The 70,905-nt window shown below is 42.3% G+C and overlaps 4 protein-coding genes across 5 annotated transcripts in view; all 4 read right to left on the bottom strand.

Annotated features, from left to right (window-relative positions):
* Positions 1–15,152, bottom strand: part of CDK7 (cyclin dependent kinase 7) — a 23,020-nt gene extending 7,868 nt beyond the window's left edge. Inside the window, exons 1-7 of one of the 2 annotated variants that reach the window (XM_082192014.1) lie at positions 14,983–15,152; positions 13,227–13,290; positions 12,522–12,724; positions 4,324–4,383; positions 3,643–3,676; positions 1,480–1,547; positions 656–724 (exon numbers count right to left, since the gene is read on the bottom strand). In XM_082192014.1, the coding sequence (XP_082048140.1) occupies positions 656–724; positions 1,480–1,547; positions 3,643–3,676; positions 4,324–4,383; positions 12,522–12,724; positions 13,227–13,290; positions 14,983–15,021 (537 nt within the window). In that variant the 5' untranslated portion in view covers positions 15,022–15,152. Of the gene's footprint in view, positions 1–655; positions 725–1,479; positions 1,548–3,642; positions 3,677–4,323; positions 4,384–6,432; positions 6,625–12,521; positions 12,725–13,226; positions 13,291–14,982 lie in introns of those variants that run through there. The other variant, XM_082192013.1, reaches the window with a different exon arrangement.
* Positions 15,153–18,405: 3,253 nt separating this feature from the next.
* CENPH (centromere protein H) lies at positions 18,406–32,985 on the bottom strand. The gene is made up of 9 exons (XM_082192045.1): positions 32,807–32,985; positions 28,553–28,608; positions 28,238–28,286; positions 27,084–27,158; positions 24,803–24,859; positions 22,896–22,959; positions 21,904–21,955; positions 19,884–20,047; positions 18,406–19,529 (listed from the first exon to the last, which is right to left on the bottom strand). The coding sequence occupies exons 1-9, from the start codon at positions 32,941–32,943 to the stop codon at positions 19,437–19,439; spliced, it is 747 nt and encodes a 248-aa protein (XP_082048171.1). The 5' UTR covers positions 32,944–32,985; the 3' UTR covers positions 18,406–19,436.
* Positions 32,986–35,327: 2,342 nt separating this feature from the next.
* CCNB1 (cyclin B1) lies at positions 35,328–40,261 on the bottom strand. Its single transcript, XM_082191521.1, has 9 exons — positions 40,102–40,261; positions 39,421–39,573; positions 39,199–39,312; positions 37,790–37,972; positions 37,293–37,451; positions 36,852–37,088; positions 36,186–36,326; positions 35,723–35,833; positions 35,328–35,540 (listed from the first exon to the last, which is right to left on the bottom strand). Exons 1-9 carry the CDS (start codon positions 40,120–40,122, stop codon positions 35,430–35,432), a joined length of 1,230 nt encoding a protein of 409 aa, XP_082047647.1. The 5' UTR covers positions 40,123–40,261; the 3' UTR covers positions 35,328–35,429.
* Positions 40,262–43,649: 3,388 nt separating this feature from the next.
* Positions 43,650–60,074, bottom strand: SLC30A5 (solute carrier family 30 member 5). The gene is made up of 16 exons (XM_082241699.1): positions 59,798–60,074; positions 57,509–57,631; positions 56,949–57,015; positions 54,872–54,957; positions 54,019–54,106; positions 53,523–53,610; positions 53,031–53,107; positions 51,863–52,033; positions 51,456–51,744; positions 50,396–50,604; positions 49,343–49,500; positions 48,389–48,518; positions 47,480–47,705; positions 46,983–47,209; positions 46,049–46,177; positions 43,650–44,538 (listed from the first exon to the last, which is right to left on the bottom strand). The coding sequence occupies exons 1-16, from the start codon at positions 59,875–59,877 to the stop codon at positions 44,368–44,370; spliced, it is 2,319 nt and encodes a 772-aa protein (XP_082097825.1). The 5' UTR covers positions 59,878–60,074; the 3' UTR covers positions 43,650–44,367.
* Positions 60,075–70,905: the final 10,831 nt, after the last annotated feature.

Raw genomic sequence — 70,905 nt, 5'->3', positions numbered from 1 at the left:
CTTTGATAAATCACTCTCTCTGACCCAGAAATGCTATAGAATTTATTATCATAATATGATTGGTAATGCCCTCACTTTCAGTATTTTCACTATCTACATTGTTAGACCTATATAAATAAAGTATTGATTATAGCAACTTCCTGTTCTGAACTCTGACCAAATTGTCCAAATTCTCTGTGAACTTTGTATCCAATATTCATATGTTTTCTCACTAGTAATGAGAATTCCTTTAAGTGGGCGGCATCCTAAGCAATTACAATTATTACTCTTATTACTCTTTAGCTGCTGAAAATGTGTGTATGCCTGCTTTCTCTAGCAGATACACAAAACCTACCATATGAGTTATTTATGCATAAAACCTGTTATTCTGCTTATGTTAAAAAGTATTGCTACAGCGCCACCTATCGGCACAACTCTTTGGAAAGTATGAGAGATGATCCCAACCCCAAGGGGTTTACAGTCTAAAAATAGATGCAAAGAAGAGGCATACTGTTCTGCCTTCTCTGTTGTTCTCTTCTACCACCCCCTTCCTCCATGTCTCTTCTCCAACTCTTATAACTTTCCCCCAGGACTTTTGGTTTCAATATATAAACAAAGCAAAAGCTTAATCATCGGTCACAATATTAAGTCAGTAGCCAGTTAATGTCAATCTTACCTCTAGATCAGTTTCCATAAAATCAAATACTAGACTAATGTTAGATTTGTGTCCAAATGCATCAAGAAGCTGGAAGAGAAATACACTCAAATTATTGATGTGATAGTATGTCCTTAATCCAATCTGTGTGTGCAGACTGGTCAAGGTATCCTCTCTAATGTGCCCTGGCAGGCTTACAGCACTCCAGGCAATGCAGAGTGACTGAGTCTCACCACCCTTTTAATTTCCTTAACTAGGTCTGCAAGGCTGTTTGGGGGCAAACCACACCCATCTTTCCCAGGCCTGAAGTCCTATGATACCATGCTCAGAAAAGTTCAAGCCATGTCTTGAAACTTCAACCCAATCCTGAAAAGGAAGAAAAATCAGAAGTGTACTCCTGATTCTTCCCTTGCAGCCAGTTTTCAGTACTTCTTGAATCTGGCACATTTTTGTGTTGCTTTTCATAGCAACAGAAACTCCTAACGCCTGGGGAAAGGATAGTTTATGAGTCTTCACATTTAGGCATGGCCAATCAGAGGGAAGTTCGAAGGGCAAGGGAAATTTGACCTGGGTCTCAGGTATAAAGAGGGCCTCAAATTTAAACACTTATTTTCCAAGGCCCTTTAAACTCTCATCTATCTATCTATCTATCTATCTATCTATCTATCTATCATATCTGGGTGTTGCTGAGAGTTTGTTATACTGATTTTATTCTCTGCTTCACTTTTATTAGTTATTGTTTTGTTTCACTGTTATTATAAACCAACCAGAGGACTTTGTTATTGGATAGTATTTAAATATTGTTAATACAGAAATGTTCCCTTCAAACAGCACTTTGTACTTACCCCTATAATATTTGGATGGCTAAGCTCCTGCAGCAGCTTTATTTCTCTAAGGGCTGTTCTGTTTATACCTGAATTGAAATAAGAATCATGACAATAACAATAGAACTGTACCCTCAATAGTGTATGAATTTGGTGGTACTAGTGGCTCAAAGTAATCCTGGGTGATAGGGAGCAGCGATTGGTACTTTTGCCACAATTATTTATGCGACATACCTGCTAGTTTTATGCCTATGAGGTTAGAGATTCAAATCCTGAAGTCACCTAGCTCAAGTAAGCAGGTCTCTGTACCTTGGGAATAATGTTCATGAAGACTAAGCATAACATTTTGTGGACAAGAGGCTGCTACTATTTTATTTCAAATTGGTGAATATTTCTGATAAGATTCAAGCTCCAGAACACAGCTTCAAATATTCTAGGCAATGAATGTATTTCGGAACAATGTAATTCCCATTCCCTCACATCCTGAATGAAGAAGCTCAGTTTGTTGTAGTTAAAACAAAATTTAGGTACTTTTTCAGATGTCATAAAACTTTCCCTCAAATGTCAGTGTTTCTATACTAGTGAGGAAAGCAATGGCATGGGCAAAAGGAGAGGCTAATTCACATCTTTCTTGCTTCAACAATAGATAAGCAATAACTTACATTGGATCAGGTCCAAGGTATTTTAGTCACTGTTCTTCACTATGTCGCCCAGCATCACCCAAACGACTTAGTATGCTCTAACAGTTTAGTATGTCTAAACAGATTGTTTTCGAACATGTGGGTTGGAGTATGCCTTGGTCCCTTGATTTCCTTGGATATGCAGGTGGTAGGAATGAAGAGGACTGCCTTGTTAGAAGCAGTTGATTTGCCAGATGCAACTCTTCCTGAAAAGATGGAACTAAGCTTCTGTTATCAATGCCCTACTTACTACTAGGCAGGACTACTTCAATGTTCTCTACATGGGGCTGCCTTTAAACAATGTCTAGACACTTGGACTAGTGTAGAATGCTGCTGCTAGACTACTGTCTGCCATTTGAAGATTGTAGTCATGTTCCAATCTTATTTCATTTCAACATTTACTTACAGGCTCAATTTAAAGTGCTGGTAGTCACCATTGAAGTTCTAAACAGCTTGGTACCAGGTTATTTTAGGACCCACCTGCTCACATGTGAAACTGTCCAGCCTCTGAGATAACTCCTGGAAGCCACACTTTCTGCTCCATCCATACATGAAATCAGGTGGATGTGAATAAGAGAAAGGGGCTTTTCAGCAGTAGTGCTGTGACTGTGGAACTATCTCTTGGCATTGCCATTCTCTTCTTGTTTATCAAATGACTGTAAGCACTTAAAAAAATAGGCTAGCTTTTAAACAGTAACATACTTCCAAGATGCCCTACATGAAATCTTAGCACTGGTATCTAAAAGTTTTTACAAATGATATTTTATATTGAGGTTGCTTTGTTCTTGTAATGATGTACTGTCTTACTACTGGGCTCTCTTGGAAGGATAAACTATAAATTAAACAAATAACTAACTATTTTAATTGTAAAATACTTTAGTTGTTGTTTTAATAAAAGGACAGAATATAATTAATAAATTAAACTGAATATAAGCTTGCTTAACTGATGCAATGCACAATTCACATAAAGAAGTACATTCTACTTGAAATTAGTGATACGGAACAGGAAAATTTCCAGGGCTTTAATTTTACGTTGAAAAAGTTCCACTTCATAAGTTCATTAGAAACAATGAACAGATGCCAATTACAAATGTAGTATTAGGCAAGCTTGGCAGTTTTTCCTCCCCCCCCCTTTAGATCTGTTGACTAACTACAGGTAAAAGAAGCATGTGAAATTGGATCACTCACTAGGATATCAGAATTTTTTTCAATTCAAAATTTTCTAGAAAAATCATGTCCCTGCTTAAAATTATGTCCACAGATAAAAATAAAACAAGAACACTAAAGGGGAAAATTGTGAATGTTTTCTATCTAAATCACCAAAGGACCAGTGGTGTATGGATATTATGCCACTGGTCTACTTCAAAAAAAGAATTACATGGATGTCATTTGTTATCTCTTCCACTCAAAATTGAAAAGAACAGCAAGTCATTTACCAGCATGGTAGCAAAATTCTAGCATATGCAAAATAGTTCATTTATATATGTGTATTTCCAAAACTTACCATCTTTAGCTTCTGATCTATGCCCAAGTTTGATCTAAAATAAGAAAATGGTTGAATTAAGACAATATTTCTCATTACCAAAGGCACGTCAAAGGCTACGGTCTGTTGTTCTATAAGTATCTAAACTGACTGACAGCTCAGTCTATGTATTTTTACTTGGAAGTAATTTCTGAGAGATTTATTTAAGTGTGCTTAGACTGCAGCTTTTACTTGCTCTAGGTTACTAAAGCTCTGCACAATTACATAAAACATGGTCAGACAAAATGCATGGTCAGAACCCAGAAGCTGAAGCTGTTTCTCTTTACTTCTCCAGTGGCAGTAGGCAGGCTGCCCACCACCACCTGGAGTGGTGAAGAGAAGCAGTGGCGACAAAAGCTCACAATAATTTTGTGAGATTTCACTGGAAGCTGCTGCTGCACCTTCTTGTTTCTCCAGTAGCAGCAGGGGTAAGCGAAGCACCTGCAGGGACATTACTGCTTAGGATTCCACTGCCTGCGTTGACTGCCTCAGTCAGCCTCATGGGCAGACCAGCCCTGGTTAATGCAATTGAATATATCAATGAACAATTTATGAGTTGCTTAATAAATAAATAAAAATATCATCAATGTGGCTAGGATTCCAAGCTACGGTCAGCACAAATCATGGTTTGGGTATGCTGTCAGGTTAATAAAGCTAACTCACCTTTTTAATAGCAACAATTTGATTTGTATTCTTGTCTCTTGCTTTATAAACTGTAGCAAACTAAAGAGAAAAAGAGCACATCTTAAAAATCAGTTTTCTAATTATATAGCGGCAGCCTTGCTTTTTGTTTAGAAAGTGTTTTGTCTTTTTTTCTATAAAATATCTTGAGGCATGCTATAATAAATACAAATGATCACAATAAAAACAGTAAAAATGTTGAACAATGTTGAACCCTTTAACTCATTAAATGCTATGCATTCCTTTTAATGTCACTCTCAGCTGGTCAGTACTAGCAACTAAGGGAAAAAGATACAGCATAATTACAGAATCCTAGAATTCTAGAATTGGAAGGACCACTAGGGTCATCTGGTCCAACCCCCAGCAAAGCTGTTTCAAACATCAGTACAAACCTCAAAGTACATAAATGTGAGAATGCCGCATGTAAGAATGTCACATATGACAATCTACCCACATAATGAACATTATCCTATACAGGAAGCCTTTCTACGAAGCAGGAAAGTATTACATTGTTATATCCCTATTAAGAAGGAAGTTCAGTGGCTGCACTAGAGGGTTTGATTTCCCAATTTCATTTCAAATATAATTTTGTATATAGAGGAGCAGGCAGGACCTAGACAGCCAGCTCCAGCAGCCGGTAACATCAGCACCCAAAAAAAATCAGACACTACTTTTGAGTCTCTCTCCCCATCATTACCTTCTCGCTCCAGCTAGTTGCAAAATGCAGACCTCCTACTTCATTGTTGGTTACTTTGCAACTGTCCACTGTTTCTCTAGTCACCAACCTTCAAACTCCATTTTGGAAAAGTTTACTAACCAGATGGTCAAGCAACAGCTTTAAACAGAGATATCAGTGATACAGAAGACATATGCTATTTTCTGGCTAAAGTATGAAAAGGTACAAACCTTGCCCCTCAAAAAATTATTCTCCATTGTAAGTCAGGTTTGACCATTGGGTAACAACTGGGTGGCTAGGAAAACACTTTTCTCTGTCCAAAGCTGGATGAGAAAAAGGTCTGGCTGTAAGTAGTTTTGATCAGAGCAACAAACTGCTTACACAAACATATCTAACAGGTTCTTTTTAACAGATCATTTTGCTGCTACCCTAAGCCTTCATGACATCAAAGGACAGATCAAAGTCAATTTTGGGAGCAGCCTGTCAACTACCCATTCCTTTATTTTTTGTGAACAGCCAATATTTCTAGGTGCTAAGCCATTGACTCCACATTGAAAATGCTTTGACAGAGGCTTCTCATGGAACAGATATTTTTCTTTCGAATGTGCCATCTCCAGTCAAGCAGGTGCTTTAGGTTTCTGAAATACAAACCTGGGAAACTGGAATGAGCAAACAGCCTTCAAGTCTCTGGGGGAAAAAATGCCTATTGCCCATCTCCAGATGCTTTCCACAACCTATAATACAAATACACCTATGGCACTAACCCAGCCATGTATACTCAGAAGTAACCTCTCTTAAATTAAATGGGGCTTATTCCCAGGTAAGTGGAGTTAGACTTGCAACTTTATATATTAGGAGGGAGAGGGGGCAGCTTTTCATAGTTTCTCTGCTCTCAAGCTTTTTGGAGAGGGGATTCTCCGTGACTGCCCCCAAACTGTGGAATTTCCTCCCCTCTGCAGAGGTGCTTAATGCAGCTTTCATTTTATGCTAAAACTGCACCTTTTAACCTGGCCTTTGATAGGCGAGACCTTTATTTTCCTATTTAAACTGTATTTTGGGCGCTGCGTTAGACATCGGTTTCACTTTATTTTTAACTGCATCACTGTCCTCTGGGGCCTTTATGGCGAAGGGCAAGTGGGGTTTGGGGTGGAAATACTGTTTTATTATTATCAAAGAGCGAAAGTTTGCGTGTCGTCGATCTCAAAAAAGGTGAGCTCTGCGCAGGCGACGGCTTAAGTAGGTGGCATTGAAGGCGACGCCGTTATTCGGAGGGAGCGACGAGGGGCGTCCGCAGCTCCCGCCCCGGCTAACCCTGAAAACTACCTCAGGCGGTGCCTCTCCTTCGCCTCCTCCGGAGCCCTACGGAAGCTGCTGCTGCCGGCCGTTACCCCTCCCCTCAGCCGAGTCCGGCTTACCTGCCCTTCGCCCAGGAAGGCCAACTTCTCGTAGCGCTTCGCACGCGCGCGGGCGTCCATCCCGACCGAGCGCGATTTAAAAACCGTCAAGTTTACGACGCCTCCAGGAAGCCAGCGCGACTCCGGCTCCTCCCCCTCTCCCGCGCACCACCGGCCTTCCCACCGCGTTCTACGCATGCGCCACGCGCGCGGGCAAACGACGCTCCCTCCCACCTCCGAGGTTTCCGCCGGTCGTGACAGCAGCCTCTCAACACAGAGATAGGAAAGGATAGACGAGCAAGCAAAAATCCCTTATAGAGCTGTTGCGAGGATAGAAAAACCCGTGGTTTTCTTTTCGGGCCGCAACTTCTCCGCCCACCCAGGAGTGCTAGTGAGGGCTGTCCATTAAAAAAAAAACAGAGGGGAGAAATTCGGGGTTTCGACATAACTGATTATTGGGAAGCTGCAAGCTTGCTCGTGCCTCGCCCGCCTAAAGAAAGGTAGCGGCAGAGAAACCCTCTCCCTTGATTTTTAGTCTGTTTTGTACACGTTTAAAAGCACCTTGCCAGTGAACTCCAGTATCCCCATATTGTAAATGTGCCCCTGGGGTGGGGAGGGGCACTGGGGATGACTAGCTGGTGACAGACTAGAAATGTATTCCATTGTTAATATTGCTGGGAGGTGGGGGGTTTGCTAGTCAAAAGCACCCTTCAGATTGCAGCAGGGCCAGTGCTACCATTGGGCAGAGAGAAGCAGTTGCATCAGCAGTCAGACCTTATCAGTTGGATGTACAACTGTGCATATCATATTATCAGCCCTTTGACTTGGTGAGCTGGCCTGATGCCCTCAGAAGTGGTAGGGTGTGTGCTGTTTTATCGTAACAAGTAATGTGAAAAGTTTTTTTGGGGGGAACCCTGTTAACTCATCTCATTGCTTCTGTGAGAGCCCTCTGCTGCCCTTACACATCTTGCTAAAGTCTAAATTCCTGTTTCCCAGCTGTCACTGCCACCCCAAAAGAGAGGGGTGGGGAAGCTTGTTGTTAAGCAGTGTTAGTCGTGCAACAAAAACAAGTGTTGTGGCACTTTAAACAGAGGTGGAGAACCTGTGGCCCACAAGGTATTGTTACTCCCATTGGCCATGCTGACCAAGGCTGGTGGGAGCTGAAGTCGAACTCAACACCTGGAGAGGCACAGGTTCTCATGCCTGCTTGAAAAATGAGTATTTAACATGGTATCAGCTTTCATGGACCACAATCCACTGCATTGGATCATATATAAATTGCAATCATAAGTTGGCAAGTATATGCACACAGTTTAGCGAAAACTATAGGGGAGTGAGCAAACTCCAGTGAACCTCAACCACTCTGCTCAAGCAGCTCCCTCTTTTCAAGTTCCCAAGTGCCAAGGCAGCCACTACACCTGACTAGAGCAGTAAAGGTAACATAATAAATGCATGTTTGTTTGCACACAAATGAATCAGAGAAAATATAAATGCAGCACAATGTGATACAAGTTTATTTACTCAGAAGCAAATTCCAAAAAATAAGTAGGCATGCACATCCTGATTGTTTTGTTGTTGTTGTTTGGACTTTCCAAACAAAAGATGCATTTATTACTCTATTTATTTTCAGGATTTATACCCTGTGGCTTTTTATTTAAGGCCACTTTGTAGATAAACTAAAGAGCAAAATAAGCACTTCAAAATTAACAGTTGCAGCTTTATTTGTAATCAACCCATCACATTTAGAAGATTCCACAATTTGATGTAGGTTGGAGCAGAACCCATTTTGTTCAAACGGAAATGTCATTTCATGATGACCAGGGAATCAAAAGGGAAGCAGATATCCTGCTACAATGTGGATGCGGCCAGCATTTTATTTGCAAGGCGTGTTTATTGCCTTCCGTGGCAGATTTCATTCATGCATTTATTTTTAAGAAGTGCTATAGTTCAGTGGTAGCACGTATGCTTTGCATTTTAAAAAAGTTCCAGATTCAGTGTCTGGAAGCTGTATGCAATAAATGGGAAACCTCTTTACAATGGAATTTATACATAAATGGATCTCCCTATACTTCCAACACTTTCCACTTATAGAATTCTCACTTAAGAACACAGCTTTATCAATCCCTGCCCCTCTCCCCCCCCCACTCAGAAACCATTTCCAGTGATCCTTGCAAACTTGGAAAAAAAGTTCCAGGCCTCAACTCTAACTGATGTTAGTAGCTTGAACTTGTATTTCTAAAGCACAAAGATGAGCAGGAGCAAGGTCAGGACGACATGGGTGCAGCAGGAGTGTCAGATTGATTGTAGTGCTCCCAGCCATATAACTGGGTAGGCTTGACCTTACTATAGATAAGCAACAGTGACACTGGTGTTGGGAGGGTATCTCTGGCTACTACTATGTGTACTGATAGATGCCTCATTTCATTAAAATAAATGGGCACCTGAGTCTTCAGAAGATCCTCATTTCACATCACAACTGATGAGGTGCACAGGAACAAAGTCCATTTTGAGACCAAAGGATAGTATCAATACTAAACTTGATTGATGAGTAGATGGTGCAAACATTTTAATTTCTTATTCTTTTGAAATTTCAAAAGAAAAACCTCTAGTCGTTAGCATAACTTAGAGATACATTTTAAAACGAGTTCCTGCATATTTGGACTACATTTCATCTGACAAGCAGGCTGAGTGAGAGTAGTACCTACAAGTGGAATTGTCAAGAATGGAGGCCTGTATTTCCTTCCAAAAGAGCAGGCAGATAAGTTTGCAATAATATGTAACTGATGTTTAATAAATACAATTCATCCACTAACACCTGCAAGTTCTGTCTTGATACTGTCTCTTATATCCCCCACCCTTTAAAAAACCTCTCCCAAAGGACATGATTGATACTGTTGGAGAGAAGAAACAAATATTGCTTTCCTTCATGCCAGACAGGCATTACATGAACAGTGAAAACACCACGAGATTTTGCTGTTCTTCCTTAGTGTATCAACAACAGCTACAAAGGAGATAACAAAACCATTATTGCTAAGTAGAACAAATAAAATAAAATTTTAATTGTAGAGTTGTATAAAGTGGAGTCACAATTACTCAAAACAGAATGGTCTTCTGTTCTAGGACACCGCCACTTTCTGAAGAAGCATTTACCTTTTCATCCCTCATGAAATACCTTTAACAAAGCTATTTGCTTTTAGACTTTTATAACATTCAGAGAGTGAGGAAGGCCTTTGTTGTGAATATAAGAGTTTGTTGTACACCAGTAGCTAACCGGAGTCTTGTGCGTTATTCTGGACCTCCACGCTGTAAGAAAAAATATTGGTTATTTATCTTTCAACAGAAAGAAAAATCAATTCTTGCACTGATATCCATTTGCATTTGGATAAAGTGACTGATGTCTAACTTTATAGGGATATACAGAATAACAGCAAGCCACACATATTTTTTCTGTTGCCATTTGGACTTTTCTGTAGTGTGCTATATCCCACTTCCTATTTACGGGTCCAGTATATTAACTGCCTGCCTGTATTTCTGTATTTCTCAAAGCAATATCAATTTGAGTCCCTTGGGCCCAACCCACAGTTGTGCACTAAGTGTCCTCCCCCAATCACTGCAATCTTGAACATAAAACTATTTCATGTAATCCTGGAGTGTCATGTGGGATTTGGAGTAAAGTGTCATCAAAATGTGGATGACACCCATTGCTATTTCTCCTTTTTGTCCAAGCAAAGCAGCGGATGTTCCGAACAGCCATTTTAAGATAGGTGGTGGGAACACTTGGCTTTCCAGACATTGCTAAATTACAACTTCATCGTTCTGGGTGATGTGCTGGGATTCATGAGAGTTGTAGTTCAGTGACACCTGGAAGGATAAAGGTTCTCCACACCTGCACAGGTAGCGAACCCGGGTTGAAACCAATGGAGGAAGTAAGGAGCCAAGTTATGGATTGGTTACAGTACTATCAATTATATGATTTGTTTAAAACAGACTAATAAATGGATTTTGGACCAAAGCTCACAGTTTGAAAGAGTGTTGCTATGGAATTAGGATAAATTATTGTCTAAAATGTATAACATTGCTAGAATAGAAAACAAACAATGAGCTAGTTAAAGCTTCTATGGCACACTGGGCAATGGCTATAGGGCATAACATAGATTTAAACCTCTGGGAGAAACTCTGGAAGAATGATTTCCAATTCTCTGCATATTATACAGTGAAAGAGAATTATATGAAAATGATTCATAGATGGTATTTAACTCTGAGTAGGTTGGCTAATATGTATAAAGCAAAATCAGATATGTGCTGGAAATGTAAATAAATTGAAGGAACCTTTTTTCATATGTAGTGGATGTGTAACAAGGTTAAGGAATATTGGGAAATGATTTTCAATGAGTTGAAAAGAATGTTTAAAACAACTTTCCCAAAAAGACCTGAAGCATTTTTGTTAGGAATAGTTCGAACTGACATTCCCAGATATCAGAGAAATCTATTAATGTATGCAACAACGGCGGCTTGAGTTTTGTTATTTCAAAGATGGAAAGTGAGGCAGGTCCCCAATAAGGAAGATTGGCAACTTAAGATGATAGAATTTTCAGGTTTAATTTATAGATTATAAGAGCAAGAAGAATTTTTATTTAGAGAGGAGTGGAATTTTTTTTGCTGATTCTTTAGAAAATAACTGTGTACAACTGAAAATGGTGGCAGCATTAAGATAAACTCAACAGTGTGATTAATAATTGAATGATGTAAATTGGAGAATTGACTAAAATGGTTATAGTAAAATACGCAGAAATGAGAGATAAGTAAAATGAACCATGGAAGGAGAAGATGGTATGTCAACTGATATTGTATTAAATGTTTATTTTGAAATGTACAATTTGGAAATTTAATAAAAATTATAAATAATAAAAAAAGGTTTCCACACCTGCAGTAATGTGATGGGTGGGCACTAATAAACTGGAGCTGAATAAAGATAAGATACCTAGTAGTATCTTATCTGACGTTGAATATGCTATCTTGTACTGTATGGGGTTGCACTCCTACAGGGATATTAGATGTAGAAGCTAGGGATACTGCATACTGAGATTGTTTTCATAGCGCTAAGTACCTTTATGCCAGCTACTCACTCTCCTACACAAGTTGCCCATGCTTTAGTAACACAAAGGGCTGATTACCATAACACATTATATATGGAGCTGCCTCTGAAAATTTAAACTGGTTCAGACTGCAGAAGCTAGGTTGCAGATCATGGCTTGTTATGCAAGCATACACCTGCTCTAAAGATCAACAATGGCTTTCAGGTTGTTCCTGGGAACAATGCAAACTGCTGTTTTTAACATTTAAAGCCAGGCTGTCTAAGAGCAGGCTTCCACAATGTTTCACCCACTTCCCTATCAACTGGCCTGGAAACTGATCGTCATAGTCACAACACAGAAAACATTAAAACATGTTTTTTGTGTGTTGGAAGCTGCCCAGAGTGGCTGGGGCAACCCAGTCAGATGGGCAGGGTACAAATAATAGATGATAATGATTATGATAATTGTGATACACAGTATATACAGGAACAGAAGACCAGGCCTCTGAATACCAGTTGCTGACAAACAATAATGAAAAAGAGCTATTGGCAACAGGTCCATAGGTCTCTAGTCTGATCCAGCAGAGTTTATGTGTTTTTATCATCAGAAACTTTCTCTAGGTGCCCCAATTGGTGAAGTTTAGAAAAGGTTAGGAGAGAGGGGTCCCTTTCTGCAGTTGCACCCCATCTGTGGAACTTCATCCCAAGAAAGATACACCTGGCGACCTAATTTTTTCTAGGCACTAGGCTGTCTTATTATCCAGGTTTTGACAGTTTGGTTTTTCACCTAATGCTTATTTTATTGTTTGGCTATGAGGCTGTTGGAACCGTTTCAATGCTGGTTATTGTTTTATCAACGCAGCACTAGATTGCAGACATTCCCATTGACTGCCCTAGGCTTTTATTTTGGAACTGTTTAAACTATTTCATTTAATGGCCACCTTGTGTCCAATTTATAAAAGAAAGGCAACATAATAGACATTTCAGTAAAACAAATGCAAAGAATAAATTATGTAGGAAACCTCTGGGACCTTACTTGGATATACTCCATCTCTTCCACCGACATGGGTTTCCTTCTATATTTTTGAGGTAACGTTTTTACTAATTCTGAAGTGTCAGGTGTGCCTTGAATTCTACTGGAGAATGAAATATTTGTAGATGATGATGGCCCACCTCCTGCAGAGAGTTGTGAGGTTGAACCATGAGGCAGAGGCACTCTTGACTGTAGAGGCTCCTGTACTGAAGGAACAAGAGACAAGTTCTAAACCATTTACTTTAGCAAAAATATTCAGGAAACCCTAGATCATAAAGAATTCAGAGTAATAGCCATGTTATTCTGTTGCAGAAAAAACAACAAAAATAACTTTTTTTTTAAAGTGAAAAGGGGAATTTTGGAATGGTATGTTCAAAGAAACAGCAAATGTCAGTTAACGCCAATTTCCAGTCTAAGCAAAAGAAATATGGTGACTAAGGCTGCGATCCTATGCACTCTTACATGGAAGTAGGTCACATGGAATCCAATAAAACATACTTATAAATACACAAGCCTGGGATGGCATGGTATTATGGCAAACTTTTTCTAAACATTGCTAGATAAATAATAATAATAATAATAATAATAATAATAATAATAATAATAATAATAATATCTTTATTGTCATTGCCCCCTCTCGGGGACAACGAAATTACTTGTTAATAAAATTAACAAGCATTTGTTAAAAGAGATAAAAGGGATACTTACTTGTAGGTTTGGGAGTACTTCTTCTGTCTGGAAACTTAATTAAGGGTGTATGTGGCTTCACTACCTAGAGTAAAACAGGTAAATGGAAGGCAATGTAAGATAACTAGGACAGTGTATTACACATTTTCTTGCAAAGAAAAGGTGTAATACACCAAGCACTGTTGCTAAATAGCATTTTAGTGGGGAGCCCAACCCAACTTCTTTTGGAACAGAACATTGGCAACAGCAATGGCTTCTGAGTAGAATGGGATACAATGCAAACTGGCTTGCTTGGGAGCAAAATACAAAGACATTTGAAGAGTTCAAATTTTACATTTGAAATGTTGGAGCAGTTGAAGAACAAAACCTATCATGTAAACTCTAGAAACACTACCCACTTATTCATTCACAGTCTAATGCTATCCAAAGACAAATGAAACATAGCTGGTGGACTATTGTACTACACGAGGCAGCAGGTTTATCTGCATGGATAGTTAACAAGCACTAAGTACAAGGTTCAGTAGTCATACTTGAATTAATTGCACAGATTTCTCCAGAAGAGTTTCTTTATCCATTATTATTTCTATTGCAGAGAAGAAAGGGTTTTTTGTTCTGTTTAGTGTTTACCTAAGGGGTGGTCAGGAAGTATATCACTTGCTATCCTCATAGAATGTTGCTCACAAGTGGCAATCTATAGCTGCTGTGATGTCTGAAATGTAAATCATTGTGGCTAATGACGACACATTTTGCATCAAGTCTAGTTTGGCACAATTTGTGGCAGCGAATTCACTAAGTTAATGAATGCTTTGTGCACAGTGTGTGTGTGTGTATATATATATATGGCTATTCCAGTTCTACTGCCAAAGATCAATTCCATGGGATGACCTGAGTTCCAATAATATGAAAGAGGAAGAAAAAGTTATTCCGCACTCCAAACAATGCCTTTCCCTATACACCTTTTGCTTTTCCACCCTAAACGTAGGATGTACGTTTAAGTAAGGTGCTCTAGCCACCTTACTGCTAAAGGACAGGAAACTGCCAGTTATTTTGGTTATTATCACCGTCCCGCTCGCTGTGCCAAGCACTAAAAACGCACTGAGCCACTTCTCTCCAAGTCACCAAACCAGCCAGAAACCTTTTAAGGCATTGCCTGTGAGCAAAAACGGGGTCAAACTGCTCGTCAACATGTCCAGTCCAACAGTTTATTTTCATTTGTGGTTGGTTTTTTTTATGTGCCTCTCCCTCTTTTGCCAGGGGAACGGCAAACGCTGATATTTCACTCAACTCTTATTTATAGTTGACAGGCTTGTCATTGACACGAGGGCTGGGACTTCCTAGAGAGACTTAATCCGGAGTCAGTTTTGGAAGGGCACAGAAGGATCTAATCCCGAGGCGATGAGGAAGATGATGGTGCATCGTAGGACAGCATTGCGACCCTGTTGCTTTGAGTTGGGACCCTCGGGGGCAAAGGCGGAGGACAGGCGGAGCGACCGGGAAAGGCTGCCCAACAAACCTCTGCCTCTTGCTTCCGAAGCCGACAAGGTGGCGAGGCCCCAGCCTCTCCCGGTCGGCAGGCAGCGCATCCCCCCTCGACCGCCTTCCCTCCTGCGCTTTCTCCCCCTGCCCGCCCAAGGGCACCGGCCTCCGCTAGTCCCACGGGGCGAGGGACCCGCTTCCCCGCCGCCGGCCGCCGAAGCCTGGCCCAGAGGTGCGAGGCCCGGCCGTGCGCCAAGCCGGAGCGGGGTCTCCTGCGGCAGAAACGCCTTAAAGGACTTACCTGAACGACCCTACTGGCGGCCGCCATCTTGCTGCCCATGGTGACCGCCCGCCCAGCCGGCCCAGGCAGGGGAAAGTGCGCGCCGACGGGGGCCGGGGCTTCGAGGAGGAGCGGGCAGCGGCCTAGCGAAGCGCCGCCCACGGGAGGGGCCTCGGCGGCGACGCTCAGCGCACGGAGCGGATCCGGAGAAAGAAAAGAGGCCGGGCGTCACACGCCGCGTTACTGAACTGCTCAGAGTTCAAGCGGACAAGCCTGGGCGGGCCCCTGACACTCGCTTTGTCTCATTTTGTCCTTAATAGCCGAGGAAAAAAATAAGCATAAAGTCCCAACTGGGACAGGGAGAGTGTGTTTTGTTTTGCATTTCCATTGATTTCATTAGTGCAAGACAAGCTATTCTAGAAAGGATGGCCTTCTGCAGGCTTCCTCAAACTCGGCCCTTCAGCTGTTTTGAAACTACAATCCCCACTGTAGCCTTATGAGGCTTTGCCCTCGGGTGGGAAAAATATTGCGCCTGGGAAAGGGAAGTGGGAGTCAACAGACACTCAAGGAATAGTTTCAGAGAAAAAGCTTTATTTCTACCATCCATGAACTGGTAGAAGGAGCAAGTGTGATAACTCACAAAAAGCATGCATGAGTTCACAGTCATGCACACAAGCATATATACCCCTTTCCAGTTCCCTCCTCCTTTCTCCTCCCTCAGGAGTCCTGCCCCATGTTGAGGTTCCTCTGAGCATGAACAGAAAGCTGTCTTGGAACTATTGTGGACTCTTGGCAGGAAAGAGGGTGAGGGGGTTTTCAGAGTGTTCCCGTTGTTTCATTCTTGTGCTTTGGCATGGTTCCCGGAGAGAAAGCAAGTTGCAATGTGGTTCTGAGAAAGGCCTGAGGAGACAATGGGCTCTGTTCTCGACCTTGTTGCAATCTTTTAGTTACAGCAAGCGGAATGTTTCTGATGCTTAGCTGCTGAGAAAATGATTTTGAAAAGCTTTGAGAAGCTTTGAGCCTGCTTGGGGGGGGGGTGACTTCCGGCCTAGGTGAGGTCACCTGTCCTCACCTTCCTTCACCACCATCCCTGACCACTGGTCCTGCTAGCTAGGGATCATGGGAGTTGTAGGCCAAAAACATCTGGAGGGCCAAGGTTGAGGAAGCCTGGTCTTATGGATGGCTGGGGTGTCCTAAAGCTATCAAGAAACCAATAGCAATGGCCTGCTGGATTTATTTCCCTTGGGAACTTCTTCATATCAGCCCTGCTGGATCAGGCCCTTGGCCCAACTAGAGAAGCATCCTGGTCCCACAGTGGCCAACTAGGTACTGTTATGAGAGAAAAACCTGCTCCTTTTCCCTTATGGGGTCCCCAAGAGCCCACACAGAGTCCTTTTGTAGGTCCTCTATCGGTAGGAGAAAATAACAAGAGCAACCAGAGAATACTGAGAAGCAAAGCAGCTAGTAAGCCTCATCTTTATTAAACTGTTGCAACAGGGTCCTCACTCACCACATGCCAGAGGGAGGAGGAACCCAGAACAAAGGCCCTTATATAGACCTTTTAAACTGCCCACCCTCAAACTCCAGACCACCTCCCAGAAACATCATACATACATCACAGGCGGCGGTCTAAAACAGAATCCTGAGTATGTTGTTTATCTCCTGTCTGGCAGGTTACCTGATTGCATTATCTGGGTTTTGGCCACTCTTTTATTATAACTACTTAATTCCTGAATCCAGGTCACATGCTCACCCTATCCACACCTTAAATGTGCCCTTAAGGCAGGATTGATGGGCACAGAGACATTTCCTCCCTCCTTGCAGAGAAACATTTGGTCAATTTGGGAAAGTCAAAATGGTTTCAGGACTGCCTTCCTGTACTGTTTCAGACATGTGGTTTATGTATTTGTGTATGTGTTTGTCTTGTACATTTAATTTACATATTTGAGACCATAAATTCTTATAACAATACCTACGGCAAGTCCGCAAGCAGAACTGCTCTCTCCCATTCTGTACTATAGCTTCCACAGTGAAGGGGGGGGGGGGAGAGAGAGAGAGAGAGAGAGAGAGAGAGAGAGAGAGAGAGAGCAATAGCCATTATGGTTGGTAGCCTTCAGTAGGCTTTATCCTCCAAGGTTTGCCTAAATCAGGGGTAGGCAGCCTAAGGCCCATGGGCCGGATGTGGCCCAATTGCCTTCTCAATCCGGCCCGCGGACGGTTCGGGAATCAGTGTTTTTACATGAGTAGAATGTATGCTTTTATTTAAAATGCATCTCTGGGTTATTTGTGGGGCATAGGAATTTGTTCATCTCCCCCCCCCCCAAAAAAATACTGTATTTTTCGCCCTATAAGATGCACCGTCCCATAAGGTGCACCTAGTTTTTTTGGGGGGGAAATAAAGGGGGGGAAAATTATTTTCCCCCAGGCTTCCCGAGCTTCCCCCGACCCCAGCCCCCAAACAGGCAGTTCTCTGCAAGCCGTGGAAGCCCAGCGCCGGGCTCCCGCTGCTTGCGGAGAAGTGCGTGAAGGCTGGATGCGCTGAGCTCAGCGCGCGCAGGCTTCAGCATGCAGGCAAATCTCCAAAAGCAGCGGGAGCCCAGCGCCGGGCAGGCTTCAGCATGCAGGCAACTCCGCAAGCAGCAGGAGCCCAGCGCTGGGCTCCCGCTGCTTGCGGAGAGGTCTGCGAAGGCTGGACGCGCTGAGCTCAGCACGCACAGGCTTCAGCATGCAGGCAACTCTCCGCAAGCAGCGGGAGCCCAGCGCTGGGCTCCCGCTGCTTGTGGAGAGGTGCGTGAAGCCTGGAGAGCGAGAGGGGTCGGTGCGCACCTACCCCTCTCGCTCCCCAGGCTTCAGCGAAAGCCTGCATTCGTCCCATAGGACGCACACACATTTCCCCTTCATTTTTGGAGGGGAAAAAGTGCGTCCTATAGGGTGAAAAATACGGTAGTCTGGCCCACCACATGGTCTGAGGGACAGTGGACCAGCCCACGGCTGAAAAAGGTTGCTGACCCCTGGTCTAAATTCCCCTTTATACCATCTGGCTTGGTGGTTGTCGCTGCCTCTTGTGGGAGCAAATTCCATGGTTTTAAATATGTGCTGTGTGAAGAAGTACTTTCTTCTGTCTGTTCTGAATCTCCCAGCATTTAGCTCCATAGGATAGCTACAAGTCTAATGTTATGAGGAAGAAGAACTTGCCTTGATCCACTTTCTCCATGGCATTATCACACGCGTTTATATTATGTCACCTCTTGTTGTTGTTTAGTCATTTAGTCGTGTCCGACTCTTTGTGACCCCATGTCCTGGACAACTTAGTATTTTCAGCAAACATGGTCACGCCACTGCTCACTACTATCTCTAGATTGTTTATAAACAAGTTAAAAGCACAGGTCCAAAAGCCAATCATTGGGGGACTCCACTTTTTACCTCCCTTCGTAGAACCATTCCTGATATACAAGAGTTATTTATTTGATTTATATACCACCCTTCATCTGAAGACCACAGAATGGTTCACAACATAAAAATACAAAATGAAGACGCAAAATACACAATAAAAGCAAACCAAACCAATAACCATCCTTCCACAAGAGGGCCACATCTTATTCCCATGAGTGCTAAGCTTGTAAGAGGTTTGAACCCTCCAAACCATATAGGATAACACATAAAGCTATTTTATTTCACTGCAAACGCAGCCAATACTATGACATAACATGTATAAACAATACAAGAATTCTAACCTATGGTCATTCTACAGTAAGATTTCTCTACCCCGTCCTTCCCTTCATTATGTTCCTCATTATTTTAGATTTTAAGTTCCTTGGAGTCAGTCATCTAACTTTTTAATGAAACACTTAAATACACAATGTTACATGTATACTGATGGCACTGCAATAATAGCAGCAGCCAACTATTTAAATGCACAACAGTTAACTAAACATGCATAACATACCATTGTAGTGAAGTGGCTTTGGAAATCCATTGAATATAACAAAAATGATCACAAAAATGATCCCTCAAAATGCTAAGCTGCTTTCCACTGGCACACATAAAAATGATGTGCTCGTTATAGGTGGTAAAGAAAGTCAAAATGTAAGGAAAGGCATTCCTGCCTTCCCAGCAGGAAATAAGATTTAAAAGGCAAACCTGTTGCTCTGTCTTCATTCGAAGGCAACAGCCAATAATTTCTCTGGAAATTGAGGAGGCGATGGGAAGAATGTTGCAGTTACAATACTCTCCGTTAATAACTCCTTCCATAAAACTGGAATGGTTCTTCCAAGGTAGAGCAAACACATCTAGTCATTAAGTTAGGCAACATATTTTACAGCAGGAAGTTTTCAAGTCGATCTGTGCATCAGTATAATTAAGCGCCACTGCAGTTATGATTATGAAAACACACCTCTTTGTCACAATAGCTTGACAGACTACTGCTTCTCCTCTGAATCAGCAAACCATAGAAAATGTTCTGCTCTGCTGCTTCTTCACATTCTAGCCACATTTTTCTCCAGCTGCAGAACAATTTCCTTCAAAGCTGGATCTTCTGCCCAATTGACCTCACTTCCAATAATGAGATTCTGAAACAAAATCAGTTTGTTTAGCTTTTAAAGAAATACTTCATATACGTCATGCTCCCAATAGCAAATGGAACTCTCTTCAGGATGTCAGTACTAAAAAAGTAAAAAAAAAAAAGTGGGCTGATAAAAGAAAGTGGTCATGCATTGTGCAAGTTATACGTTTGGTCATTCTCCATCTATGCACAGAAATTTTAAAGTTTAATATATTAAACTGTCAATAGATCACAAAATTCCCCAGTAAAAGCAGCTTTCTCATCAGTAAAGTCATTCTTGCTAGCAGAATATAAATTGACTCAATTTATATTTAGTACAGATCAAAATGAAATAATCTGTCGTTCTCAGAGGCAGTTTTACCTGGAAGATGTTTTGAATCAATGTCGTCATCTCAATTTCCTTTTGCAGATTTCTACGGGCCTTCTTCAACATTTCACTCACTTCCATATTGTCCAGTTCCTCTTTTTGTTTCATTTTCATATTATGTATATCTGCCAGTTTGCAATCCATAGCTTGCTTTAGTGCTATTGAATTATGAGGAGAAAAATATGAAACTATGAACTTGATTATTTCCTAAACCCTAGTGCAAGAAGAGGCTTTGTAGTGAGTGATTTATGACATGGTTTTAAAATAAAGAAATACAGTTGCACCTTATTTGTCGAACACCCTGGAACTCATAAGTTTTGGCTCCCAAACACCGCAAACCCGGCAGTGATTGTTCTGGTTTGCAAACGTTGTTTCGGAACCTGAATTTCCGACAGGGCTTCAGGGGATTCTGATTGGCTGCAGGAGCCGCGATCTGGTTTTTGAACATTTTGGAAGTCAAACGGACTTCCGGAACGGATTCCGTTCAAGTTCCAAGGTATGACTGTATGCCTCCATTCCACACGCCATGCTTAAACTGTTAGAACTCGAAACATGTAGAGTTTTATCCAATGCTGCTGTTTCATGAGCAGAAAAGACTTCCATCTGACAGAACTTCAATTCCCTTTCCTTTCCCCCCCTCCTGCAGCTATCTGCGCACCCTCAAAAGCTGCTCCACAGGGTTGGGGGACCTTCCAGAGCAGATTTATGGGCATGCATAGTATTAATACAACCAATAACGAGCTACAATACACTTAAAGAAGCCACTACAATGCAAGTACTGCATTTCAACACTGTTTGTAAAAAGTAGCAAGTCAGCACTGAGTAGTGAACAAAAATCAAAGGTAAGTGATCTTATATAGTAATTGCAAACTTTGAGTGGGGAGTGCCTGGCTGTTTAGAAGCAAAATGGACCTGGACCGATGAAAAATCAAGGTACTGGTTTCTACATACTAAGGGGATTCCCGGTGTATGCAGAAGTATATATTAAGTGTGCAAATAAAAACAAGCTCTGCTGATTCTACAAAAACTTAGTTTTGGAAGAAAGTGTGTACATATTAAGGCAGGTCTGTGTGAGTGGGAGCAGTCGGGCCTCCTTGCCCTGGGCATTGGAGGGCTAAGCTAGCCAAGGGTCCCTCCAGATATGCTGTGATGCCAAGAGCACCCTGTGGCAGACCGGGGACTTATTGGGTGACACACCTGTGCATGTTCATATGCACTGCAAGGCTCTGATAGTAAAATCTGGACCTGCATACTAGTGTGTAGCGTCAGGTCAGATTAGGTGTTGGCCCGTCTCACGGACAAGCCTCCCGCCCTGGGCTTCAGACAAGCTCTGCGTGGACCTGCATTAAGGTCGTAATGTGGCTTAAGGTTCTTTTCTAAATGGGATCATGAAAATACAGTCCTACCTCGGGTTGAAGTCGCTTCAGGTTAAGCCTTTTCGGGTTGCGCTCCGTGGTGACCCGGAAGTAACGGAGCGTGTTACTTCCAGGTTTTGCCGCTCGCGCATATGCTCAAAATGACGTCACGCGCATGCGCGGAAGCGGCAAATCGTGACCTGCGCGCGCGCACACAGACGGGCAGTCGTGGGTTGCGTTCGCTTCAGGATGTGAACGGGGCTCCAGAACGGATCCCATTTGCATCCTGAGGTACCACTGTATGAGTAAAGCAAGCGGCAGTAATCATCCAGTAAAGCCAGAATTGGAGTAGTTAACGGGAAACTTTGTGGGGATGCTTACCTATCTCTGTTATTATTCTTGAATGCCCACAGAAAGAAACCTTAGCACCTGTGTAATTGCACACAATGGTACTGTGATGTGGCCTTTATACTGTTCTTGGGGCAGCTTCCTTACCACACCCCTTTTGCACTAACCACCAGACTGACCATGAGAATTTATAATGTGCACATCCATCATTGGGTGGAATGATGTTTCCAACACACACTCATTTTCATGGCACACCACCTTTATAAGATACGAAAGGGAAACTGATATTTCACTACGGTTAAAAAACTTACATTGTCTTCTCTGCTTAACTGCATTCAATTTTTCTTCCAGTTCACGTGACTGCTATATTAAAAAAGCAGTTCATTAATATATTTTGTAAAAAATATCTACCCTGGTTGTCAGAGTAATACTTGTTGGCATCCGTCTACCTCGAGTGCTCTTCCAGAGGTGAAGTCAAAACATTGAGTTAGCAGCACCAAAGTGACCTCCCTGGGGCATAAGCCTGAGCAGTGTGTATGGAGGTCCTGGGATGCCCAGATGACAAGACCGCCCCCTCTTGGCCTCGCTGATGTGGTCCAAAGGAAAACAGATAAATATATTTGGCACCAACTTGGCTGCAGGAGTTGCCAGAAGGTGGTGTACAAGATGCCATCCAACCACCTTAAAGACTCCATTCCAGATTTGTGTAGGGTTTACTCCTTAGGATTTTCTTCTCCCGAAGATGTCCCACAAGGCAGTAGAGGTTTGGGATCAGTTTTCCTCCTCCTACATGGACTACCTTCCCAGATAAGCCCCATCTGCCCCTCACTTCTCTATACAACCTGTGCAGAAACCAACTTCTTGAACATTGGACCCACTATTGGTCTCATCCACTCAATCCACTGGAACCCATCTTTACATATTTGGAAGTCCCTTATTCACTGAGGGTTTAAGACCCATTGGCTCCCCTCACCTGGTTTAGCTGGCCAGTCAAAGCCATTCCCGGGGTGTGGCTACTGTTGCATGCTGACAACTTCTAGGAGCCACAGGTGCAGGGTGGAGACCAAAGGTGGACAAGCTACCCTGAAAAGAGCACAATGTGTCCCCCCCCCACTACCCCCCTGACACCCCAAAGTAATACTGTAACTGTGAATATTAACTTTAGTACTTTTTTTTTAGGAGAAAGGGTAGTATGTAAACACAGTAACTTTTTAAAGTACAGCTACACTTGTATCTACCATGGGTTGCAAATATATCTTTTCTAGACAATGAGCCTTAACGTTTTAACAGAAAGGATACTTGCCTGCTTCAATTTAATTACTGCAGTACTAAGCATCATAATGTGTTTTATAGTCTCCCCGATCAACCTAATGAAAGCATAAACAGAAATCAGCATGACCCTGAGGCCCATACAATAAAATCAAACTTATATGCAAATGCACTTAAACAGAAGCCTGATGCCCTTCTTCTAAGAAAACCATATATAGGGACATATAAAGTTGTCTTACGTCAAGGAAGACCACTGGTTCACCTAGCGCAGTACTGTTTACACTGACTGGCAGTGGCTCTTCAGGGTTTCAGATAGGGGACATTCCCAGCAAAGCATGCAAAGCTCTACCACCGAACTACAGCCCTTTCTCTTTGGGATGGGGTGATTTGGAGAGAATATGCAGTGTTGGATTCAGCTGCTTAATTCTTTCCCTGGCTGTGGTTTTCTGCTGCCCTTCCCACATTGTTCTTTTCCCACAGGGGGAGTTGCAGCAGAAAGCAGTGGCCAAAGATTAAGCAGCCCCCATACTGCTATTTCTCTCCAAATCATCCCATCCCAAAGTGGCTGGTATTTTTGTTGTGCATTTTGTGTGTAGCATTTAATTTGGTCCTTAGTTTACACCAGGGCTGCGAAACTCTTGAGTCTTCCAGGTGTTGGCCAATTCCCATCAACTGGGATGGCCAATAGTCAGGGATTATGGAAAATATATTTTGGACTCTTGGTTAAGACTTTATTGACACATTTCCCCTGCAATATGACCCAGCCTTGTATGTTTTATTGAACATGACATACAGTTTTATTATGTATTTTATGTTACATTATATTATATCATACTGAGTTTCTTGCTTTGGTGCCTAGATATCTTTATGTTGAGTGGTATAGAAGCTGATAAGTAAACAAACAAACAAACAAACAAACATAGTCTAACATCATCTGGAGGGCCACAGATTCCCCACCCTTGGTTTAAATCTATTCACAGACACAATTTAAGTGAAGGCAGTTTGACTTCAATCCACTTTTCTCTAACAAAAAGAGTTGAAAACTGCCTACACCAGATCAGGTCTAAAAGCCAGGTGATGGGGGTATTTCTAATGGCCAAATATTCATATATCAATAGATCTGTCTTTGGCTTTTACTAGTACTTCTATGTGTGCATTATGCCAGCTAAGCATGCAACACACCTGGGCATCAAGATATTAATCTGCAGCCACAACAAGTTGCAAGCAGTGAAAAACAACAATAAAAAGCAGTATTTATAGAAAGTCTCAAAAGTACATGTTATGGCACCAGCATCTGTGCGTTGTAGTGCAGATTTGGTCAAGTTCCTATGAAGCAAAGGGGCTGGAGCCATTTAAAAACCAGGGTGGGGACAACAGCATGCTAGACCGCCCACTTTTTTATTGTCCATATTTTCCCCTCTTCAGCTGTTTTCTTCCTAGGGGAGTTACTTTAACTGTTATGACTTCCCTGTGAGAAACTGCCAAAACATGTTATGGGGAGGTAAATGACATAGGCGCTTACTCTAAGTGGACGCTGCCCAACAAACAAACAAACAACCAAAAACAAAAGCAGCAGCTGCCTTCTACAAAAATCAGCAACAGCACAATTCTGAGGAAGAGGTTTGCTGAGATCACAGCTAATTTTAACCTGATTCTAGTTTTAAACTGTATCCCAGTTGTAGTTAAATGGAACCACAGTATGAGAATTTTACAAAGGACTAAAATAGGGCATTGCAACAGCTGATTTAAACCAACTATAAGGGACTATAAATTTCATCTAGGAATATCAGTTGTCTAACTAGAGTGCCTTTCTGAAATATTCCATTATCCACAGAAGCAGTATTTGCATATCAATTCCATAGTCATTAAACAAGCTACAAATACTCTTGTCAGTTAAATAATTCAGTTTAAATAACTCCTTGGACTTTCAAATCCCCTTACTTTAAGTTGTCATCATTGTTCCTCAGCTTGGCTCTAAGTGCATCATTTACTTGCAACCTATACAGTTAAAAAGAAGAAGAAAAGTAAGATGTGTTCTGAGGAAATGCATGACAGTATGTCTAGGACATTCATAGAAGAAATAAGAACTGGATTCTAAGAATTTTTTCTGCTTTCATATACACATTGATATTTTTACACCACTTGTCTTTAGGTGTTCTCTATGTTTATATATCAGTTTTGCCAATCTCCGATCATGGAATGTAGCTGTGATGGGATGATGAGCTGCTTGTGCGTAAAATCATAGTCCCTCAGAGTTTGCTAAAATCTACAAACCTCGGTTTGTGACGGAGTGCCTCAAACATGGCTCCTTCAGTCACTGGCAGATTCCGACAGTGGCTGCTTTCGGAATCGCTTCCAACATAAAAGCTCCTTAACGGAAACACGTCTTCTGGACTCACGGCGTGACAGTTTCCGGCGAGGAGTGGGTGTCCCTATGGGAGGTCCAGAAACCTCCCCACTGTTCTTGCTGGAAGTGTCCCTGAGCCATCCCTCCTGCTCACTTTCCCTCAGAGACCCACCTCTCCCCCTGCTGGTTCCTGCTTCAGCTGCTGAGTCTCTCCCAACCTCCGTGAGCCCTTCCACCACCTGTCCTTCCGATGGCAGTTCCCTGACAGTAACCACCGCCCTGGCAAGCAAGCCATCAAAATATAGATATTCCACTTGGTCCAACTCTGAGGGATTACTCAAAGTACCTGGCATGTATGCTTTAAGGAAGTTCAGTAGATGGACTTTGCGATCCTCTTGAGATAAAAGTCCTGGAGGCTTAGGATAGCTTGAAAAAACAAGCTTGTTTTGAAGCAACACCAGCTTCCAGTTCTTATTTGATGGAACGCTCTCCTTATTGGATTTGGAGTTGTCTACGGTTAAAACGTAGGCCCATGGATCTTGGGGCAATAAATCTTGCTTAGAGCTTGGTGGTAGAACAAGCACTGAAGGTTTTAGACAATCCAGAGCTTTATCAGCACAGACATTTGGGGGCAAATCCTGTTTAACTGTCTTCTTGGCTAAAGACTTCACCAGGTTCCCTCTAGTCCCAGAGGCTGATATGCGCTCGAGTAGGTTAAAAAGCTTTTTAAAAACCATTTTTTTATAATGCACTGTCTTAAGATTTTTTATGTTTTTACTTTTTAAAACATTTTTAACAACTATGGATCTCCTTTTACAAGCATTAGCTCTGCGGGCTTTCTTACCCTTCCTTAATGGGCCACTTCTGCAGAGGGTGGAGGAGAGGCCATGATTATTTTCCGATTCTGCAGGTATTCTGACGGGTTTTCTCCAGAGAGTTTTACAGGAGTCAGCCATGATGGTAAGAATTTTTGTGCAAATGTCCAAGTAGGACTTTATGGATTCAATGTCCTCAGTAAGAAGCACTAGCCATTTGATGATTGAGAGACCCTCTTCATTTGGCTCGTGGGAATGAGGATAAGAGTCTTTCGAAGGTTTAATATTTCCTGAGGCCAATTCTGAAATTTGTTTTAACATTAGTTCCTCCATTTTTTGGTCTAGCGATGGTTTGGGGGGAGCTTGGGGTTTGGGCTTTCAATTTCGGGGATGCTTCATCAGCTGTATCGAGGATATTTTGTGTTGCTTCCAATATATTTAGGCTTTTATCGCTGCTTTTAATATATACACATTTCCATGAACAAATGATGCACCATAACTTACTGACTAAACATTACAGATCACATCAGAGTATTTCAAAGATCAAGATGTATATAAAACTTTGTATAGTAAGGAAGCTTGTGTTTGTATTTCTGAGGAAATTCCAATAATATATTTTATTTCAGTTAGTGGTTAAGCTGTTTCATGTGCTAAATGTCATAGGTTTTATTTATATATTCACTAAACCATTAAACCATTTTAAAAAAAGAAAAACATATATGAAGTTCAGTAGAAGGCAGCTGCAGAATAAAAAGTTGTCTAATGCTCAATTTTGTAAAGCATAAAAATTACTATTAAGTAATTTCACATATGTAACTTTGCTGCAAAATCAAGCACTGAGTTGGATCCACAAGCCCATTAATTTCAGTGGATCTTAATTCCACATAACATTTGCTGGATTGTGACTTGGATTTTTTAACTTCCATGTGGTAAGAATCAGACCAAACAAGCCATCCCTGTGGTAACAGACACAGTATATTTTCAATTCCTGCAGACTACATTAGTTCTTCATTCATGTCCTATGTTATACTTCAACTTTTCAGAAATATTGAATCTTTACCTTTGTAATGCCAAAGTTTTGTGTCTGTGTGATAGCTTCACTTCTTCCAATTCCCCTTCCAAGACTTCTATTGCACTAAGAGCAAAAGAAAACTCAGGTAAACAGAAACCAAGGATCAAGTGATCTGAAACGTATATTTCTTAGGTGATTCTTCTATCAAACTTTTCTAATTGGAGAAGTTTTTAACACATTTTCCTAGTTATTGATGTTTGAAAAGCAATATTGCTCTGCTCAGATATTGGTCCTTACTCTTTCTGCAAGTTGCATTGGGAACTTGGAGATGTAGAACAGCAAGTAGATATGTAATGCTAAAATTATTCATATAATGATATCTGCTCCTCCTCCGCATTTAATGTAACATCTGTGTTGCCAGCATTATTGGGTGGGAAAGCTTTCTGAGACCATGCCGCACAAGCACGTAACTTGTTATTGGATGCAGCATTCAGCATACAGATTTCAACTTTCATTGAGAAATTAATCCAGTTTCTAGACCCCAAGGCTATGAAAAAAGGTTGGTGTGTGGACAATACAGGGGAAGGGATTGAGCAGAATTCCCCAGACAGGCAGTGGAGTATTAAGACCATGGACAGCTTGTTGCTCTTCTTGATTACAAGGGGCAAACATACAAAATATGCAGACAACCATTTACACAATTTAAACTGGCCACAGAACTTCCAGTTTATTTTTTTTAACATGGTCTGAGCACAATGAACAAAACCACAACAAGCCGCTTATCCCATATACCTTGCTTTCACACACATTCCCTTGGAGATACATCCCACTAAAATAAGTAGTTTACTTTCAACTATGTCTGTTAAGGATAAACAATATTAAAACTTGCCATTTAAACTCAGAAGCATAAAGATATTTTAGACACTTTTAAACACAAGCCTGATAGTTTATAAATACAACATTTTCAGTTATTTTGTTAAATAACAGATAATTCTGCAAATAGAAATGAACTAGAATATGCAACGTGTAAAGAGATACAAGTTAATGCTTCATACCCATGTCCTCCTTACAAACATAACATTGCCGTTAGCCCTTTGCCTTTAGCACAAAAGTAAGTTTTTGCTTGTTTGAACTGTACGTGGCGGGGGGGGGGCATGGAAACATCATAGTAGCATATTCATTAATAAGTTATGATGACATACCACAGAATAGTCTTTTCATCAATAACTTGATCCGTAATGATTTCTTCATCTGTCACATAAAAGATGAATATGTTAGAAGTAACTGAAAAACACTCCCCCCCCCCAAGAGGAACATGCTAATAGTATAGTAAGTTTCAAAACACCATTTCATAAGATTATAAAGAGAAATAAAGTCCTCAAGAGACTTCATCCGGGAATTTACTTTCTAAACAAGGGCTTATCAAATAACTTTACCTGTTTGTACTGTGTTTTTTATTTAGCAATATATAAACATAAGAAAGTTTTTATTTTTCACAATGGTAGTCACACACTTACTTGCATTAACTGTTGCACTATATTCCAAAAGTTGTTGCTTTATTTGTTCTCTTACTCTACAAAGTAAAAAACAAATTGACAGAAAAAAATCAAGAGAGTGGATCTGGTAGTAGTTTACAGAAAATTTATCTTGTTCACATATGAATTAATAGCATCCACCTTTTATCTGATACTGAAATCAAAGACAGTGGCATTCTGATCAGCATTTTAAAGGAGGAGCTGGGTATGTCTTTAGAAAGACCCAATCTTCAGATGAAGGGCAGTATACAAATTTAATAATAATAAAAAATTAACATCCCGAAAGAATCTTGCTTCTACCATTACCACAACCTTGGATTCCAGAAGAAATCAGCCATGGCACTCTCAACTATGGCCTTTTACTCTGACCTACGGTAACTAATCAGGGAGAGAGGCCCACCCATTTGTTCTCTGGCACAGAGCCATTTCCTTTGTTCTCTTAGTGAATCATAATTAGCTGGCCTGGGCTCAAGCATAGTATACCACTTGAAACTTATAACCTATAATGCAAGGGTGTGTGGGTGCCATTGAGGTTGGTCTGGAAGCTGCGGCTAATGCAAAACACAATGGCTCAACTAGCTGTAATGTCAATACAGCTGGACAAAGCCCAATATAGCCTGGAACCATAATTCCTAAAATATACCGTAATCTTATCCCTTTATGCCCAGCCTATGACTGTACTCTGAAGGAGAGTGTTTGTTACAGATAACATATCCTCAGGAGAAAATTGCCAAACGTGAGTGGCAACATAATCGCTGGCAGGCCTTGATTATTGCTTCAAAATCACATAGATCCAGGGAATTCTGGTCTCTGATTAACAGAAGGGTGAGGAAATACCCAAGGGCAGTCATCCCTGCACCGACATGGGAATTGTTCCTGAAGAAATGTTTCTCACAGGCAGATGCTCCCTCCGACCATCTGATGCATCTGTTTTCCCACCTACCTATTTGGCCTCCCACCGATCCTGACGAAATAGCCAAGCTAATAGCCCAGCTGAAACCGGGCAAAGCCCCAGGGCCCGACCTGATCCCTGCTGAAGCCATCAAACTACACCCAAAATGGTGGGCTGACATCTTGGCCAAAACCTTCGACGCAATCAACGCTTCTGGTCTCATCCCCAAAATATGGAAGGAGGCCATTATAGTACCAATTCATAAAAAAGGTTCTCCAATGGAGCCGGAAAATTACCGTAACATCAGCCTCCTTTCGATCATAAGGAAAATTTATGCCAGCTTTTTGTTGACGAAACTATTGCGATGGGTAGATGAGACTAACCAGATTGGCCACGAACAAGCAGGGTTCAGAATTAAACGCTCTACAACTGATCATGCAATAGTTCTTTACCATCTGGCACGGAAGTACTCCTCCCCTCCCCGGGGCTACCTGTGTGCTGCCTTCTTAGATCTTAAGGCAGCCTTTGACAGCGTTCCTAGAAATATTATTTGGGAGAAACTTGCGAAACAGGGCATTGATAGAAGACTCTTATGGCTTATAAGTCAGCTCCATGAAGGTACCCTTGCCAGAGTGAGACTTACTCCTGCGGGCGACCTCACAAATTCGATACCAATAAACAAGGGAGTGCGCCAAGGATGTATATTGGCTCCCTGCCTATTCAATCTATTCATCAGCGACATGCGAGCACCCCTAGTCAACGCATCACCAAGTACACATGCGCCTAGACTAGCGGATTACCGCTGTCCACTCCTTTTATATGCGGACGACGCGGTAATTCTATCTTATACACGTGTTGGACTAACCAGAGCTCTGAAGATCTTTGCCACGTATTGTCAACTCAACCAATTAACCATCAACCATGCTAAATCTAAGATTCTGATTTTCGCCAGAAGTCGGAGATTATACGAATGGAAGCTTGGTGGAGCAAAAATAGAGCAAGTCCTAAAATTTCAATACCTAGGAGTTATTTTTCAGTACAATTTGGGGTGGAAAGCACAAATTCAACACCTCCTTAACAAGGCCAAAACTCTGTCATATGCGCTCCTCCGATTTTTCTTTTCGGATGGAGCTTTGCATGTTCCCTCGGCCCTAAAGGTGTTCAAGGCAAAAGTGGTACCCGCGCTTGCTTATGCTGCCCCGCTCTGGGCCGTGATGACAGACCTTGCTCCTCTTGAGACTCTGCAAAACCAATTCCTACGTCGGCTCCTAATGCTCCCCCTGTGCGTAAGCAACGCAGCCATGCGATTAGAATTGAAGATCGCATCCTTAGAAACTTGCCTGTGGAAGCAAGTCTTCAATTATTGGTTATCATTGTGGCATAGATTACCAGACCATTACCTTGTCCAATGCCTATGGCGAGATGAATTCTCCAGCCTTTGGACTAGTAGAATTCATGCCAAACTCCTGAGTTATGGAAACTCTCCTTTAGATTCCTTAAAACTAGATCAAATCACTGCTCAAAGACTGATCCGCCAAAGACTGGATGACATCGATTTACAGCGAAATTACATGCTGGGGGGAGGTGTTTGTTCGCCCCAGAACATTGGTATCACTTTAACTTACCGCGTTCCATCATACCTCTCCTCCCTTTCGACTGTTGCCCATAGGCTGGCCTTCACCAAAGCGAGGTTTAACGTTTTTTCCCTCCAATGTCTTGAGACATAGATTCTCAAAGGGCCAAGCCTCCGCCATGTGCGAATGTGATAAGGAGACACCGGAGTCGCTTCAGCACATTATGTTCACTTGCCCCTTATTCAAGGTGCCACGGGCAAATTTGTTGGGATCAATCATACAGAAACTAGAGGGTACCCCACCAAAATTCCACCTTGCCCAAATCTTGCAGGATAAGGATACCCATATGACCCTGAAAGTGGCTAGGTTCCTGGTCGCTGTCCTTACCCAAAAGCGTTGCCAAGGAGCACCACAAGCTAATTAAGGCGTAGTATGCCATTCCATCTTATAGTATTTTATTGTTATAGTAGTGTTTTAGCGGCTGTTTTTTCCCACATGCACAAGCTGTTATTTATGTCTTGTTTTTATCTGTATGGGCCTATGGCCGTAATAAATTATTATTATTATTATTATCCTCAGGAGGCCTGCTCCATGCAGTGTAGAAATTGGGGCTTTAGTGTGGCAGCACCTACTCTTTGGAACTCCCTCCCACTGCGTATCAGATGCTGCCTCTATAGTCTTTTGAAGACTTTTCTTTTCCCACGAGCCTCTTAAGGGTAGATTTTTGTTTTGCATTGGACCCGAAGTTGTTTTTTATGCATGTTTTCACCGTTAAATAGCTTCAGGACTTTTTTTATTTCAGAAGCAAGAAATAAAAGCCACAGAATAATAAAGTTGGACAGGATCCTGAGGGTCATCTAGTCCAACCCGCTGCAAGGCAGGAATCCTGCCCACAGCTCAAACCACTAACCTTCTGGTTAACAGCCAGATGTACAGACCTATTGCACAGACCCAGGGACTTTAATAAATAACTAAATATGCACAATTAAGGTTTACATGCTTCCAATGCATTTCTTTTTTTTAATTTTATTATATTCAGGATTTTCTTGTTTTACAGAAGTGTAGTGCCTCGTTTTTTTGTTTTTTTCATGTAACATTTTTACAAATCCATTTCATTTGTTGAGGCATTAGGGGGAGGAGAAAAGAAAAAAGAAAAAAAGAAAGGGGGTGGAGAGAGGGAAGATGGATAGGGGTGGGGTCGGGTGGCGGTGTTTCTATTATGTTTAATGTATGTAGAGTTTGGTGTCAGCATTGTTTGTGTTGTTCACTTGTGTTCCTTTGGTGGTGAGAGAGGTTGGGGTTGGCCTAGGGTGTGATTGTTTGCTTGTGATTGGCTGTGGTGATCTTTGTTTTCGTGGGTGGGTGAGGTGGGTGGGTGTTTTGGATCAGGTTAGCCATATTGATTTGTATGCTGTTGGTGGATTATTGTCACTGCTTCCAATGCAGGTGGCATAGAAATTCAAATCCACCGTGATTTTTAACAGCAAATGCGGCAGTTTGGAGGGTGTGTGTGTTTGTGCGTGCGTGTTTGTAGAGAGGGCAGGGGTGCCAACATGAATACTGTATTTTTTTTGGGGGGGAGGCATAATCGATCACACGACGTGGCGCACGCTCACTCTTTGAATGGCAATGCCCATCAACTTGGGGGGGGGCGGCCCCTTCAAATATTTTATGGGGGAGCGAAGGGCGTTGGCTCCTATGTGAGGGAGTGTGAGGGTTTCTCTGTGTGTTGAGACTCCGCCCGACACCAATACCCAGAGAGGGCCTGACCTTAAAAGCGACACCAGGTCCAGCTTCTCCTGCCCCTCCTCGCCCACGAGCCGCCGGGCTTCTTCGGACGTCTCTTCAACGAAGCCCTCGAGAGGAGGAGCCGCCGCCGCCGCCGCCGCGCCCTCCCTTGTTTCCATCGCAAGCCAGGCCCGCTTCCCTCGCGCAACTCCCTCCCTCCCCTCTGTTTCAAAAGGCCCGCCGCCGCAGCCTTACGTCACGGTCCCGAGGGAGCGCGGCGATCGATTGCTCCAGCCTGAGATAAGCCGCACTCCCAGCGCCGAACGAAATCCGAAGACGCTCTACCTTCCGGCCTGGTGGGCCACGCCTCCCAGCTGCGATGGGCGTGCCGAAGAAAGCTCCTCTTCGAGGGGGCGGGGCGTCAAGTGCGTGGAGCCGCCTTTGGACCCCGCAGAAGGGGGAAGAGAGTTTTTTTCGTGGGCCGTCATTTTATTAATTACTACTACTACTACTACTACAGCGTTAGGTCCTCTCTCGCGCAGACACCCATAATAAAACAAAGAAAAATGGGTAAAGGAGGGCGGTTATAAACCAACTAAAACAAGGGGCGGGGCTTTAGGCTGCAAGGCTTGCAGTGTTAGGATGAAAAAATAAAAAATTGTCCAGTAGCACCTTATGGACCAACTAAGTTTGTTCTGGGTACAGTGGTACCTCGGGTTACAGACGCTTCAGGTTACAGACTCCGCTAACCCAGAAATAGTACCTCGGGTTAAGAACTTTGCTTCAGGATGAGAACTGAAATCGTGTAGCGGCAGCAGCAGGAGGCCCTATTAGCTAAAGTGGTGCTTCAGGTTAAGAACGGACCTCCGGAACGAATTAAGTACTTAACCCGAGGTACCACTGTGTGAGCTTTCGTGTGCATGCACACTTCAGATACGGTGAAGCAGAAGTCACCAGACCTCTATATTCTTTGGTGATCACTCCTAGCTGAGTAAGATTGTCTTCCATATACACGGTTTTAACAATGAGTCCTAAGTGATTGTGGAGGCCAATTCTGGGTCCACACGTCCTTCCACAGTGGGGACGTTGGTTTCCGGGCAGGAGCTGATCATGATATGGATTTACCAAGCACTGACCTATACATAAGGGTAGGGTGATCGCTGGAGAATTGATGCTTTTGAATTGTGGTGCTGGAGGAGACTCTTGAGAGTCCCATGGACTGCAAGAAGATCAAACCTATTCATTCTGAAGGAAATCAGCCCTGAGTGCTCACTGGAAGGACAGATCCTGAAGCTGAGGCTCAAGTACTTTAGCCACCTCATGAGAAACAGCCAGTTACTTAGTAGGATTTAAACAAAGCAGAATGGGCTTACTAGAGCTCACTATACAATAGCATCTGCCAAGACTGACCTATATCATAGGTGACCATGTTCATTGTAGTCATTAAACAAATTCCTGTGTGCCATGCCCTCCCTTTTGCCTGATTGAACTGGAAATATTTCCAGTCCAGCAGTGTAATTGCAGTTGTGCTCTTCCCAAGACTTAGCAAATTTGTGACCATGAATCCTTCCTGGCATGCTTGAGTTGCTGTGAACATCAGAATAAAGATTTTTCCTCCCACCACACCCAACTGCAGGAATAGCACACATATTGCACCTGGCTCAGATAAATTGAAGTCACTCAAAATGATTGCACCAATTCAGATAGGCAGCCATTTCCCATCCTTTTCAGCATGGCTTCGTACTTTTAAAGTGACAGAACCTACTAAAGTTGACTAGCTTCAGGCTAACCTTCCCCAATCGAGTTGTTTTATTAAACTTTCACCAGCCCTGGAAGCTACAGTATGAAACACCCCAAGCAATTAATTATAAATTCAAATAATTATAAATTCAAATAATAAAAACTACGGTATATCTCACCTGTCCTCTCCAGAAAACCCAATTTGTAAGGCCTGAGCTGACAGCTATAATTTCTCTATAGCCCTTTTTTGCATTAGCTAAAACAATGTTAATTTAAAAGTGTGTTCTGTTTCCTTCAGAATTGCTGCTGCAACAAATATTGAAGTTTAAAAACTACACTAATAGGAGGGAAGGCAGGCCTTACATTCCAGGTATCAGAGACTGATCTACACATCAAGTAGTCATGGCTCATTTGATGTTCCATGTACCTGTGATTACATTTGATTTCCACTTGTGTCCAAACAGCAGCTTGGCCATCCTAAGAAGAGTGGCTACAGGACAGCAATAAAATAGACTTTAACAGAACAGGAAGAGTTCTTGACTATTAGAAGTTGCTCTTACAACTTACTTTTTCTGCAGACAAAGAGGCAACCTAAAAGTCTAGCCAAATTGGTTTCCCCAAAGCATACTTTTATAATGTTTTGCCAATCAGCTGCTTTTTAGTAAAGTTTGCTCATGTATTCTCCATTGTGCTAAAGAACATACAACCATCTTCATACTGAGAAGCCAAAGATTTATAGCTTATTTAAAATTATAGGCTGCCTTTGTGAATCCCACTAGCTAATCTGCAATTCAGGAATTTCAATTAGACCATGACAAGGAGATTAAAGTAAAAAAGAAGTTTATTAAAACTTTTATAACCACTATATTTATAATATACACACTTAAGTAGCAACACACGGTGTCAACTTTGTCCAACAGTTAAATTAGGTTGATTTCGAGAATGGTTTAGCCAGATCCTTTATGACTGCAGAGTTCAATGCTGGAAGGGTACTGATCTTGGCATGCTTGCTGGTGGCATATTTGTTCTTGACAGTCTGCGGAGAGATTGATCAATAGTTAATAATTTTTGCACCATTGTAGTCAACCATATCACTACATATTAGCATAACCAAAGCACACCTGTGCTTAATCACACTGACCTAGCTATAAAACCTTGTTTAGTAGCAAGTTAGGACTTACATGTAACCAGACACACAGTGGTATGGTTTTTGCTTACCAGATGCTTTGCATTGCCTCTGTTTACCAACATCACATTCTTTGCCATATGTTGCATAACAGGAATAAGATCAGTCTCGGTATATTGCATGTAGTGTTGTAGAGCTGTTGTCTAAGAGCAAGAAGTTAAGCATTAGAAATCCTTCAGAGTAACACTTGAAGGTCATGGCAGAGCTCAGAATGCCCTATGAACCTCCTTTGCACTTGATCTAGAGACCCTGGCACACATAACGGCATGCTTAAGGCTACCTAGAGGCTTTGTAGCAGAGGCAAGTTTTGAGGCAGATCTTCCAGGGTCACAGCTGATTCTCCAAGCCACTCTGCTCTAGCAATTCTAGCTCACACATGGGAATGAAAGTCATGGAAACAAATACCAAAAGTCATTTTTGGTATTTAGTGGAGGTGAAAAGCGTAGTCTTTTTAACCTTACAAATTTAAGGCTATGTCTGGGCTCAGTTACTTACCCATTCTCCCTCTTCAAGTATTTTAGTAGATAGGCAAAAGGCCGCAGCAGCAATTTGAGAGGGAGGGTAGTGTGCCATGTCATAATCCACCAGTGAGAGCTCCATCAGGTATTTTGCAAGTGTGTGTTGCTGTACATCGGCCTGGAATAGTTAGGGTAAGATAGTGTTTATCGCCAACGAACCCTGAAGACCAACAAGGAAGACTCTGCTTTGCATGACATTTCTGCCTATCTGAAGAACTGAATCAAAAGGTTGTGCCTTCACAGCTACACACAGTTAAGACAAAGCAAGATGTTGAGCTTTTTACAGCTTTTTCAGGACAAAACAATCCAACTCCATGGCCAATTTTAAATTTGCCAGGCTCCATTTTGAACCACAAATGCTTATAAAAGTAGTGATAGCCCACTTCTGCTTTCCCCAAGTTTGTGTCTTTCAGTTGTTTTGGCCCAGCTCCCGTTAGACATGCTGGCTGTAGCCAATGGGACTCACCCACTTGGAAGGAACCAGGTTGGAGAAGGCTGGCCTACTGGTAGGATACTGAATACACCTCCTCATGCCAAAAGGAGACATTTTAGGATTCAAAGTTTGATCTTCCTACACACATATTTGACTCAGGAGTGTCATACTGTGACCTAGTGAGATTGGCATCCCCTTAAACAGCATTACCTCTCCAATTTTTGATGCCCTCCGTAGGAAATGCAGTGGAAGAGGACGACCAAGATTGAAGTCCAGTGATCTCAGGATCTTCATCTCCATTTGCCTAATCTGCACGTTGGTGTAGGTGTTGTCTGTCACAAAGGCAAAGTCGCCGATTTCTGGAGGGTACATTTCTTCGTATTTGCTGGCAACGAACATGGCTGTTACACCAACCAGCTGCAGCATCCTCTTATGAACTTTGTTGTTCTGCAATAGAAACAACCGTTAGCCAAACTAGCTAATAACAATATTGGGGAAAATTCTTACATGGGCGTGGGAAACATTGTGATGCAATGTATTGCCTCCATAAAATGCAGCTAAGCCCCTCTGCCTTCTGTGTCCCCGCAGATTCTTAAGGAAAGACAGCTGCAAACAGGCCAAAAAAGAAAAGTGTTGCCATGCTGCTCTTACCTGCATAAAGCGATCAATAATGGCAACAGTCATGTACATAGTCTCTTGCAGGAGTTTGAATTTCATCTGGACCTGCACAAGCCAGTCAATTAGGACTGCCCGCATGTTCCCAGTAATTTCCTGGCCTGCCAAGTAGTTTGGTCTCACTGACTGCTGAGCCTGTGAAGAAAACAACAGATGTCAAATCATGTTTACCCGCACAAACGAAAAGAAAGGAAGCCTTGTTGCAGCTGAAGTGTCGCCACCATTCATTGCTTTTGAACTAGCAAGTTCCTTGCCCCCAGTTTTATAAACTGAGTTTGGATTCCACTGATATTTTTTTTCAAGCACAGCAAGGGCACACAAAGAGCAAGACTCCTAGCTGCTGCTGTCATTGGGGGGGGGGGCACCTGCTGTGTACAAACTTAAGTAGTGACATTTCCTAGTTATCTTAGATTTGGAAGAAACCTCAATTTCCAGAGGCATGCATCAGGCTTGCCTTAGCTACTTGAACCAACCTCAAGATCTCTCAAGTAGTTGTAGATATCCTTCACATATTCGCTGCAAAGGTTTGGATCTGAAGCATCATCTGTATCAATGTCTTTCACTTCAAGCAGAACATCTGAAAAGGCCTGGCACAGTATTTCCTCTGCTGGTGCACAACCAGAAGTCTCCATTGGGCTGGGGGATGGAGACTCCAACTGTTGAAGAGAGGTTTTCACTTATTAATATCTGAGCTACAACACTACACGTCTCCTTGGATTGTGGAACTCATGGCAGCATACATGGGACTGCAACTGGGCTCCTAATTCAGGACTCAGACCTGTTTAGCTTCAGCAAGGTGGCTGCATCATGAGTCCTCTGGTAGGCAAAAGGTGGTCTCTGTATAATAGCCCAATTACAAGTCAACTGCAAGTCTCTGCTGCATCCATGTCAGGGTTAGGGGAATCTCAGGCCTAACCTGGCCTATTGGTCTTTAGAATCTCCCCAGAACACACGTCTTAAAGGCCCTGATTTGCTCAAGTGTTTTTGTCTGGCTGGAATGTGTCCTAGAACTATTTTGCCTGTGGTCTGGGGAGGGCTGTGTGTGTAAGCCACACTATGGTGCAAAGGTAAATTTCTCATTTGTTGCTCTGCCCATATGGCCCACGAATGCTGACCAGAAGGGAAATGCCAGACTCCTGATCAATATTTTGTATAAGAGCATTGCATGGGATGCAGAGCTATTTGAGTGTTACTGACCCAGGTGTAATCATGATGCTAATGGTCATAGAAGCATAAAAGGATCCAGTGGTCCATACCCAGGCTGCAGGAAAAACTAAGCTATAGCCCAAAAGGGGTGGCAAAGAACAGTAGTAGTAGTGTGAGATATCAGAAGTGCTAAGGTAGAAGGATTCAAATATCCACTTTAAGTCAAATACTGGATTGAGTATTGGATTTCCAACCAAAGGGATTGCAATTAAAGATTCAAAAGCCCATTGTAATAGACATGGTTTGTCTCAAGTTTCTGCATGGGGGGGGGGGAGACCCACAATACTGTATTCACAGAGTTGATTTTCTTAAGAGAAAATCAATATTAACCTGGCAGCAGGAAATACCCAGTGGTGTTTTGGAGACCACTGAACACACAGTTTGCAAGCCCTGGAAGAAAGTTGTTTGCCATTAAAGTAAATTGTTCAGACAGCCTTAAGTTTGACCATGTAGCCCACCCAGGGGCTAAAACCCAAGCCTCAGTATGCAGACTGCCAATTATTGCTAAGGGTAGCTAATGAATGTTCAAAAATAGCTGTTTCAATATCAAGAGAAAACACATACTTATATAGCATATATGTACAACATATATAGCAAAAATGTTATTCATAATCCTTCACCCCCATGCCCCACCCAACCATAAAGCTAGGGCTATCATTTGCAAGTCATTTGATACCTTAACGGGTTCAAGGATGGGTTTTTCTTCCTTCACAGATTCATTTGGCTGTTCAGTAGGTCTTGTGACTTTTTGAGTTGTAACTTTGTCCAAAATGGCAGGTTTCAGTATTTCCTGGGTGAGGGAATAGAAGTGGGTAGAGGGAGGAATCATTGCAGTAGCCCTGATAGTTCCCAATGTTAAGCTCTACTTGGAAGGGGGGGGAGGGAAGGAGACACTTACCTTTTTCATTACAGCCTTGGCTTTTGCTTCACATGCCTTGTTGCCAATGTCCCCCAAGGCAGTCCTAGGCCTCAAGCCGGGTCTGGCACCATCGCCTCCCCGCTTGGTTGCCATTACAGCCTTGATTTTGTTCTCTGCATTGATCTTTGTGTTCTGCAGGAAGGAGGAAGACCCCGTTTAAGTACCTCTCTGTTTCACAAACACAAGGAAGCATTTGCACAGCTTTATGATAAAGCTAGGATGGGAAGGAATAAGAGTTCTGAGCCTTACAAGCTTCCCTACCTCAAAGCCCTCCTCCTATCAATTTTGATGAGACACAGTACTAATTAAGCAGAAGCCTTAGCCAATTCACAACTGGTAAAACTCAACAAGCCAGGGCAACGCCCAACTCCCCCCCCCCAAAAAAAAAGGGTCTGGGAACCGATTCACTAAATCTGGTAGGCAGAAAAAACTCGACACAGCAGTATAATTCCGTTTTTCAAATGGCAATTAGCAGTTACTAGCACCACCGCCCCTTACTTCCTGTGAAACAGAAGCTTATGCACGTTTCCTCGGGAGTAAGCCCCATTCATACGCCTGCATAGGACTGCAGCCTTAAGTTTGCCACCTCCTGCAAAAAAGAGGGCGCAGCAGGAAGCATGAAAAACAAAATTTCCCCCCCTCCAAAAGCCCTTTTCCTACCCGGGTGACCCGCAAAGCCATGATCCAGACTCGGTCTGCGCAACACGAGATGTTAATCCGAACCAGTCGCCTCCGTTCCCAGCAAACTCCCAGCGGCCGATTCCTGCTGCGCACGAGTCCGACGGCCGCCCCACCTACCGCCGCAAGTTTAAAACTCGCACCAGGCTGCGCTCATTGGCTGCCTCTCTCGGCGTCCGCCGCTTCCCATTGGCCGTGCGGCGTTACACCCTGAATGCGTTTCCACGGCTACAAGGAGGATGACTTCTCCGGGCGTTCGAAAAGGGGGGCGTGGCGAGAAGATGCGGAAGGTCACGTGGAAGGGATGGCTCGCTTTCAGTTTGGGAGCTCAGCTGGTGGACGAGGGGGAATAAATAGGTGGAGCCGTTGGCTTCTCATCTAGAAAAGTACCTCCCGCCTATCAAGAAACCAATCCAGACTATTATAATTCTCCTTATAGGACTGTGTTTCTGAGTTGTGCGTCCTCTCCCGCTTGCTTACGTGCGCCGGATTTTGAACTCCCATTGGTCCATATATTTTTTTTTACAAAAATAAGTTGGGTAAAGCCGAGCGCATTGCACAAGAATATTTTGGACTACAACGGCTTTCCAGACCCACTTCTAATTTTAATAGCGTCACCATAGGAAGGAATGCATCAGCCGCAGGTTTTCCCTACCCTATGCTGGGAAATGTACGCTGATTGAATCTTTGTTTGTCATACAAGCGTTGAAAAGGATAAGGAATAAATCCTTTAGGACTAGGCAAGCGTGGTGGAAAAACGAGGATAGGCTGAGGTCTCTGGCTCACCTCTGCCATGAATTCAGTGGGTAGCCTTTAACAAGTATTAGCATCTTTGCCTCAGCCCCTACCCTAACACTGCAATATGGGGACAGTAACCTACATTGCAGGATTATTGTAAGAATTACATCAATATACTGCATCTGTAGTGCACCAAACACTTAAAAGTGCTATATAAATGCTGTTAACAATTTTCCTTCCTCCCCAAAACTGAACAGTCTCAAGTTATTACAGTGGTACCTCGGGTTACATACGCTTCAGGTTACAGACTCCGCTAACCCAGAAATAATGCTTCAGGTTAAGAACTTTGCTTCAGGATGAGAACAGAAATCGTGCTCCGGTGGCGCAGCGGCAGCAGGAGGCCCCATTAGCTAAAGTGGTGCTTCAGGTTAAGAACAGTTTCAGGTTAAGACGGACGTCCGGAACGAATTAAGTTCTTAACCAGAGGTACCACTGTATAAAGTATTTGGGGCGACAGCTGTATTATACAGTCCTGGTTACATTGTAGCTATTATCATTTATGTCACTTCCTCCAAGGAACTCAGTCAGCATGTCATAGCCACTGAGCATGCTCAGTCCGTCCTGTTTTAGGGTTTCTCCCCTACCGATTTTAAAAAATTGCTACAGCCTTCATGGTCAGAGGCCATGAATTGTTACAGCCTTCATGATAAGTATGTTTCTGGATACTAATTGATGGAAAGCACAGAAGGGGAGAGTACTCTTGTGTGCTGGTGATGATGATGGAAAATGAAATCAAGCAGGAAATGTTGCAGCAACCTGTATTTTCAGTTACCCTCACATGTACCAAATAAATGTGATTCTATCACAAAGAGGTAAAATTTATAGATATCCAAAATGACCAGGCCCTAGAATAGTTTGCTCATGGAAGTGAGGAGAGGGTCAGTAACACTGAACATAATCTTAAGTGGTGTGATGTTGAATGAACTGAGAACAGCAAGCACAGTACCATTGAATTCTACATGTACGGAAGTGGGCAATTACCCCAAAAGTCCAGCGGTTCCACATTTCACTTCCAAAGAGGGAGCTTCCCCAAAAGACTGATAAAAGTCAACAGTGCCAAATCTCTCCTGAATACTTGAGGGTTTCAAAACCACAGTAATAGAAATATAGTCAAAATATACAACATAGATCAAGGCCAAGAGGATGCCAGTGTGGTAAACAAGCAAAGTCTAGGAAGCTACTAGAAGGCGGCTTCCTTCAGAAAATGGAAGTCTTGTCCAAATGGAAATAAAAAAGCACAAATTTTGGCAAAAGAAACACAGCAGACTATAAGGGGTGCAAAAAAAAAAAATAGGTTTCTTGATTTATCTGTCTCTAGAAGGGAATCAAATATATACTAAAGGAGGAAAACTTTAGTATATATTTGTATAAATCTTTGCATCTCTCTTCACTACAGAATCCCTATGTCTGAACTAACTCTCTCAAGGAGGAACTGAGGCAAATAGTGCTGACAAGAGATGAAGTCCTGGGCATTATGTATTTATTTTTATATCAGAACCTTCCTCCAAAGGAAGCCCAGGGCTATTGAATTAAAAACAAAACAAATATATATATCTATTACCAGGTCCAAATAGTATCCATCCATGAGTTACTGAATAACTCAAATGTGAAATTGCTGATTTTCTAACAAAAAATATGCAACTTGTCCCTAAGATCAGCCTCCATACCAGAGAGCTGAAAAGTAATCAATGCGACACCAATCTTTAAAAAAGTATCCAGGTGGATTCAGAAAAGTACAAGGTTAGCTTAAGGTCTGCTCTCAGAAACTGGTGAAAAGCATTATTAAAGACAGAATTAGCAAATAAACAAGTCTTGCTGAAGAACTGCAATGACAATCTAATCTCATGAATTTAGAGTCTCCTGTGTATGTTTAGCAGTCTTGGAATGTAAAGAGAGATACTCTTATGGAATTGTTATAAAAATTCTCGTGTCTCAAATATAGAATAAATGTTCATAAATGCACACGGTAAACACACATTCAAGCCACATGTCCGAAATAGTACAGAACAATCCTGAAGTCACCTTGAGTCTTAATGACCCCAAAGATTTTGTCTGCAGAAGGAATTATCTGGGAGAAGTTCTTTACACTTACAAATCCTACATATTCTGTCTTGAGGGCATGTTTTGTACATGAATAGGGTATGCCTGGGACCTGGATCCAAAAACTAAAGCATCTCAAAAGAGCGGCCATACTGACTAGGTAGGGCAATTTCAAAAGTCTTTAAAGGGGCTTCACCTTCTTGCAAGGGGGTGGGGGGTGGGCAGGACTCTGTTGCAACAGAAAATAAAGGGGATTTGCTTGCTTTCACTGGATTCTACCTCTCTGACTGATAATGGTTTTAGGGAACACTAAATCCCTGTAAAAGCCAACCCCATTTTTTCTGTAACTGTCAGTAATAGTTAATGAACAGGAGTAGAGAGTAGGAATAAATTGACAGTTCTTACACTGCTGGGGTATGAGAAGCATGGTCTACCAATGGTTGGTATTGGGACATGTGCTTTTTAAATTGCTATGCCAGAGATTGTGGTTTGTTACTCCTGCTGGCTAGAGAGGAGGCACAAAGCAGGAACAATCTCCATGTTTACAATAAATCAGTAACTACAGACTAGGCCAGTTAAGAAGAAACTCATAGCAGGGTAGTACAGAACTAAATTGTCCCATAACCGGGACATCTTTCTATCCTATAAGTCAAGTTTTATGGTGTAATCAATAATATGTCACTAGAAATATATAAAAATTATAAAATGTTTATTTTACATAGTGGTTCAAATTTCCAATTAGTTATTCAACTTTCCCACTGAACAAAAACATAGGAGTGCAAGAACAAAGAATGTATTTTATACCCCTGACTAATTGTTAAAATAACTTTTCTTCTTTAAAAAATTAGCTCAGCTGAGTGACAATTTTTAATTGGTAGAATCTATTTTTCCTTATTTAACAAAGCTGTGCTTAGAAAATAGGATTATATACAGAACTGGAATATAAAATTGTACATATTCATTTGTATCTAATGAACTTTGAAAAACTGTTTTAAAAATGTGTAGATACACATACACATACAGCAGCAAAATAACTCTGAAGATGCCATTTTTTGGAGTCTGGCTATTTCTGTTGCAACCTAAAATTATTTTCTTTAGGCTTGAGATGGTAGAGAAATGCTTGATATTCCTTTTGGGGGGAAATGTGCAATATAGTTGTGCTCATCCACAATCACATAGCAAAATTTCTTTAATAGACACCAAATAACAGTATTTTTACATTGCCAGTATTTCCACATATACAGCATATGTTCCACTTATCCCACCTCTTCTTAAATCTCTTGATCTTATTTTTAAAGGTCTGTAACATTTTCTAAAAATCCAAATATATACGGCATTTGTTTCTGTACATTTATGTGCAAATTCACCTGATGAAATACAGACAGTGAACCCTACAGATTCAGCTTCCGGTTACATGATGTAAGTGCCATCTTTGTAGTATTTCATGGATTCCATTTGTTTTGTCATCGCAAGGACATCTTGAAATCCTGTACTGAGGCCAGACATATGCTGAAAATAGGCTTCTTTTTCCACTTGGACAGTTAAATTATTAACTCCAGCATCCTTAAGAATTGCTGAAACCTGAACAAAATAAAAATATGAGCATCACATCTTCAGCAAATGTTTCTTTGGAGCTCTAAGCAAGACAATCTTGCTGCATAAAGGAGAAGTGATATCACTTTGCATTAGAGATTTATATCCTATTCTCCACAAAGAGTTGCATGAACCAATAAGATTGCATGCGAGTCCTATTGAGATCAAATGACTACCTAGAATCTATTCTTTCCAAGCACAACAAAAGAGAAAAAATGGATACTGGAGAGAGCATGGTGCAGGACCGGGTCTACAAACTATGATGGAAAGTATCTTTTGCAGTTATGCAATGATAAGCATAGATGACGCAGGGATGAGGACTAGAACACACTATTCCACCCCAGACGTGGGTCTATTTATAGTTTGTCTGTCTTGGAGGCTCGGTGTGCTCTTACTGCAACGTCTTCTGAAGAATACAGAACAAAAACTGAAGTTTGTTTTCAATTTCCCCACAATTTATTGAAATCCCAGGCCATTCAAAATATACATGTGTTGCAATGCTTCTAAAAAAGGTGTCTGTCCCAGAGACTAATACAGCCTGGTAAAGATAAGGATGCAGTAAGTTGTTTCCACCAATAGTTAGCTGCAGCGTTTTGCAGTAGCTGGGGCTTCCAGACACACAGTGTATATCGCTCTATGTCTTGGAGTCATGAATGCAAGAATCTCCATGGCCAAGTGACCCATGTCCAAAAATGGCTGCAGTTGACACACCAGCCCAGTCACTGAGGTCCTCAGGGCAGTCACTGTTAACGGTCCCCCATTGCTTGGACACATGGAATGCATCCACCAGAAGCTATGCATTCAGTATTGTGCAGAACTCCCAGCTGAGGTCAGAAACCACCCTGCTTCCACCTTGTTGGATGTTCAGGAACTTGGTGAATATGCTTTTTTAAAAAAATAAAATTCAGCAAGCATAATAACAACAACAACAATTTTTTATTTGTACCCCGCCCACCTGGCTGGGTTGCCCCAGCCACTCTGGGCGGCTTCCAACAAAGATTAAAAATACATTAAAATGTCACACATTAAAAACTTCCCTGAACTTCAGATGTCTTCTAAATGTCAGGTAGTTGTTTATCTCTTTGACATCTGATTTTATCTCTGTAGCCTTACTGCAAACAACGCAGAAACTGTTGCTTTAAGAGGTGTATAAACTGTTTAAATTAATAAACAGCCAGAAGCGGGTGGAAAAGCACCACTTCACACCTTCGCTGCTGGAACATGCTGCAGAGATGGTGAAGAAATGAGGCCCCAGTTTGCCAAAACACCTGCCCAGCTGAAGTAATATGGAATCTCACAGAAAGTGTAAGAGCAGAGAAATCTACAGAGCACCATGAGCAGTATCCAGCAGTCACTATTACAGAGGTGGCTGTCAGCTCATAATATACCATCTAGTTTACTCTGCCGGGTGCCCACATACACAATTGTGTGGAGAAATCTGGTAGCATGAACTAGTTCTGTGGGCCTTGGTGGGCGAAGCGCGAACACACAAAGTTACCTGCTGTATAATTCTCTGCTCCATCACCTCTGACATTACTTGCACATGTATAGTGCCTGCCACAACATTAGCAGAATGACACCAAAAATGAGGATCCCTATAGGATATGACACCATCAATTTTCTGGATCTGTAAAAAAACCCAAAAAACATTTCTATACATATGCAGAACTTGTAATAGTATTATTTTGACTGTTCAATCTTACTGCTCTCTTGGTACCTGGTTTTCACTAAATCACAGTTATATAATAAAGAATCATTGTATTAAAGTATCAGCATATATTTGTGAATGCAAGCCTTATTTCAAAGATAGTGTAATACTTTAAATTCTATACTCTTTAAATTACACACTATTCTCCTCAGTGCATCTGAATTCCCAAGAAGATTCTTAGTCTGTAAGTTAATACACTAGCAGGATTTTAAAAAAACACTGTATTAAAACATACATTGTTTAAAAAACAATGTGTAAACTTGGAGGTAATTAGAGATAAAGATTTTATAGACATGCATAAATGAAAATAATACAAAGGAACCAGGGGAGGGAGTAGAGGGAAATCAGGGGATTCAAGTAATCCCAGAATGTGGATTTAAAATTGATGGTTTATATAGTCGTTTTAAATGTTTATTTTTTTCTTTAATGCAATATAAAATTTTCACAAAGATTCTTAGTCTGAGTAGCAGCTTCGGACAGAAATGGTAGAATAAACTGTACCTTTTTTTGGGTGGGTGTGGGGGGGGGGAGAAAGTAACATGAACTCTGTAGTTTTGCAAAGGTTGCCAATTCAAAGTGAACAAACCTAAAAACAAGGCCCTTTCCAAAAGGATGTTATGTGGTTGACAATGAGGAGTACTTAAAACGTCCTTCAGAAATTCTAAATTTCATGACACATGAGCGAATGTGAAGAAAAAACCCCCAAGGGGCAGTAAATTCTAACCTTTTCCAAAGCCATGTGCAGATCTTTCTCATGCTCTACTGGCAGCCTCAACAAGAGTACCTGACAGGCATCTTTTATGAGTGGGATCACACTGAGAAAAATCAATGTAGCAATAAAGAGGGAGCAAAGGGGATCGGCTATCAACCAGCCAAACTGCTGAATGAGTATTGTGGATATGATCACGCCAACGCTGCCAAGGGTGTCTGCCAAGACATGCAGAAATACTCCTGAAACAAACAAAAAATTCCCAGATCATTAATACATAATTTGGCAGTTAAACAGACATTAACAGTGAGAATGCATTGGAAAAGCACAACATGGCTTGATACGCCAACGTACTCCTATCATCGTACTGGATCCTTTAAACTGACCATTCTAGTATGAAATCTTTAAAAACCAAACCACCTTATTACAATTTTCCTTTTAGTACTGTCCCCCTCCCCCCATAAATTTGCAAAACAAAACAAAACCCAACCACCTTACTGCCCCCCACTTACCTCTCATGTTGGCATTCATGCCACCTCCCAGTGCCCCATGCGAGTGTCCGTGATTATGACTGTGCCCATGGTCACTATGGGAATGGCTGTGGCTATGGCCGTGTCCATGGTGGGAATGGCTGTGGTCATGTGCATGGCATCCTCCCCGAGAAGGCCCATGGGAGTGGGCGTGGCTAAAGGCACAGATACCAACAAGGTTTACTATCAATCCTCCAACAGAGACAGGCTGCATGAGGGAGAGACAGAAAATCTTTAAACTGTTTACTCCTTTTAACTGTGCCAAGGGGGGGGGGACACGACAAACACATACAGTATAAAGCAGGGGTGGCCTTTCAGATACTGGATTCAAATTCCCATCAGCTCCAGCCAGCATTGCCCAATGGTCAGGGGTGATGGGAGTTACAGTACAACAACATCTGGAGGACCACAGGTTCTTTACGCTGGCTTAGGGGGAGAGATGGGAAGCGGGGGGGGGGGGGGGAGAGGAGAGATAAATAGGAGTAAGAGGGTGGAATTATGTGGCCCAGTTCAGAAGCATTGCATCTGTGCTGGCTCCATGTAACTGAACAGTTGCAAGCATGTACAATATTAAGACCTTTTCCAGAAAACAAGGGTCTATTTGTACTTTAGCAGGAGAAGTGAAGATGAGAGCATCCTTCTAAACAGCGGCTATAGCCTTTGCCCTGGAGGAAAAGGGTTATGACCGTTAAGGAGAAGAATTTCCAGCCAAGTATAATTTATTGCCTCTCATATGCATTGCAATCGTATGGAAACATCTGTGAAATGAACAGAGCCGGTGTACCAGAGCAATGTTTGAGGGATTAAAACTATTTTGGTTCCTACCATACAGATTTGAATGTTTAAGAGCAATAAATCAAGTATTAACAGAAAATTAGGTTATAAACTCACAGTCAGCATATTGGTATCAATGTCTGGAGGATCAACCAGCCTGGCCACAGACTCGATGAAGACAAAGAAAGCTATTACCATGAGAAAAAGGCCATTAATAAACCCAGAGAGAATTTCTACACGGCCAAACCTGGAATTAAGAAAGTGAGGAATAAAAAATCATTTGGAATGGGAAAAAAGAAAAGACATATAAAAACAATTCCAAAGTAGTCTAATAATTGTGGCGTTCTGAATTATGCTAAACCCTGAACTATTTTGCCAGAAAACCCGTGATTATTCAATCAATGAAGTCAATTAGCCTGATGTATATGACTTTGCTTGACTTCCAGGCTTACTCTATTACACAAATTGCTAATGTGTAACATAAAAGTGACATTTTTTTGTCAGGCTGCTATGTTTCTCAGAAAGATATGTATGAGAAAGAGAGACAAGAATCTTCAGGAAGTAATACTAAGCAGTTCTGATTTTCTGGGATAAAAGGGATGGTTAAATGGGAACATTTTTATGTTTTTCCATTTGACATTTCCCCCTCAAAACTTTGGAATGGAAAATAAATAAATACAAATGCATACAAAATCAATTCCACAGTAGCCAAATAATTGCCTTGTTGTGAGAAGTGTTTGATTAGACTCTAATATGTGACTGGGGTAGTTTAACCTGGAAAGCTCATTTTCCCAACATAATCCCCCACAAACCTTCATTAATATTGGATGCTACCTTATACCAAGCCAATCCATTGAGCCACCTAGCTCAGAATTGTCTACACTGACCTGCAACATTTTTCTAGGGTTTCAGACAACCACCTTTCCCAACCCTACCTGGGCAAGTCACCCACTGAACCTGGGACCATTTACATAAAAAACACTTGCTCTGTCACTGAGCTACAGTCCTTCTACATCTCGTGCTATTTCAGCTAGTATTAATAGGTCTCTATAATTAGTTCAACATACATACCCATAGGAGAATATGCGAGTTGCTTTCCATCTAGTCATCAGTGCTGCAAACAGACCCATAACTAAAGCTGAACAGTCAAAAAGCATGTGAAATCCATCTGAGATTAAACCTAGGCTGTTGGTCCACACACCATAAAATAATTCCACAAAAGTAAAAGCCTAGAACAAAAGTGAATAACAAAGATTTCATTGTGAAAATGACACATAAAACTACTCATTGAAGAAGCATGTGCCTGATATATTTTGAAACTCCCCTTTTTGCAACTCCACTCTGAGAAGAGGGGCTCACATATAATGAGGAAATCAAAACTTCCACACGCTACTCAGTGTAACAATATGAGGTAGAAAATTGCAGTCTTAAAATGTCTGCTTCTGTTAAAACGAGGACATGGAAAAATGCTTTATTTTCTTTTACCTTTTATGAAAGAATGTTATCAACTTTTTTGAATAACTCGGAAATGAACTTTGAAAATAGTAGAATCACAGAACTGTAGTGAGGCTCATCTAATTCTAGTCCAGCCTCCTGCAATGCAGAAATATGCAGCTGTCCCACCTTGGTGGTGGTGAAGGCGGGGTTTCAAACCTTGGACCTTGGTGTTATCAGCACGATGGTCTAACCAACTGAGCTACTGTTCCAGTTAATGATCTATTGAAGTTTCTTTCATTACTGAAAGTAATGGCGTATGCAACAAATTAAAAGTTTACGAAGGGAACAAGATGCCTTAACAGGGCTAGTGACAAAGTAGTGGCTTGGAGAACAGCCAGGGCAGGGTCAAGATGCCAGCCATTTGCAGAGGGAAGCATGCAGAAATCAGGCACTTCCCCACTCCTCCTTGAAATGAAGGAATATCAACTAAAGCATCTATGGCAGTTGGCCACACAATCTCTGCTTAAAAACTTCCAAGGAAGGAGAGCCCACCCCCTTCCAAGGGAGTCCATTCCATTTCATTCTACATTAAACATTGCATATCTGGTCTTAAAACCTAAGTTTACCCCCACTTCACCAAAACCAGAAACAGTTTCCTCAAAGGGATTAAAAAAACAACCAACTTACCAGATTTAGGCACAGAAAATAGAAGATCTGCCTTGAGTCAGACTCCTCAAGAATTTGTTTCAGCGACTCTTTAATAAATCGAGGTAAGGACTGAGAGCTGTGTTGCAAGGCATCCCCCATAAAATTGTACAATGGTATTCCCTCAGGAGAATAACCTATAAGAGTGCCTTTCTGTCCTTTTCGTGTTGGGGAGGAGAGAATATTGGCAGCTGAAGAGAAAGCATATGTTTGTTTACGTTTTGTAACAGTCCTGTAACGCAGGGTTGTACCCAATGTTAGTCCTACTCAAGGAAGACCCATTGGAATGAATATGGCCAACTTTGGTTCATTGATTTCAATGGGACTTACCCCCGAGGATAACTTCATTGTATACAACTCATAAGCATTTTAGCTACAAACAAGAACTGGAACATTTTATGCACCCACTAATCACTCAGAATGTGGCAAGAGAATTCAAGGTCCATGATACTTTGCATGTTTAATGCAGAGATTTTTTGCAAAACTGTTGCTCATTCATCCTGTTTGTTGGGGGAGAAAAGTCTCAGGTGTAAAGGCCAAATGAACTGACCCCTAATCTGGGTTTGATGCAGCCTCAGTCCTATGGTCATATTAACCAAAGCTGAAATTTCCAAAGGGGGTGGGCTCCGGGAATGCAGAGAAAAAGCTAACTCTAAAAGTAAAGCCAGGGGTTATTACCTTAAGCTTTCATGGAAAGGCTGTACCTTTTAGAAGCTGATCAATGTTTCCACAAGCACTTAAGTAAGAGAGAAGTGACAACCCACAAACCTAGTCCAATTTTAAAACACTTGTACTAGTGCAAAAGCCAATGATCAGTTTAGAACTGCCTACATACAAACTATATAGAAGAATCAGAGGAACAATTTCCCATTGTATCACTACACTTGTGAGGGATCAAATAAGTTGTCCCTGAAGATCATAATGCAAATGAAAGCTAAGACCACACATTCTGTGATAACAAGGCGTGTTGAATTTCTTTCTATCCAAGTATGAAATAGTCCTAAGCACATGCCACCATTCTTCTGAAGTTACCAATACGTACACAAAATGAAGAAAATGGTACTGACTACCACTCCTCCAGAAATAACATGCTCTGTGGTTTCCTGATGTGTTGGTCTGTTGATAGCTCGAAGCTGGTCTGTTATTGGATGTGTCCAAAAGTTGCCAAGAAGTAGAGCACTAATCAAAATGAGAAAGGATCCATAACGAGCACACTTTGAGACTTCTATCTTGATGGAACACACAGATTCTACATAGAAGTCCAAAACCACGACAAAAAAGATAACTGTGATGAAGGGCATGATGAGAGAAGACCAGGATTCTACTTTACTCTGCAATAAAAAGATGCAAACATTCAATACCGACGGCAAAAACAAGTTTGCATTCACAGTAGTTGTGGTTATAAATCTAGTTGCCAGAAAGCCATTTGTCAGCGGTTATGCCACTTACCTCTGTTGTCAGAGATAAAACAATCACCCAGGGACTCAGAAGGAGGACAGAAACAAGATGAGACAGCGCTTGAAGGCGTTTGGCTCCACCAATATCTACTGAGAGCTTTCGGGAAGCTGTGTGAAAACCAACTTTACAGCATAATGCTAACACTAGCAAAATTACTCCACCCTGCAAAGGAAGGGAGAGTAATATCAGTATACTTAAGAATCACACATTGTAAATCTATTTTAAATATTATTTGTGAAAGGCCCAGAAAACACTACTTTCCCCCCCGCCACCTTATTTGGTTCACAGAAATTCTATGAATGGGGGATTCTTGGCAGCTTCCAATACTGGAACACAGTTATTAAAATTAATCCTTATACTGTTGCAATGGCATCCATGCTTATATTTTCTAAATAAAACTTCTAGTCTATTATGATAAACAAACATAGTTAATTACTGCAAACTGGAGCAAGCTAAATTAAAAATATGTGTGATTGTCTATAACAGGACCTATTTGCATGCTACCTTAAGTGTTTTATGCTGTTCTATATTAAATGTGTTTCATTTTCTCTACATTAGTAAGATTGTTCTGCAAAAGTTTAAAAGTAACAAAATTCAGTAACTCATTCCTATTTATTTTTTTCTGACTAGGGCACCAATTTTAATGTGCAAGATGGACTCCATGGTTAGATCCCAGTAAGTATTTCAATAGTGGAATGGAAATTACAAGATGCCTTTATATCTGCATGCTAAGGTTCTAGGAACTCCACAACCTTTTAACAATGGACAGAATTTTGATTGAAATAAACAGTGCATGGAAAAAGACTGAGGGTGAAGAACAGGCAGCTTATGAAGTGCTGAGCGTTAGCAGCAGCTACAATCACACCAGTATGTTATGTTATTGTACTGCAAACTTGATGGTGTATTTTAATCGCTACTTATTTTTAAATGGTTATTGTTCTCAAGTAAGATCAGAATGCCGTTACTGAAATGACCTTTTAAGCGACAAATAAAACACGCACACCTGTTGCACGTATCTGAAAACTGCCGCTGAAACGAATCAACAAAGCAATGCAACAGAACAAGAAGACATTTAAGAACTGCACTATTGCCATTCAGGCTCCTAACATTATGTACTTTGTGCACTTTTTCAACAGTTCATCATATGAACAGCATTTACCTTATGATCGGCAACTCCTAAGAAAGCGATGATTGTGTAAAGTAAGTGTGTCAGAGCACTGTCATGGTGTCCTTCAGCTAAAGAAAGTAAAGGTCAGGAAAATTCCGCAATGGAGTCCTACCCTACCTTTCAGTCATAGACAGATATGAGCAGACAAGTATGAAAAGCGCTTCCATCTTTGTGAATTGCTTCCTTGAATAAATTAAACAGAGCTTAATAACTATAGGAAGGGAAGCACAGGAGGTTAAGAATTCATGTGACCTAAATTGAATGGCACACATTTCACAGAAGACACTTCTCTTGAAAATACTCCCTTAAGAATTAGAAAGAATACACAGGGATTTAAACTGCACAAAAGAGAAAACTGGTATTTTGCAGTACAGTCACAAAATTATGCCAGAAAATATTTTTTCATTAGCAGTAATCAGTGTCTAAATTAAATCGGGCAGTTGGAACATAATTTTATCCCTTACACACGGTCAGAAAGGATACGATGTTCTGCAATTTTAGCCATGAGGTCATCATTATCAAAAAGCAAAAGACAGATCACAGCAATAATGAAAAAGGCCACACCTCTTGTCTGGAAAACAAAAAAATAGCAATAGAAAAGCTGATTAAGAAAGCAGGAAAACAGAAATATGCCAAGAACTTTCAATAAAATTTAATTCAATATACCTCTGGATTGGGGGGTGAGGCAGGGAACAGGGAGAATTAAATCTGCCTTGATGTAGGTTATCTTGATAAGCTGAATACAATATACTGTGCTTTGAATTTCTTTGACCTTCATTAGAATAATTCCTGGTATAATAAATCTTAATTATAGTCTTAAAAGGTTTTTTCACCAAGACTGTAAACACTCCATGAAGGAGTATTTTAAAATTACAAAATTACAGTTAGGTAGATATTCTTATGAATTTTAGACAAATGCTATGGTCACTTCTTTTATATTCCAAAACATGTGGGATATTTTCACAAAATAATGGCTAACCTTTGCTGGTCCTCCTCCTGAACTTGTGAACAGTACACTTAGCAGTGAAATGACAACAATATCGCTGTGCTCAAAAAGCAACAGAGTTCTGCAAAACAAGAGATACAAATCTCATTTATGACAAACAGTATATAGAAAATTTTTTAACATGCATGAATTGGGTTAAAATTTAGTCTGAACAAGCAATTAAATAGATGCATTTAGCTACAATTCTATTTTTCAGTGGCAGATCTAGTAGTAATAATTTTTTTTAAAAAATTATGGTGTACTTCTGAATATCAAGAAATCATTACCACCAATATTTCAGTAATGCTACACACCTATCTAAAAATAGTTGATTAAGTGTCATCACAAAAAAGAGGAAGAGTCACTGTGAAGCTATTTGAACTTTGTGTGGTTTCTTATTGCTATAATCATCTGAATGACTTCCTGGATTCCAACTAACCAAATGGTTGCAACAATATCTGAATATAGGCTTGCCAAGCATCATACAAACCACCATCATACAAGGCCAGTCTCAAGAACATCATTGTGGTCTCCATGGAAACAGAATTATTCTGAAATTTCTATGATTTCTACATTTGGGAAGAGGTGCTTTGAAGCTACGACAGCCAGTTGATTGTTGAGGCCCAATTGTCAGGACTTGTGCCCGCAGAAATTAATTTCAATCCAGAGGTGAAAATGGGTTACTGATGTCAGAATGTCAGGTGACAGGTGGGGTGGTCTGCAGGAGGTGGGAAAGGTAAGGATCTGGACTGCTAGCCTGATCCAGTTCTGTACCCCTTCTTTATGTGAATAAACAAGTTGTCATTTTAGATATCTACAGTAAGTGCCATGACAAGAATATACTTACCTTAAAGGTCCACATAGGGTGAGGCCAAAAAACCACAAGAGGGAAATTACACAGCCAACGACGGCATGTTTAACTATTTTGATCCACTGTAAGAGAAAACATAATCCCAATCATTAGAAATAACCATTACCAGTTAACATTTCAATTGCTGATTTTACTTGGGATATAAAATTCAAATGAGGTCAAATGAACAACCTAAGCATCATTACCATAACTCTATTCTGCAGGCTAGAAATGACTACTTCTCACCTGCTCTGCCAACCCACTTGATTTCTTTGCTGGGTGCACAAGAAAGGGCTTCATCCCATGAATGCCCAGCACAGAAACTCAGCTCTTTCCCTCAGCCACCACCACACCATATTTCTATGCTGGATGAACCTATTCACCTGCTGCATGCCTAGTAAGGAAAGAAAGAAAGAAAGAAAGCAGGCTGTCCATTCAGCTGCCACCAATCTCCTCAATGCTGGGCATGTAAGAGGAAACTCATTTCCTGGGCAACTAGCAGATATGGACCGTGGGATGGCAGAGAAGCGGCTGAATGCTTCATTCCTTCCAAAGCAGGCTGCTTAGCTTCTATGCAGGAGGCTAAGGAGGTAAAGTGCTGCTCTTCACATCCAGCATAGCAATGCAGTGAGCTGACAGGGGAATCAAGCACAGTCTTCCATCTAGTTCATTCAGAAATTCCTAGTCAATCTATGACAACCAGTTGAGTGCGATGCTTTCAACACAGAGTAGAGCAGATCCATAGTTTTTTAGCAACCTCAACTAAGGCTTCTATGGGAAAATCCTCACATTGTTTAACCCAAACATGTGTGTCAATTTGTCCTAAAAGCCACTTGCTTGGAGAGCTATTATTTGGAGTCTTTAACTGAACAAAGAAGTAGGGCTTTATGCAACCCAACACTCATGAGGACAATATCAACTTCAGCCTGTAACATGGCAGATAGGGTACCATTAGCTACTGCAATAAGATTCGACAAATTCATTCCCTTTCTTCTATGGTATCTAGATCTTCAAATTCCCACATATAACCTAATGTCCATATAATTATTCAAACCACAGGCACTTTAAGTATTCGAAATGCAGGGAACTAGTTTCCAAATTAACTTTAAACTGACAATCTTGGTAATTCTTTAATTTTAAAATACTGTTCAGATACACACATACCAGATACTTTATTTTCTTAGCTTCCCAAGAGCATTGTCCAGATAAAAATCATAATGACAAATCTCTTGAACAGTTTGATTGATTTAATACAGCCACAGGGAAGCAGCAGTTTTTTGACATAGCACAAGTATTTCCACTCCCCACAAAATAAAGTATCAAATAATACAATTCCTTGTACTGTATCAAGGGTAGGGAACCTTTGTTGCTCTGTGGGCTACATTTTATTAGGATAGTCAAAGGCCAAATTTGACAGGTGGGCAGACAGCTATAGGGAGCCTTTTAAATCTGATACAGTGGAACCTCGGTTGTTGAATGCTTTGGAAGCCGAACACTTCGGAACCCGAACGCCAACAACCCGGAAGTGAATGCTTCCGTTTTCAAACGCGCCTTGGAAGTCTAATGGCTTCTGAGGCGCGTTTCTCCATTTTTAAAAAGGAATTTGCTGACCAGCAATTGCACCTGGTTGTCAAACATTTGGGAAGTTGAATGGTCTTCCGGAATGAATTACCTTTGACAACAGAGGTTCCACTGTAGTGACAAAGGACACGAGCCCACTGTAGAACTGCTGAAATTTCTTCAAATTGGCAAAATGTACCTTAATAAGCAGAACTACTCCACCATCCCATGTGAATACCAAGAAATGATAATGGCCAATATGATTAAACCTAAGCTGATAAAAGTACAAAGTTCCCCTATAGAATGCAACTTTCAAAAGTTCTATAGGGAACCAATCCATTGAAGCTCCACTGAAATAAACACTAATGCTCTTGCACAACTTTAATTCATTTCCATGTGGCCGTGGCCCCAAGGCAGCAAGAAGTTTCCCATTAGGAGAAAAGTAGTTTTAGTTCTTAAAGTTTACATTTTAGAAGAACAAGCTACATATATAAACCACATCTAGAATACTCACCTGATGTCTGGTGACAGGTTTTCCAGATGAAAATGGTTTTTGAAATAAAACCATAAAAAATGCCGACCTATGAAAAATTGGGATTTCAATTAAATCAAGTGAAATTACAGTTTATAGAAGGCAAGTGTTCAAACCAACACTGGCTATGTGTTTTAAAATACTTATTTCAAGTATCAGTACATTTGGAATTGTAATCCTACAAAACAGAAAATGAGCTCTTAGCCACTAGTTTGGTCCAAATCAGCTTGCAAACATGCTTCTGACCATGGTTCTAAACAGTGGTTTGGTACCAATTATCTTCAGCGAAAACATTGGTGCAGACGAACACCATCTAGTTAGCTGTGAAAATAAATGAGGACAAGAGGGATTTGCTTTGGTGACTACAAGGCATCACATCTGAACCTACATACCTCCAGATATAGGGCGGTATATAAATTCAATAAACAATAATAAAAAATTATCAACTGTAAATCTATGATTAGTAAAAAAGCAAGTTACAAAATTAATAAAGATATAAAATTAATCTCAATAGAAGTTGCTGTAATCAAAAGTCAACTTACCCAAGCTTCACTATGAAGATAAACTGTACAAGGTGAACTACTTTCAGGAGGTCATAAGATTCAAACAATCCTAAAGCCTTCAAAAACTTAGTTAAGCACAGTAACACAATATATTTAGTCAGGCTGGGGAGAAAAAAAGGGGGAAATGTTCTATGAGATATTGGCAAGCATTTAGATATGAAAATTTAAATATATTCAATTTATGTTATTCTAAAAAGCAAACATTTAGAGCACCATGTCAATAAACACAACTTACTCTTGACCATAATGTTTACTTGCCCCTGGCAGATAACTCTCTAATTGTGCCTAAACAAAAGGTTGAACAAAAACAAAACTGTGGGGCCTGGATGTGTCTGTTTACTCTTCAAAGCATCCTTATACTGGAATACTATGAAATAGATAATGTCCACCTGGGGCAAATTTCAACTCAACATTGTTTATCAAGTGCTGTAGTGTTGATATGTCAAAATGTATGCAGTTATATGCTTGAAGCACAAAACGCTATACCACTATGGATTTCTGTGCTCCAATATTTAAAAGAACAAGATGACTTCTGGGATAGGAGGCACTGCAACCAGCCTGCCAGTCACTGCATGCGCCATAGAACTTGAAATCTGGGTCTGGGAATGTGTGAATGGAACAAGAAGAAGCATGCTTCTATGTGCAACTCAAAATACTGCATGGTTGGTCTACTAAAAGATAACCTTAGCAAACAAGTGAGCCTAGTTATCCAACAGCCACCTGTGCAACTGAACTAAACAGATGAAACCTATATAGGGAAGCTAGATCCAGAGATTGTGAACCTTTCATGCTGCTTCACAAGCTACCAAACTCGTACACGATCCCCACTTGCAAGTCATCACAGGTGCCTATCCTACCTACATGCACTTTGCTGTGCACATACTGCTGTGTGAGATATGCATACCAGCAGGAAAATTATATATTGCAATCTACCTGCAGAAATCATGTTACTTCTGTGTAGGAGTTTGACAATGTGTTAAATGGCTCCTGGGAGTTGCACATAATGGAGAACTAGCTACACAGAATGGAAAATCTCAGAAGCTGTCCAATGTGGGATTTTCCTTATTAAACACAAGGTTTAGATAAAGGATCACATTGTGGGTTTGGACCTGTCACTAAGCCAGCCAGAGGCAAAAAGAGAGACATGTGTGTGGCTCCTATATCTTTACCACAGAGGCAATCTGGGAGACGCAGCTTGACATGTCAAAATATTGGACACAGGAGGAAAAATCTAACCATATCTCAGGAGTTTCCCCGATTCCACATAACTATCTAAGTTTTAAATCCCAAAGAAGGGCAGCTTTGTTCATTTCTTTCAGCAAGAACACCAAGTCTCGTGACAAAACAGGTATCTTTGGGCACAAACTTCCAGGACCCAATTTACCATTAGGCACTACATCGGATGGCGTGGACTCCAACTCACCAAAGCCTACGCCCTAAAAAGCTGGCAAGCCTTCGACGGGAGCACAAGATTCTTCATTGTTTGAGCGGGTCAAAGTGACTGTTCTCTTTCTGATAACAATAGGAGCCTTTGAACACTTATTCAACAGTATAGGACGGGGGTAGGCAACCTAAGGCCCAGGGGCCAGATGCGGCCCAATCACCTTCTCAAACCGGCCCACGGACAGTCCAGGATTCAGCGTGTTTTTACACGAGTAGAATCTGTCCTTTTATTTAAAATGCATCTCTGGGTTATTTGTGGGGCCTGCCTGGTGTTTTTACATGAGTAGAATGTGTGCTTTTATTTAAAATGCATCTCTGGGTTATTTGTGGGGCACAGGAATTCGTTCATTTTTCCCCTCTTCAAAATATAGTCTGGCCCCCCACATGGTCTGAGGGACGGTGGACCAGCCCCCGGCTGAAAAAACTTGCTGACCCGTTATAGGAAGTCCCTAACATAGAGGTCAACTTTTCCCTTTTCTTGTGAGGAATCCTATTCGGAATAAGGGAATTTTCCTTTAAAAAAGGGAAACCTTGACAGCTATGATCCCTAATCTGATGGCCAGGCATAGCTCAAGACAATGCCCGGCTCCTTCTGAGCCTACGCCAGCCTTCTGCCCTGACTGGCAGCGGCTGCCCAGGATGAGGCACCTCTCGACCCTCCCTGGAGGCGCCGGGGATTCAACCCGGGATGCTCCGCCCCTTGGCCGCCCCCCCTAAGCACGCCTGTCGGGGTGAGTTTGGCGGCGCCCCCTACCCCGCGAGCCCCCAGGCCCTGCCTCAGGCGGGAGCCCCTCTGCCCGCTCCACCCCCGGCGCAGGCCGTTACCGGGCGCTGGGCACGTCCACGGGCCCCAGCCGCCCGCCTCCGGGCAGGACCTCGCCGCCGCCGCCGCATTTCTCCTCCATCGCCGGCTCTCGGGCCGGGCCTCCTCAGCCGCCGCCGCCGCCTTCGCTCCCCGCGCGGGGCTGCCTCATCCTCCGCGGGCTGAGGGCCGGCTCCGCCAACAGGCAAGGCCCGCGGGCAGGCCTGGGCCCGCAGCGGAAGAGGAAGAGGCTGGGAAACGGCAGAGCCACGTCCTCACTTGACGCCGGAACTGCCGATCCGGGAGAGCGTCGGATCCTTGGGGGGTGTGTGTGTGAAGGAAACGCGCGATGCCTTTAACGACTACGCTCCCCCTCCCCTCCCGGTGGCTAAATGGATTCGCCCAGCCAGGGCTCATAGTGTTTTTAGAGAGTGCGGTGCAGCGCCACCTATCGGCCGAAAGTCGGTGTTTCTCCAAGCGGCCCGGTTTTCTAGCACAGGTATGTCGAAGGTTGGCCGCCGGATATAGTTGCTGAACTACAATTCCCATCAGCCCCAGCAAGCACGGCCAGGCATGATGGGATTGGTAGTTCAGCAAAGCACCTGGCGGCTTTGAGGTTCCCATATACAGTACCTGTACTCGAAAGTAAGCACGCCACTTCCACCGAGTTTACAGAAGTCCAGGAAGCCGCGTTATGCTGGCCAGGCTCTTTGCCGGTCTAGCTCAGTATTTTATCTTCTCTGGCTGGCAGCTGTGGCTTCCTAGGATCTGCGTCAGGAAACGGCCTTTCCGTTTGCTGCAGGGGTACCTGATCCACCTGCTGGGATCTTCTTCATGCAACGCCTCTCCATGAGCTGTTGCCCTTCCCCATGTTCAGTCGGGCTTCATTCTCAAATAAATGTGGGCACACATTACTCAGAAGTAAGTCCCGATGAGTTCAATGGAGCAACCGCCCCCTGGGGCTTCTCCAGACTGCATTTATTGAGCATTCATCCTGATTTACTGAGCACCCTGGTTGGATTTGGATTTGGAAGAGAAGAGTTTGGATTTGATATCCCGCCTTTCACTCCCTTTAAGGAGTCTCAAAGCGGCTAACATTCTCCTTTCCCTTCCTCCCCCACAACAAACACTCTGTGAGGTGAGTGGGGCTGAGAGACTTCAAGGAAGTGTGACTAGCCCAAGGTCACCCAGCAGCTGCATGTGGAGGAGCGGAGACGCGAACCCGGTTCCCCAGATTAGGAGTCTACCGCTCTTAACCACTGCACCACACTGGCACAATGCAAGCTTAGGTGATTCCCAGGCTATACTCAGCATTCATTCTGACTTGCCAGCAGAGAGGTGATGCCACAACGAACATTTATCCCGATTTCACCCTAGTTTGCCTCGTGCAGTGGTTACACACCCTCCTATTAACCTATTATCCCCCACCTTTTAGTGCATTTCCCCATCACTTTAGGTGCCTCCAGACTGTCATTGTTTTCTGTGAGGGTTTAAAGCACACCCCATAACTTTAGGTTTGTATCTTTAAAGTGAACTAAATAGCTTTGCTCCCTTTGTGCAGGGATTGGGGAGGGACTGGACTCCAAACTCCAATCAGCCCCAGCCAGCATGGCTGATGGGAGGAAGGGAGCTGCAGTCCAGCAACATCTGAAGGGCTGCAGGTTCCGCATCCCTGTCCTAGGGCAATAAATCAACTTAAAAATAACAATAACCAATCTGGTATGTTTACAAATAAGAGCACAAGAACAGCCTGCTGGATCAGGCCAATGGCCGATCTAGTCCAGCATCCTGTTCTCACCATGGCCAACCAGATGCCTATAGGAAACCAGCAAGCCTTGTAGGGTTTCCCATTGCTCACATTTACCAGTTCCTCATATTTATGTCCTAAACCACCAGCCATATTACATGCAGATTTCTGCAGAGTGATTCCATCTTTATTTCCATTCCTTGTTTCTGTCTTCCCGGTGAATGTATTTGCATGCGGAACAGATGGCAACCGACCTGTATTTGTTTTGTTATTGTTACTCTTTATTTCATCGTTTAGATACATTTTTTTAAAAAATGTAATATGGAATAGGCTTTTTCTAAATGCACAAAATCCCTTTAAAAAGTGGATTTCTTGCAACAACTTTAATTGTACAAAGCTATATTACTGGTGCGCAACTGAATCCTGCCCTGAATGCCTGGAGGTGACCTAGGATTTCCTGGAACTTATGCAGCATTCAACAGTATTTTCTCGTGGAGCCCGCTGCAGTCCGACTCTCCAGCCTCGTCTTCCTTGGCTTGCCAGACTAAAGGAATGAGAATAATCTGACACCTTGCGATCCAGGCCTGGGAGGCTCTGTGTGTGAAATTACATTCGATTTCACCGTCTTGCCCCGATCTGATCTTAGTAGAGCCTGATCATCGTGGACGGTGCTCATCTTTGCCTGCCTGCCTGCCTGCCTGCCTGGTGCACCAAGTTACTGGAAGGTCTGGCTTGAGTTGGCCGTGCCAGCAAGAGACAATTTCTTGAGGAAACCCAACAACTGTGAAAGGCGAGACTGGAGCTGGCCACATGTGACCTCAGCCGTGTAGACATGCCACCCGTCCTCTGGGGCGGAGGGTGGCCATTTGACACCTGGTGTCAAAGCTGTCAAGGCAGGGGCAAGAGTTGAGTATCAGGACATACTGTCCCAAAATAATTTCATTCAGGTTAATTAACCCTCAATGTATTTGTATTACGTTGATTGAGAAGGGTGCTCAGAGTTTGGAGACTCCTATTCTCTTCACAAAGCAACAATTCCCAGCATTCCCTAGGAGGAGGGCTTGATTGTTAAACCACTCTGAGAATTATAGCTCTGTGAGGGGAATAGGGGTATCCTAGCAACTTTTAGTACCTTTAAGAAACTACAGTCCCCAGGATTCTGTTTCAGTTGTGTTAAGTTGTGGGTGAACATATCAGACGACACAGCGATTCTTCAAACAGCTCTTGTTTATTCACAGGCCAGAACTGAACTGAACTGAAGGGTTCAGTCAGCCTGCTTATATAGAGCTCCAGTACAACGTAACTGTAACAATTTTCTAAAACTATCCAATCACTGAACGTCACTTTCGATCCCTTATTTGCATAACTATCTACAGTATCCCCCTGCTGGCCCAGGGTGAGAACTTCAGTACATAACAAGTTGGGCCCTATGTGTGTTCTTAGGCTAGGGTGCAACTTGAAACCTACAGAACACCTGAAAATTATATTTATTAAAGTTTCAGAAAAGGTTACAAAAATAAGAAAAAGAAAAAAAGAGAAGAGAAAATACAAAATACAGAAAAATAAAAACAATTAAAAACAAATCAATCTTTCCATGTCTTGTCTTTCATTTACTTGTTTCCCTGACCTCCTCACACCTCCCTTTTTTGTATTCCAGTTCAGTTAGTTAATTCAGCAAATCCTTTCCCTGTTTGTTTTTATCTTAATCCTTTATCTTAATATATTATAACCTTAGATTCTCACCTGTTAACAATCCATTTTTACATACTCCTTTGTAACATTGCTGCTAAAACCACTTAACTTCATTCCGACATCATTCTAACATTCATTAATTTTGCAGTATTTCTGTAAATAGTCTTTAAATTTCTTCCAATCTTCTTCCACCGACTCTTCTCCCTGGTCTCGGATTCTGCCAGTCATTTCCGCCAGTTCCATATAGTCCATCACCTTCATCTGCCATTCTTCCAGGGTGGGTAGATCTTGTGTCTTCCAATACTTTGCAATAAGTATTCTTGCTGCTGTTGTAGCATACATAGAAAGTTCTATCCTTCTTTGGCACCAATTGGCCAACCATGCCCAGGAGAAAGGCCTCTGGTTTAAATACCTTTTTCATTTCATTATAGATCATCTCCCAGAAAGCCTTAATCCTTGGACACGTCCACCAAAGGTGAAAGAATGCACCTTCAGTTTCTTTACATTTCCAACATTTATTATCGGGAAAATGATAGATTTTTGCAAGCTTGACTGGTGTCATGTACCACCTGTATATCATTTTCATAATATTCTCTCTTAAGGCATTACATGCCGTGAACTTCATACCTGTGGTCCATAACCGTTCCCAGTCAGCCAACATAATGTTATGTCCAACATCTTGTGCCCATTTAATCATAGCAGATTTCACTGTTTCATCCTGAGTATTCCATTTCAACAGCAAGTTATACATCTTTGACAGAGTCTTAGTTTGGGGATCTGGTCACTGCATTGAAAGGGGGCATGTATGCTGGTCACTGTTTTGAAGGGGAGTGAAGAACACACACACAAAAAAATGGTAACTTGTTAATTTAACGTTTATTTCTGTGAGGAGGAGTAATTCTGAGGGGTCAAACAAAGAAATAATTTTAAAAAGTGACAAAAAAGTTATTTTTATAATGACGAGTTTTGCGGCTCCCAGTTTTTTTTTCTTCGGAAACGGGTCTTAAAGGTTGCAGACCCCTGTGCTAGGTTGTTATCGGAAAACTGTCAATGCTTTGTAATATTTATTTACTAATTTATTTGAGGTATTTCTATACTGCTTAATATTCAGAATTTCTAATATGGAGCTTTGTAATGTCCAGTCTTATAGTGCAGCTCCCCAAGATTTATCTGGGAGGAAAATGTCTCATTAACTCAGTGAAATTTACAACTGAGTAGACATGCATAAGATTGTAAAAAAGAAGAAGGGTGCTTTTCCCCACTACTGAAGGCTAATCCTATGCACATTTACAGAGTAAATCCTGTTGAAATCAGTGGGACTAACCTCTGAGTAAGCATGCATCGGATAGTGCTGTTAATTGACATAATTGGTTGAGGCAGTAACTTTCAAATGGCATGTTGGGTTCCAAGGCACAGAACTGGGTTCACATGCTTAAGAAAGCTAGAGTTTAAGAATAAAAAAAAGTTCTGCAAAAGCCAGTTTACAGCAGCCTCCAGCGCTGTATAATCAGTACAGAGCCTAAATTTACACTCGCCCACGTTGCCCCGACTGGGAAAAGAACAGTTTGGCAGAGTGCCTCCTTAGAAGAAGAAGAAGAAGAGTTTGGATTTGATATCCCGCCTTTCACTCCCCTTCAGGAGTCTCAAAGCGGCTAACATTCTCCTTTCCCTTCCTCCCCCACAACAAACACTCTGTGAGGTGAGTGGGGCTGAGAGACTTCACAGAAGTGTGACTGGCCCAAGGTCACCCAGCAGCTGCATGTGGAGGAGCGGAGACACGAACCCGGTTTCCCAGATTACGTGACTACCACTCTTAACCACTACACCACACTGGCTCTCTTAGCCCACACAAACCCCTCTGGTCAGGGAAGAAGGAGGAGCTTGTACCGTAATAATTGATATCAAAGGAGGAGAAACTGTGTTGCTAGGACGTTGCTTTTCCAGTGACTCATGCAGCCAGCATGGATTAAAAATCCTTTGAGCTGTACAATTGATAATATATCACTCTGGGTTTCAAAGGAAAGGTCGGGAGGGCGGTGGTGGGGAGAGTGCCGTTGCTGTCTGTATTTGCTGACCGTGTCCATTCTTAAATGCACCCATGCAAATGCCAGACGCACTTTCAAAAGGGCCACATTGTGGTCCTGTGAGTCAGAGGCCTTCCATTCATGGAAACGGAACCCTCACTTCTGAGACATGAATGGCTCAGAGAACTGTAGGATCGGGTAGCTCACAAAGCTCAGCTTTGGAGTCTCATTTTGTGGGAACGATACCACTGGGAACCTCCTTTGCTTCTTGAGATTGTAGATCTTCTGCTTTTCCCCTCTCCAGTTGTGCATCCATCCACTGATGGATTCAGACAGTGCACCTTTTCTATCCAGAAGGGGGAGATGTTGCCAAACAGCAGAGTGCATGTTACAGAGTTCTGAAAACTTGACCTCAGGAACACACTCTCTTGAAGTATGCAGCGCAAGAGTCACTGTTTGCATAGTACTTAAAGGGTTTTACCTTTGAGGGGTAGGTAACAACTCTTAAAAGCCTCCTCAAGAATATAATGTACCAACAGTGTGGCTATCTCAGGACAGCTGAGGTTTATGGCCCTGATCCATAAAGTGAATTTTCTGTAAAGTGCAGCTTGGTTGATAATGCACTGCTCATAGCTATGTGCGGTGGCCTCAGATAGCAGACAGGCATGCACATTTAGTTCCATATGCTTCACATGACAGATGGGGAGGAGCATCCCTGACTGCACATTGCAGGGCCGATACAGGCTGATGTTCCTTGAGATATAAGCTCATTGAGAGATATTGGAAACAAGGCATGTGGCTCTCAATTCACCATGAAAAAAATTACACAGTATTTGATTTGGAGATCCAGGCAGTGGATGCACATATTTTGCACCAGGTTATGTGCATCAATTAAATTTGTGCAGGGAAGTCTGTTTCTGAAATAGACCACTGTTTTGTTGCTTGGCTAGTGTATTAAGAATATGTCCACATTAGCACCTTAAAATGCAGCAAGGTCATTTCCCCCCTCCCCACTGCATTTCAAACCACATTTGAGCTGTATTCTTCACATCTCAGAGGGGGCTGGGATGTCCAAGGTGTGTGACTGGTTTGGTTTCTCTGCCCTCTCCCACCGATTGCAGCCTCAAAAACTAGCAGTGGAAGCCCACTGGATTTACAATAAGTGGTGATGTGAACATACCCTAAGTGGCTCTGGCTGCAATCATGTACACATCCACTCAGAAGTAGCCCCATTGAGTTCAGTGAGGCTGCAATCCTGCACAAATAAACCCACTAGACTGGGGGTTGGCGGAGTGGCAGCCCTCTGCTTGACCTCCTGTTGCCCATGTCAAGAGGGGGCGAGGCAGTGGTGAGGTCAACACAGCACAAACTTGCTGGCAGGACAGATGACTGGTTCTGTTGGTTTGCACCAAGCTGACCTTGCCCCCGCCACCCTGCTCCCCTCTACCTCCCAGTGAGTAGCAGCGATGCAAGCAGGTGTAGGAAGGTCAGGTGAGTGCTTCCCCAACTGCTACTGCATATGCTCAAGAACAGGCTTCCTCAACCTCGGCCCTCCAGATGTTTTGAGACTACAATTCCCAGCATCCCTGACCACTGGCCTTGCTAGCTAGGGATCATGGGAGTTGTAGGCCAACAACATCTGGAGGGCCGAGGTTGAGGAAGCCTGCTCAAGAATAAGACCTTCTGCTGCAAACAGTGGGACGTACGTATGAGTAAAAAGGCATTAAAATACAAGTTTTATTCTAATCCTGAATTTTGGACACAACGGAGAGGTAAAAGATTTGGATTATCATAAAAGATGCAGGAGGAAATGATTCACAATAGGACCCACAAAGGGGAGGAGGGAAGTCCAGGAGATTCTTTGGAATCTTGTTTCTATGTTGGATGTGACTGTAAAATTTTAATCTGAAAAACCAAATAAATAAATTTACAAAAAACGCATAGGACTGTGCTATTCATGAACTTAAAACACAATCCTGTTGATGTATTTAGGTCTCACCAAGTCAGTGGGGCTTTCTTCTGGGAAGCATGTGTCAGATTACAGCCTTTATAAATCTCAGGCCACTATGAGAGTATAAATGTGCCATTTGGGAACTTTCCACTTCTTTGAAAATGATGTTTACCAAAAAAGAGAGAGAGAGAGAGAGAGAGAGAGAGGGGGGGGAAAGGTGTAAGAAAACTGCGTAAAGTGATGCGTTGACACAATTTTTAAAAATAGGTATTTACAAGTGAAAAAGGACAAAGGAAAACAAATACCAAGTCGAAATAGGCCAATAATATTTTCAAAAGGGTGAGGAACCTGTGGCCCCCCCAGGTGTTGGACTCCATTGGTCCCTACCTGCATGGCCAGTGGTCAAAGATGATGAGAGTTGTAGTCCAGCAACATCCAGAGAGCCAGTGTGGTGTAGTGGTTAAGAGCGGTAGACTCGTAAGCTGGTGAACCGGGTTTGATTCCCCGCTCCTCCACATGCAGCTGCTGGGTGACCTTGGGCCAGTCACACTTCTCTGAAGTCTCTCAGCCTCACTCACCTCACAGAGTGTTTGTTGTGGGGGAGGAAGGGAAAAGGAGAATGTTAGCCACTTTGAGACTCCTTCGGGTAGTGATAAAGTGGGATATCAAATCCAAACTCTTCTTCTTCTTCTTCTTCAGAGGGTCACAAGTTGGCCCCCAGCCTTGCTTTAAGAGAGATCATAGAACTGAATCATAGAATTGTAGAGTTGGAAGGGGTCCCAAGGGGCAGCAAGGCCAACCCCCTAAAAAGTAGGAAGTACTTCAAAAGTAGGAAGTGGGGATCCTTGCAAAAAAAAATAATAGACATAAACAAAGATGACTACCTTTCATAAAGCCAACTGAATAAAGCAGCACTTAAAGGAACAGCCCTGAATTTTATTCTCTATATTGCTTGACGGCTTTAATAGATGGGCGTTTGATGAAATCGTCAACTGCCTAGCAAATTTATTCATTTAGGATTTTGTTTATCTGTGGTGGAGCATATATCGTTATCTTTATGGCCTTGTGTTTATTGAGCAATAGCAAACGGAAGGGCAGTCAAGGAAAAGACAGCTGAGTAACACAGTTACTGAGCATGTGGAAGGTGGGTGGATCTCTGTCTGCCTCTCCCGCCTCCCCCCCCCCACGCTTGCACGTTTTAGCCCGAGAGGCCCTAACATATGCTAAGGCTTTGCTTTGTATTTTTGGTCTCCTCGTCCTGCCGCCTCCTGCCACTATTTGCATGTGCAGTTTCCAAAATACAAAAATACGACCGTGTGGAGCAAACTATGGCAGGGAAGCATGCAGACGGCTGCATTCCACGGGCCTTTTTAATACCCCCATTGAGTAACAGGATCTCCGGCAAGAAGCAGGGAATTCCGGAGCTGGCAAATGTTGGGGGTGGGAGGGTGGAGAGAGAAAGGGAGAAAAGCATGTTAAAACAAAAAAATAAAATGCCACCACCTTGTGCAACGTCGGTCTTAACAGATTAATGGAGACTTGGAATTAACTGACATAGATCTACAAAAGAAATTGGTTTTTTAATTTAATTATTAAGTGCTTCCCAGCCTCACCACAGATGGTTTGGGCCTAGACAGGAGTGTGAAATCCTTTCAGCCTGGGGCTGCACATTCCCTCATAGATGATCTTCCAAGGGCCACATGCCCCTGTGTGGGACAGCGTCTGAGGCAGATCAACAGCAGTCTCTTACGTCTGGACAGGTGGCGACAATCCAGCTGAGCAAAACAATACATAAATAAGCACTTTTCTAAGCACATACTCTCTCTTACACACACACACCTCTCCAAGCAAACATGAGGCACCGTCACAGCTCAAGGGCACACTTCAGTCAGGCAAAAGCACTTGAGGGGGGTGCAGAACAGGGCAGGTGAGGGGTGTGCCCTGGGGATGGGCCTAGTGACAGGGGTGGGAGTCAGGAGCAGGTCTGCAATAAATCACATGGCATCAGCGAAGTTAACATTTTCAAGGAAGCACTGTTGACTCAGGAGGCCAGACCCAGTGAGCACAGCTCATCCCAGTAGATCTTGCCCCTATGAGGCAGTTGTAGGGACTGTAGGTCCCACCTCCTCATGGTTGCCTAAGTCTCCTCCTCCCCTGGTTCCTCCCCAAGCAATCTGAGACTTCATCGCCATGCTTGTCCTTGCTCTGCCCTCTTCTACCGCTTCTGGTTCTGGGAGACCAGCAGGGAAGGGAGCTGGTCTCAGCAGAAGGCGGAGACCCCCTTGGCTTCTTTAGCAGCCTGTCTCTACTCTGCCTCCTGGCCTCCCTCCTCTCCAGCCTCTGCTTCTGGACTACTGTCTGCCACAGACTCTCCCTGCTCACTAAACCTTGTTCCCTCTTCCTTCTCCCTGTCTTCTCCCTCTGGCTACTCATTGTTGTCCCACTATTAATTCCCAGGCTCTGGGCCTTCTCCCCTTGGGGGTTCCCCAGCTGGTGCCTCCCACCCCTCCTTTGCATCCAGCCAGTCCATGACACCTACAGAACATTCGAAGGGCCAGAGAGTGAGGCATGGAGGGCCACATGTGCCCCCCCATGCAGTTCTCCACTTACAGCTTAGATGCAGGCAGCCCAGTAGCTTGAACTGTGTTTACAGAGATGCTCCAGGGTGGGGTTTTTTGGAGCGAGCTGGGGGGAGAATAAGCAAGAGTGATGTGGAGAAGGAAGCTTTGCAGCATCTGCAGAAAGCAGACAACGCCATGTTGTGTTGGATCTTGGGAATGCTGTGATCTAATCTCTATGTTGCTGTCAACTGGCAAATACTGAGGGCTCAGCCCTGTACAAAGGGCAGAATTGTGCCCATTCCTCCTAATTTGTCGCTGTGAAGAGTGCTTTGTGTGTGCATTGAAACTTGTGCACTGAACAGGGGCATGCAAGTTTCCTCCTTTTACGTTACCTTGTCTATTTTACTTTGCCCCCCCCCGTGTGTGTGTGTGTGTGTGTGTGTGTGTGTGTGTGAGAGAGAGAGAGAGAGAGAGAGAGATGTGTGTGTGAGAGAGAATAGGTATATACCTGCATGTGTATACATATAAATAGGTACGCATACATATATACAATATAGTACAGATATAGCTGGGGTGTTTTTTTAAAGCTCTGTTTTGTTGCAACAGACTTGAATTCACTTGCATCATCAGATTAACAGCCCCTCCTTCTGTTAAACAGCCTCTATGGTAGAATTCTTCTGCAAGGCGGGAACCAGACCCATTGCAGTAGTCTTTGGCTATACATATCACTTTAGTGGTTGTTTTTTTACCTGACCAAAAATAGTTACCGGAAGAAAGCCTTCCTGCGTTTTTTTTTTAAATAAAAATAATTCTCAGAAATACCACTGTTCCACAGCACATAAATGTCAGAAGCGTTTCTGTGTGCTACCTAGTAAAAAACAAGACAGAACATGACCAGCAAGACAGTTCCCCACATAATTGCTTAAATGTGCTTAATCTTTTACAATACTCCTTTGAAACAGTAGTTAGCCTTTTTTTTAATGCTAACGCTTAGGACGTTTATCATCGCTACACCAGATTATCTGTCTATGACATTGTGTCTACTGTACCTACATGGAACAACTCACTTTCAGGTGGGGTATTTTGTTTCTTTGAGCTAGAGGATTAAAATAATATACCCCTAAATTTATTTAAACAGCCCAATAACATTGATTCA

This window comes from Podarcis vaucheri, assembly GCF_965113315.1.
Source record: "Podarcis vaucheri genome assembly, chromosome: 11".
In the NCBI taxonomy this organism is placed as follows: domain Eukaryota; kingdom Metazoa; phylum Chordata; class Lepidosauria; order Squamata; family Lacertidae; genus Podarcis; species Podarcis vaucheri.
Note: the sequence above shows the minus strand (reverse complement) of the source record. Positions and strands in the feature narration are given on the sequence as shown.

Bases quoted from the DNA above. Each gene is read 5' to 3' on its own strand.
- SLC30A5 (XM_082241699.1), bottom strand. From the start codon at position 59,877: ATGGAGGAGAAATGCGGCGGCGGCGGCGAGGTCCTGCCCGGAGGCGGG. The intron at 47,706-48,388 runs GTGAGTTTATAA...TCCCTCATGCAG, and splicing joins TTGATACCAATATGCTGACT to CCTGTCTCTGTTGGAGGATT. The intron at 47,210-47,479 runs GTAAGTGGGGGG...TGTTTGTTTCAG, and splicing joins CATGAATGCCAACATGAGAG to GAGTATTTCTGCATGTCTTG.
- CENPH (XM_082192045.1), bottom strand. From the start codon at position 32,943: ATGGAAACAAGGGAGGGCGCGGCGGCGGCGGCGGCGGCTCCTCCTCTC. The intron at 21,956-22,895 runs GCAAGTATCCTT...TTTTTAATATAG, and splicing joins CAGTAATTAAATTGAAGCAG to CAGTCACGTGAACTGGAAGA. The intron at 20,048-21,903 runs GTAAGTTTTTTA...ATAATTCAATAG, and splicing joins AGTTAAGCAGAGAAGACAAT to CACTAAAGCAAGCTATGGAT.
- CCNB1 (XM_082191521.1), bottom strand. From the start codon at position 40,122: ATGGCTTTGCGGGTCACCCGG. The intron at 39,313-39,420 runs GTAAGTGTCTCC...TCCCTCACCCAG, and splicing joins CCAAGGCTGTAATGAAAAAG to GAAATACTGAAACCTGCCAT. The intron at 35,541-35,722 runs GTAAGCAAAAAC...ATCTCTCCGCAG, and splicing joins GAGGCAATGCAAAGCATCTG to ACTGTCAAGAACAAATATGC.